At 37.0% G+C, this 70,261-nt stretch overlaps 6 protein-coding genes across 19 annotated transcripts; 2 read left to right on the top strand and 4 right to left on the bottom strand.

Annotated features, from left to right (window-relative positions):
* Positions 1-4,469: 4,469 nt before the first annotated feature.
* LOC112178366 (glucose-6-phosphate isomerase 1, chloroplastic) lies at positions 4,470-7,956 on the bottom strand. 4 transcript variants are annotated; one of them, XM_040510984.1, is made up of 10 exons: positions 7,814-7,954; positions 7,352-7,495; positions 7,187-7,252; positions 6,537-6,605; positions 6,313-6,420; positions 5,841-5,893; positions 5,621-5,759; positions 5,353-5,509; positions 4,989-5,055; positions 4,470-4,903 (listed from the first exon to the last, which is right to left on the bottom strand). In XM_040510984.1, exons 2-9 carry the CDS (start codon positions 7,418-7,420, stop codon positions 5,030-5,032), a joined length of 687 nt encoding a protein of 228 aa, XP_040366918.1. In that variant the 5' UTR covers positions 7,421-7,495; positions 7,814-7,954; the 3' UTR covers positions 4,470-4,903; positions 4,989-5,029. The 4 variants fall into 4 exon arrangements, 3 of the variants coding, with proteins under 3 accessions (XP_040366918.1, XP_040366919.1, XP_040366920.1); XM_040510985.1 differs by having other exon boundaries at positions 7,801-7,918; XR_005803339.1 differs by lacking the exon at positions 5,353-5,509 and having other exon boundaries at positions 7,814-7,956.
* Positions 7,957-12,867: 4,911 nt separating this feature from the next.
* LOC112178744 (glucose-6-phosphate isomerase 1, chloroplastic) lies at positions 12,868-16,355 on the bottom strand. Of its 4 annotated transcripts, none has more exons than XM_024316950.2 (10): positions 16,213-16,353; positions 15,751-15,894; positions 15,586-15,651; positions 14,936-15,004; positions 14,712-14,819; positions 14,240-14,292; positions 14,020-14,158; positions 13,752-13,908; positions 13,387-13,453; positions 12,868-13,301 (listed from the first exon to the last, which is right to left on the bottom strand). In XM_024316950.2, the coding sequence occupies exons 2-9, from the start codon at positions 15,817-15,819 to the stop codon at positions 13,428-13,430; spliced, it is 687 nt and encodes a 228-aa protein (XP_024172718.1). In that variant the 5' UTR covers positions 15,820-15,894; positions 16,213-16,353; the 3' UTR covers positions 12,868-13,301; positions 13,387-13,427. The 4 variants fall into 4 exon arrangements, 3 of the variants coding, with proteins under 3 accessions (XP_024172718.1, XP_024172719.1, XP_040366922.1); XM_024316951.2 differs by having other exon boundaries at positions 16,200-16,317; XR_002927511.2 differs by lacking the exon at positions 13,752-13,908 and having other exon boundaries at positions 16,213-16,355.
* Positions 16,356-21,262: 4,907 nt separating this feature from the next.
* LOC112178743 (glucose-6-phosphate isomerase 1, chloroplastic) lies at positions 21,263-35,440 on the bottom strand. Of its 6 annotated transcripts, none has more exons than XM_024316948.2 (14): positions 34,643-35,362; positions 34,413-34,535; positions 34,146-34,244; positions 33,607-33,690; positions 33,123-33,266; positions 32,958-33,023; positions 32,308-32,376; positions 32,084-32,191; positions 31,612-31,664; positions 31,392-31,530; positions 31,125-31,281; positions 30,866-30,944; positions 21,782-21,848; positions 21,263-21,696 (listed from the first exon to the last, which is right to left on the bottom strand). In XM_024316948.2, the coding sequence occupies exons 1-14, from the start codon at positions 35,183-35,185 to the stop codon at positions 21,565-21,567; spliced, it is 1,863 nt and encodes a 620-aa protein (XP_024172716.1). In that variant the 5' UTR covers positions 35,186-35,362; the 3' UTR covers positions 21,263-21,564. The 6 variants fall into 6 exon arrangements, with proteins under 6 accessions (XP_024172716.1, XP_024172717.1, XP_024172714.1 ...); XM_024316946.2 differs by lacking the exons at positions 21,263-21,696; positions 21,782-21,848 and adding exons at positions 29,664-30,097; positions 30,186-30,252 and having other exon boundaries at positions 34,643-35,353; XM_024316949.2 differs by lacking the exons at positions 30,866-30,944; positions 31,125-31,281; positions 31,392-31,530; ... (4 more) ...; positions 33,123-33,266; positions 33,607-33,690 and adding exons at positions 22,146-22,302; positions 22,414-22,552; positions 22,634-22,686; ... (3 more) ...; positions 24,144-24,287; positions 24,606-24,689 and having other exon boundaries at positions 21,555-21,696; positions 34,643-35,440.
* A 10,195-nt stretch (positions 35,441-45,635) lies between these two features.
* Positions 45,636-49,253, top strand: LOC112177568 (chaperone protein DnaJ). The gene is made up of 5 exons (XM_024315851.2): positions 45,636-45,870; positions 45,963-46,040; positions 46,149-46,224; positions 48,671-48,744; positions 48,853-49,253. Exons 1-5 carry the CDS (start codon positions 45,754-45,756, stop codon positions 48,922-48,924), a joined length of 417 nt encoding a protein of 138 aa, XP_024171619.1. The 5' UTR covers positions 45,636-45,753; the 3' UTR covers positions 48,925-49,253.
* A 118-nt stretch (positions 49,254-49,371) lies between these two features.
* On the bottom strand, positions 49,372-52,469 carry LOC112177567 (pentatricopeptide repeat-containing protein At5g18475). Of its 3 annotated transcripts, none has more exons than XM_024315850.2 (2): positions 52,265-52,469; positions 49,372-51,384 (listed from the first exon to the last, which is right to left on the bottom strand). In XM_024315850.2, exon 2 carries the CDS (start codon positions 51,357-51,359, stop codon positions 49,806-49,808), a length of 1,554 nt encoding a protein of 517 aa, XP_024171618.1. In that variant the 5' UTR covers positions 51,360-51,384; positions 52,265-52,469; the 3' UTR covers positions 49,372-49,805. The 3 variants fall into 3 exon arrangements, with proteins under 3 accessions (XP_024171618.1, XP_024171617.1, XP_040367095.1); XM_024315849.2 differs by having other exon boundaries at positions 49,372-51,391; positions 52,265-52,468; XM_040511161.1 differs by lacking the exon at positions 52,265-52,469 and having other exon boundaries at positions 49,372-50,885; positions 50,966-51,093.
* Positions 52,470-64,706: 12,237 nt separating this feature from the next.
* On the top strand, positions 64,707-67,672 carry LOC112178829 (14-3-3-like protein GF14 kappa). Its single transcript, XM_024317066.2, has 4 exons — positions 64,707-65,275; positions 65,669-65,791; positions 66,972-67,088; positions 67,346-67,672. Exons 1-4 carry the CDS (start codon positions 64,778-64,780, stop codon positions 67,364-67,366), a joined length of 759 nt encoding a protein of 252 aa, XP_024172834.1. The 5' UTR covers positions 64,707-64,777; the 3' UTR covers positions 67,367-67,672.
* Positions 67,673-70,261: the final 2,589 nt, after the last annotated feature.

The raw sequence follows: 70,261 nt of genomic DNA on the forward strand, positions 1-70,261 counted from the left end.
CAAATAAAAATGATTCCTGTCAAAATACACGCATGTACACCTTGACTATTACTCGCTTTTGATCAATTGGATCTCAAATGGTATTTTCCTCTTGACATGGAATTCTTTCATCTAGAGAAAATAACCTAAACAATGAAAATCCTCAACAAGCTAATTGGAATTTACTCAACTGTTGAAATCATGCCAACTTGAAACATTGCTGTTTTTACTTCAGTTAGAGAATTTCACCAAATGGAGTGTTGATGGATTTATGGGAAAGATCAGTTCAAGACCCTCGGTGGTTTCAATTCAAGACTTTAAGGGCAATAGGAACCATCTCAATCTCGGTGTTTCTTTTGTTTCAGGTCGTTGTCGGCAAACAATTAATAGCAAACCTAATGATGATTGTTTGGGTATGCACTAGCATCAAATTAAACTAGAAGAGAACGAGAAAAACTTTGTTGGGTGTATTATAATGAGGGCAAAGTTGGAAATTATAGGAGAATTTTTTATTTGCTGGGTATACTAAGAAATTTGCTGGGTATATTTCATTTTTGTTTGCCAAAAGAATGACAGTGAGGGTGCAATTGCAATTTTTTTGGACAAAAAAAAACAGACAATAACAAATTAGAGAATAAAAAAATTAACAGAAAAGATAGAATTAAGATGTATAAAATCCATTCAACTCGATGATATGCATTATTAATATCTAGCTTTAAAACCATTCTATGGTCATAACCACTTGTTTGTGTTCTAATTGAATGAATAGTTTATAGATCTTTTGCTCTCGACTACTGGGAGCGGAAAAACCATATTTGTAGCTGCGGCCGATTTTTGAAATTTCGTTCTCGTCTAGTGGCAATCTGGCATCGCCTCGCCGACGTCGTGATGCTACCTGATTGGTGATGAATGCAATATAGTCCATAGCCCTGTGGGATTGTTGGCTTGAGGTGTTGAGCGAGATTGGTTGACGTAGTTCTTCTCCGGATCGAAGCTCTGTGGAGGAGCAACCATGGTTTCCGGGCAAGCTGATGGTGGTGGTGCCGACATCGAGATCGATTCACTGGTGGCTTGGGGGGCTGGGATCCGAATTCTTTTGGAGTCGGACTGGGCGCTTCTAAGCTGTCTCGATGTGGCTTCGTGGCGGTGAACCAGATGTTTACGGCGGGGCGGTGGTGTTTGGCGTGTCACGGCAGCTAGCTGCTGGGGTGGGTCATCCGGCAATAGACTGCTTTGCGGCAGTGGGAGGTTGCAGCGCAAGGAGCAGTGAAGAGGAGGGGTGGAGAACTGAGCTTGACCAACTTCTTTGGGTCTTGGGTTGACTTTTCCTTGGGCCTTTTGGGCTCCTATTAGGTTAGATTTTTCTATTATTTCCATTTGTTTAGGGAACTCTATGTTAGTAAGTTAGTCTATTTCCAATAGTTCTATATTTGTTAGGGAACTAAGCACAACTGTGTGCTTTTAATGAATCTTCTGGAGTAGTACCGAAGGAAGAGACCCCCTTTTTCTACATATTTGATGTCTAATGAATGGACATTTTCTATGTACAACTGTGGGTATTAACATATCTTATTGTCTGTCTGTTGATGGTAGTTGAAGGGTATGTAATGGCCATTCTGGCTTGAGATGAATATATCGCTACCCTTCGGGGTTTGATTAAAAAAAAAAAAAATTGAATGAATAGTTTCAAATAGCATTTTCATTAATTTGATTCACAATTGTGTTTGAAATAAGCTTGTATATGACATTGTAGAGCTTATCGATCGAATATTGGTGACATGTTGTGGCTGGGAAATCTTTGGAATCAAATTAATAATAGTACTGACTTGTCTAAGTTCATGAAGTTGTACTTGCACATTGGATGGTCGGTTTAAAGTTACAAAAGTTTGGAATTTCTTTCTCTAATGGATTAGTCTAATAAGTATTCTCAAGTGTTTGCATTTCAAAATCAAGAATTCTATTCCAGTAGATATCAGACAAGACCTTTAAATAACCTACAATTTGTAGTTTCCATAGAACGCAGACATATAAGGAGCAGAGTGTAAGAAGGACTGTGACGAGTTGATGACTGTCAATAATTACAGAGGAGAATAATTACCTATCTGCAAAAGACGAGTACTTTGAAAAATGGTTTTTGATCGAGTTTGGTTCTATTTCCTCGAACCTCCGCACACACGGTTATATAGAGTTATTTCGTTATACTTCTGTTTCTCTTATGTAGGCAGAAATATAGAGGAACCTAAATATAGATTTGTGTTTTTTTATTTTTGACTTTGAGAGTAAATAAACAGTCTAATATTTAATATCATAAGTTACTTTTCTGAAAAATATTATAAATTAATTATAGTCTAACCAACCCAGTTAAAATATTAGTCTTAGGAACAACAATGGCTAAAATGATGTTATGTAACATGAAGCATGTGCACAATGCACTTTAGAAATTTCCAAAAAAAAAAAAAAAAGAATTCCATTTCCATTTTGTTTTTATAGAAATTGGTTTACCAATTAAAATATCTTATTTCCGTTAGCTGGCCGCGTGGAGTTTACGCGTGGAGTTTACCGACCCGACCTGTCTATATATATAACACAAAGGGGGAAATTACTGGTCACTCCCTGTACTTTTAGGGCGTCGACAGTTCAGTCCCTGCTATCCTAATTTCGACAAGTTACTCCTCAGACTTTCCAATCTCACACAATTTGGTCCAAAATGACTATTTTGCCCCTCCCTTCCTCTTTTTGTTTTTTATTTTTCTCTCCTCTCCCCTCCTTTCTTCTAAAATTCATAATTAATTCATACGAACTCCGATATTTGCGTTCCATATATGTACGAGATCGTATCGATGAGCTCCATAACTTTTATGAAGAAAGTTTTTCCAAATTTTGTATGTATAAAAAGTCAATTTTCACGACCGCTCCAAATAACATTCGTTTCGAAAATCCACTTTCTTCTAAAATTCATAATTAATTCATACAAACTCTAATTTTTGCGTTCCATATATGCACAAGATTGTATCAACGAGCTCTACAACTTTCATGAAGAAAGTTGTTCCAAATTTTGTACGTATAAAAAGTCATTTTCACTACCCCCCTAAATAACGTTCGTTTCGAAAATCTCCTTTCTTCTAAAATTCATAATTAATTCATACGAACTTCGATATTTGCGTTCCATATATGTACGAGATCGTATCGACGATCTCTACAATTTTTATGAAGAAAGTTTTTCCAAATTTTGTATGTATAAAAAGTCAATTTTCACGACCGCTCCAAATATTCGTTTCGAAAATCCACTTTCTTCTAAAATTCATAATTAATTCATACAAACTCTGATTTTTGCGTTCCATATATGCACAAGATTGTATCAACGAGCTCTACAACTTTCATGAAGAAAGTTGTTCCAAATTTTGTACGTATAAAAAGTCATTTTCACTACCCCCCTAAATAACGTTCGTTTCGAAAATCTCCTTTCTTCTAAAATTCATAATTAATTCATACGAACTCCGATATTTGCGTTCCATATATGTACGAGATCGTATCGAGGATCTCTACAATTTTTATGAAGAAAGTTTTTCCAAATTTTGTATGTATAAAAAGTCAATTTTCACGACCCCCCCTAAATAACGTACATTTCAAAAGTCTCCTTTCTTCTAAAATTCATAATTAATTCATACGAACTCCGATATTTGCGTTCTATATATGTACGAGATCGTATCGATGATCTCTACAATTTTTATGAAGAAAGTTTTTCCAAATTTTGTATGTATAAAAAGTCAATTTTTATGAAGAAAGTTTGTATTTCAAAATCAAGAATTCTATTCCAGCAGATATCAGACAGGACCTTTAAATAACCTACATTTTGTTAAACAGAAATTAACCAAATTCTAGGAAAGAAAAAATTAGCAGAGGCAAAAAAAAATGATATACAAATATCAAAAAAAAAATTATCATATTATTTTTGTTTCCTCTTAGAAAAATATCAATACGATATAAAATGATTAAGTAGTGGGTTAAATATTTCTGTTTCCACTTTGTCAATCATTGTCCCTATGACGAAACATGATTATCATTGCAACATATTTTAATTTTAAATAGTTTTCAATATTTAGGTATACAAATTACAAAAAAAAAAAAAAATTTGTCTACTATTTGTTGATAAAATCCCATAATTTTTCATTCTCAAATAGTTTCTCACTTCCTTTTTTTTTTTTTTTAAAAAAAAAAAAAAGTTTTGTGTCATATAAGACAATTATATCAATTCAAAAGAAAAGACATAAAAGTAATATATATGGCCAAGGGTGTGGTAATTTTTTTATTTGCTCTAAATAAAGTTTTAGAGCAAATAATGTGAGGAATCATCTATTAATACTATGCTGGAGGCGCCAGAGAACTAGTTGCTAATAAAAGCTTTTGAGCTTTGATAACCCTTAAAGGCCAATAGCCATAACCATGTGAAAGCAGCAAGCAGACCAGAAAATGTTGACAGAGAATGAAGATTATGACCCCAAGATTAATTTGTATAATATTTCTGTTAAACCAGCTTATTCCCCAATAACGTCTAGAAACTGTAGTTTGTGACAACGGTGGAATCACAGAGCCTCGTACTGGAATTTTATTTCCAAGCTTAATTTAACCAGATTCTCGATTCTGAAATTAACAAAAATACAATGGGGCTGAAATTAAATAATGCTTGCTAATACATGGAGATGATCTCTTCGTTTATGGCACATGGAGATGTACTCTCTGTTCTGCTCTGTTATTTTTTTCTATGGCACATGGAGATTGGAGATGAAAGAAATCAATATAATGCCTCCACATTACACTCGCCGAGGAAAACTTTGACACTCCGTGGTGAACCGCAACTGCCTTCAGCAATAAGAGCTCTGTCATTTGCCGCCATGTGAGCGATGATCTTGTAAATTATTTCAATCTGAAGCAAGCAAAGCAATTAGGTAAGTACGTTAGCAAATGGGTTTAGAAAAAAAAAAGGATTGGAAACAAAAAACTGGTAATACATCTTCAGCAGCGTGGCACCGATCGGCTACTTCATCTAGTGTCAATGGCTCAACAGGCTCTTTACAGCTGAAAACAAAAAGAGTGTAAGTGGTGATGGTTAGAAACAAGACAAACTCAGTCATATCTTTAGCATATGTCACATTTTAGAAGCGGTCCCCTCATTCCCCTTGTCTGTTTTCAACAATACATGTAGGATTAACAAAGACAGATCAAAGAAAAATCACCAGTCAGACATTTTAGGTGAACTCAGTTAACAATATCAGATACAAATGCATAATGCACTGAACAAAAAAACAAAAACAAAAAAAAATCCCTTTTATCTCTCATTTCAAACCCAAGGATGGTCAAAACAGTTTTACTCACCAGGTTGATGGTAAGCATTAATGTTGACAAGTGAGGCATAAATCCCAACCGCTCTCTCATAAAGTGCTATAAGAGCACCTACAGATCTAGGTGTCACTTCTTCCACAGAAACCGTAATCGACTCTCGGTCATTAGAATAAAGAGCCGATCGTGTTCCCTGTAAGAAGTTAATTTTAGATAGGCAGGAATTTTAAAATGGAAAAGTACCAAGGAAACAGAAAAATCTCTTCTCCAGATAACATTAACTGGTTAATGTGATGAATCTAACCTGTAGCATTCCAAATAGATAGTCACCACATGTGACACCTGGTTCAAGCTCCCAATCATGACCAGGAGGCCTATCTCGTAGTACTTCAATGAATGTCACAAAGAAATTGTGCACGCCATCTCTCAGTTGTTGGATGTATCTGCACAAGCAGGTGCATCAGGCTCGGAAATGGTTTACATCAAGATATAGATAAACCTAATAAAGCAAATTGAAAACTCACGCATGCTGATCCGTGCTCCCTTTGTTTCCGTACACTGTAAGTCTTTGATTCACCTGTAAAATCAAAAGGTGAGCTTCAAGCCATGCTAAAACTATAAATTACAAAGTTTTGACACATGAAGAATCTAGGGCAGGACCATTTTAACGATGGAGATTGGAGAGTACTACTTATAGAAAAAATGGACTGAAGCAATCCAGTGAACAAATAGACTGAACAACTCAACTCAGAAAACAATCCGTGTTTACTTGATCAGTTAACAACTCTGATCCAAATTGATTCATAAAGATATACAAATTATGAGCGGTTTGGTAACAAAGACTCATAGAACTTGGTGGAAGCTTGACACTAGAATCCCAATCACCATTATAAACAATTATAATGCAAAATGCTAGAAATACATGATATTGGCAACCTAACTAAGAGTTTTCTGGATGATTAATATTCCCCAAACAAAAGAAAAAATTACACATACCTGATTACCATCAAGGTCAAATTCTTTCCCAATAGATTCCATGACCAACTGCTGCAAATACCGACTAAATAATAATAGGCTGTCCCTGTAAGGAAGAACAACCATATCCTGAGAAAATCAAAAGGGGAAACAGTTGAACATCTTCAGAAAGAAAAACCAACCATAAAGAAATCACACTGAAAAATACGCTATTTAAAGACATTCATAGATTGAGCAAACAATACCTTGGATCCCAATCCATCAGTAGCCCAATACCAGCATAAAGCAAGCAAGGCGGCAGGATTATTCTTAACCTGAACGAAGAAAGAATGAAAATTATATCTTTTGCTTCCAATCTTATTTTAGTCAGGGTAAACTCGAGAAACAACAACACAACCACTATTGTCAATTAGTTTTGCAATTTTTTTCTCATGGAATTCAACTACAAATTGGAGTTCAGACTTGATAATCATTTATTATTAGGACATAAAACTAATTACATCACCAGCAAAGAACAACAAGAATTGGGTTTGATGCTAAAGGCAACAGATATAATAGTACTAGATTGGTGTGCAAATAGACTATTTCAAACAGAAATAAAAAAAGGAGGCAGGGTAAGGCATATAACATACTGAATATCATTAATCAAACTTCAATGAAGCTATGGTGCAGCTGAGCCAAAGACATGATTCATATATTGCAATACAAGGTATAGTTTCATTAATTATTCCATTATTTATAATATACCAACCCTCATAGATGACCTAGCTCATGTGCCACGAAAAGGTACTTGACAGGAATCACAACTCAAAATCAAAATTGAACAGATACTCTGACATTATGATTCAGAAACTTCAGCAATATGTTCAAGCAGAAGTAAAAACCTCATGCTTACCACAGTGGTTCTATTAGCCTCATCCATCAACTTTCCACCAGCGAGCATTTCTTTAATGTCAATTCCCTGAAACAAGGATGAAATATAGATAACCATCCAAGTAAATAAACAAAATTAAAAAACAAGAATGATGATCATGTACAATTGGAATTCTGTAATACCAACCTGAAGCGCTGCTGGAAGAAGACCAACTGCAGACATCTCAGATGTTCTTCCACCAACCCAGTCAAACATTGGGAATCTAGCTAACCAGCCCTCAATTCTAGCAGTGTTGTCTAATAATGAATTTTCTTGAGTTATAGCCACACCCTACACAGAAACAGAAGAGCATGAGAAATAAACGGCATAAAACAATTAAAATAAGACGATAAAAAATGTGCCGCTAGAGTAAAATGCACATGAAAAATAAGCACATTGGTCAATCAGGCACTAGAAAAGTAACAAAAATATAAAAAACTTTTTGAAAACATGGTAACATCCCACTGTCAAATACAAATGAGTAAATGAACAGCAATCAGCATCCAGCTAGTCAACAAACCACTTAATATATTACCAAACAGACTCCTACATTTCCACTACAAAGCATGGAATTTTAACAAAGCATAAAGCAAAACCTGAGATCAAAACCTGTTTTGCGAAATTTAGGCCAGCCTCACGAAAGGCCTTCTGTACTTCGAGTAAACCATTTCTAGTTTCAGGAGTACCCCCACTCTGAAAATGATTGAAATCAATATTACATCAGAACCAATTAAAATATGCTTTTCTATTATTTTCCAATGAGCAACTATGCTTCTATAATTAAAATATCCTACCATCAACCGACCCAATTAAAATATCCATATATAACACAAATCTTATTCTCAGTTTCTCTCATGCTCTGTTTCTCTCTTGCTCTGTTTCTCTGTTCATCGTTTTGCCGATCTACGAAACCCTAGTTTTCTTCTCAGTTTCTCTCTTGCTCTGTTTCTCTGTTCATCGTTTTGCCGATCTACGAAACCCTAGTTTTCTTTTCTGCAATTTCCTGCGAAAGTCGGTTTGTTTGGATCGATAAAGAGATGAGGCTGGTGCGAAAGGAAATCTTTGGAGTCAGAAAGATGAAATCTTTGCGAAAGGAAAAGGCGGATATCGAAAAGAAGAAGAAGAAGAAGAGGGCGCTTCGGATTCGGATTCTAGTCGAGATGTTGTTCCTAGATGATCATAAAATTCCAGATCCGGAATTATTCTTCTCTGCGGAAGAGTTATTGGGTCAGAATGTAGGGGCAGAGGAGGAGATTGATAATGGTGATGGGTCCTTGAATTTCACTTTTACCAGGATCAGTCAATTTTGAGTCATCATCACCATAAAGAAAACCTTCTCATCGATCAGACAAGTTAATTTCAATGAAGACGATTGGTTTATTCTTTTAATCATATATCAAAAAACTAAAAAGAAATAAAAAAATTTGAAATAAAAAAATCAGTGTATAACCAATTCTCTTGGTTACCTAAGCTTCAATTCTCAAAAAAAAAAAAAAAAAGTAGTTAAACAGAAATTAACCAAATTCTAGGAATGAAAAAATTAGCAGAGGCAAAAAAAAAAAAATGATATACAAAAATACAAAAATGATATACAAATATCAAAAAAAAAAATGATCATATTATTTTTGTTTCCTCTTAGGAAAATATCAATACGATATAAAATGATTAAATAGTGGGTTAAATATTTCTGTTTCCACTTTGTCAATCATTGTCCCTATGACGAAACATGATTATCCTTGCAACATATTTTAATTTTAAGTAGTTTTCAATATTTAGGTATACAAATAACAAAAAAATAAAATAAAAAAATTGACAAAAAAAAATTAAAAAAAATTGTCTACTATTTGTTGATAAAATCCCATCATTTTTCATTCTCAAATAGTTTCTCACTTCCTTTTTTTTTTCCCAAAAAAAAAAATTATTTTGTGTCATATAAGACGATTATATCAATTCAAAAGAAAAGACATAAAAGTAATATATAAAAGCATCCATAAAATGAATAATCATGTAATATTTTGAAATTGACGGAGTGGGTAAGAGTATAAATAAGTAGGATATAAGTCGGCTCAACACATTTCAATATAGAATCGACTTCTTATGGCCTTGTCCTTGTCCATCATCTCAAGCAAGTACTTCTTAGCATCTCCAAAAAATTTGGGGTCAGCATCGAGTCCCTTGATTAAAACTGAGTAAGTATAGGAGTTGGGGACAACCCCATCACCAGCGGTGATGAATGTAGTGTAAGTGTAGGAGGTGGGGGTAACACCGGTGCCTAACATGTGCTAGTAGACCTTGTGAGCATCCTTGGTCTTGCCAGCCCCGGAGTAGGCCATAGTGACCATGGTGAAGACCGCTAGTTCAAACAATATGGCCTGATCAGAGAAAGGCTTAAAGAGCTCTCTCGCTTCATCAAGAAAGTGGGAATCTACCGCAAAACTGAACACTCGAATTGCAATTTGATTAATAAGGAGTTGTACCCCCCAACCATGTCAAATTGAATTCTCAACTTCTTGTCCTCACAGTGTTTGGTCACATCTTCGAAAACCTTCATTACATGTTTCTTGAGGTCTTCGGCACAAGAATTGGGGGGACTAGTTCAATCGTTGATTTAAACCGGTAATCAGAGCTTGAAATTGAATTTAGTTTATTTTTATTTTTATTTTTTTGGTATTAGAAACAAATCACATTGACTAGTAGTTGGGGTTTTGAAATTTAGATCAAAAGCTGCACTAGGGTTTCCAAAAGAAAACGATGAGGTAACAGAAGAAGAGAAGCTACTCACCTTTCTCTGCAAAAACTTTGTGGTGCTTGAGGGCAGAACAGGACACCTTTCTCTGATAGTTTTTATCTGAAGATTCCATAGAGATGTTCCCCTGGTCAACTACTGACCAGGGATTACTTGCTCAACTACCGTCCGATTGAAATCGAACGGTTGACATGTATCTAGATTTTTCAGAAATGAAATCTGTCAACCGATTCAAATCGGACAGTAGTTGAGCAAATAATCCCTGGTTAGTAGCTGACCATGGGAACGAGACTCGAAGATTCCAAGTCTATTGCAATTTTCAAAGTTCACCGGAAAAATGGAAAGAGAGAGTTTCAGTGCTTAATTTATAGAGTTTGATTCTCTCTTTTTCTCTGGCGCCATAAAGAGAAAGAGTGTGATAAAATGAAGCATGGTGCATGGACTATTTTCGTGATGCGAGCCCTTGTAAGAGTCACGTGTGCAATTTGGGAGGTTTTGGGTGAAATGGAAATGGGAAACTTGGTGTGTACTTTGTGTAAAAGGCTGTTAAAATTGATTTCTACATATAATTAAGTTAAAAAAAAAAAATTTGGTGGAAGTTAAGAGGTTAAGGTGGGTGATTATGTGATGGTACAACTGATTCCATGGTACAATTTTTCGGACCTGCAACATGGTATCAATATGAAGTGTCAGTGTTTTTGAGAGTATCACAATAATAAATTGTATATCAGGATGTCTATTAGTTCGTTTTAATAAATTGTATATCATGATGTTCATTAGTTCGTTTTTCATTCTCTTAATTAATTACAAGAATTCATCAGGATCTCTGATTACCAAACAAATTTCAACTGAAGTTACTTATAAAAGAATAACTTTTGTTCAATGACACTATTGTCAAAAGTATGTGAATTACTTTTCTATTATTTTCCAATGAGCAACTATGCTTCTATAATTAAAATATCCTAATTAAAATATCCTATATATCCTAATTAAAATATCCTAATTAAAATATCCTACCATCAACCGACCCAATTAAAATATCCTATATATAACACAAATCTTATTCTCAGTTTCTCTCATGCTCTGTTTCTCTCTTGCTCTGTTTCTCTGTTCATCGTTTTGCCGATCTACGAAACCCTAGTTTTCTTCTCAGTTTCTCTCTTGCTCTGTTTCTCTGTTCATCGTTTTGCTGATCTACGAAACCCTAGTTTTCTTTTCTGCAATTTCCTGCGAAAGTCGGTTTGTTTGGATCGAGAAAGAGATGAGGCTGGTGCGCTCTGCGGCATTTGGAGTCAGAAAGATGAAATCTTTGCGAAAGGAAAAGGCGGATATTGAAAAGAAGAAGAAGAAGAAGAGGGCTCTTCGGATTCGGATTCTAGTCGAGATGTTGTTCCTAGATGATCAGCTGTTTGAACTTCCAGATCCAGAATTGATGTTCTCGGCGGAAGAGTTATTGGGTCAGAATGTAGGGGCAGAGGAGGAGATTGATAATGGTGATGGGTCCTTGAATTTTGAGTCCTTGAATTTCACTTTTACCAGGATCAGTCAATTTTGAGTCATCATCACCATAAAGAAAACCTTCTCATCGATCAGACAAGTTAATTTCAATGAAGACGATTGGTTTATTCTTTTAATCATATATCAAAAAAATAAAAAGAAATAAAAAAATTTGAAAAAAGAAAAACAAGGAACAACCCGTTTCTAAAATCAGTGTATAACCAATTCTATTGGTTACCTAGCTTCAATTCTCAAAAAAAAAAAAAAAAAAAAAAAAGTAGTTAAACAGAAATTAACCAAATTCTAGGAATGAAAAAATTAGCAGAGGCAAAAAAAAAAAATGATATACAAAAATACAAAAATGATATACAAATATCAAAAAAAAATGATCATATTATTTTTGTTTCCTCTTAGGAAAATATCAATACGATATAAAACGATTAAATAGTGGGTTAAATATTTCTGTTTCCACTTTTTCAATCATTGTCCCTATGACGAAACATGATTATCCTTGCAACATATTTTAATTTTAAATAGTTTTCAATATTTAGGTTTACAAATAACAAAACAAAAAAATTGTCTACTATTTGTTGATGAAATCCCATCATTTTTCATTCTCAAATAGTTTCTCACTTCCTTTTTTTTTCAAAAAAAAAAAATGTTTTGTGTCATATAAGACAATTATATCAATTCAAAAGAAAAGAAATAAAAGTAATATATAAAAGCATCCATAAAATGAATAATCATGTAATATTTTGAAATTGACTAAGTGGGTAAGAGTATGAATAAGTAGGATATAAGTCGGCTCAACACATTTCAATATAGAATTGACTTCTTATGACCTTGTTCGACCTGTGTTCGTAAAAAACGAGTAAGAAATACAAAGTACCTTAATCAAATCCATAAAGATCATATGCATATTAAGCCTTCTAAGAACAAGTTGTAATGTTTAAAGAACAAGATTGACCCTTAAATACAACACATTTTCAATACATTTCAATATAGAATCGACTTCTTATGACCTTCTCCGACCTGTGTTCGTAAAAAACGAGTAAGAAATACAAAGTACCTTAATCAAATCCATAAAGATCATATGCATATTAAGCCTTCTAAGAACAAGTTGTAATGTTTAAAGAACAAGGTTGACCCTTAAATACAACACATTTTAAATTTTGTATATGCCATATCAAACAAAATGCAAGCTAGTATTATATGGCCAAGGGTGTGGTAATTTTTTTATTTGCTCTAAATAAAGTTTTAGAGCAAATAATGTGAGGAATCATCCATTAATACCATGCCGGAGGCGCCACAGAACTAGTTGCTAATAAAAGCTTTTGAGCTTTGATAACCCTTAAAGGCCAATAGCCATAACCATGTGAGAGCAACAAGCAGACCAGACAATGTTGACAGAGAATGAAGATTATGACCCCAAGATTAATTTGTATAATATTTCTGTTAAACCAGCTTATTCCCCAATAACGTCTAGAAACTGTAGTTTGTGACAACGGTGGAATCACAGAGCCTCGTACTGGAATTTTATTTCCAAGCTTAATTTAACCAGATTCTCGATTCTGAAATTAACAAAAATACAATGGGGCTGAAATTAAATAATGCTTGCTAATACATGGAGATGATCTCTTCGTTTATGGCACATGGAGATGTACTCTCTGTTCTGCTCTGTTATTTTTTTCTATGGCACATGGAGATTGGAGATGAAAGAAATCAATATAATGCCTCCACATTACACTCGCCGAGGAAAACTTTGACACTCCGTGGTGAACCGCAACTGCCTTCAGCAATAAGAGCTCTGTCATTTGCCGCCATGTGAGCGATGATCTTGTAAATTATTTCAATCTGAAGCAAGCAAAGCAATTAGGTAAGTACGTTAGCAAATGGGTTTAGAAAAAAAAAAGGATTGGAAACAAAAAACTGGTAATACATCTTCAGCAGCGTGGCACCGATCGGCTACTTCATCTAGTGTCAATGGCTCAACAGGCTCTTTACAGCTGAAAACAAAAAGAGTGTAAGTGGTGATGGTTAGAAACAAGACAAACTCAGTCATATCTTTAGCATATGTCACATTTTAGAAGCGGTCCCCTCATTCCCCTTGTCTGTTTTCAACAATACATGTAGGATTAACCAAGACAGATCAAAGAAAAATCACCAGTCAGACATTTTAGGTGAACTCAGTTAACAATATCAGATACAAATGCATAATGCACTGAACAAAAAAAACAAAAACAAAAAAAAATCCCTTTTATCTCTCATTTCAAACCCAAGGATGGTCAAAACAGTTTTACTCACCAGGTTGATGGTAAGCATTAATGTTGACAAGTGAGGCATAAATCCCAACCGCTCTCTCATAAAGTGCTATAAGAGCACCTACAGATCTAGGTGTCACTTCTTCCACAGAAACCGTAATCGACTCTCGGTCATTAGAATAAAGAGCCGATCGTGTTCCCTGTAAGAAGTTAATTTTAGATAGGCAGGAATTTTAAAATGGAAAAGTACCAAGGAAACAGAAAAATCTCTTCTCCAGATAACATTAACTGGTTAATGTGATGAATCTAACCTGTAGCATTCCAAATAGATAGTCACCACATGTGACACCTGGTTCAAGCTCCCAATCATGACCAGGAGGCCTATCTCGTAGTACTTCAATGAATGTCACAAAGAAATTGTGCACGCCATCTCTCAGTTGTTGGATGTATCTGCACAAGCAGGTGCATCAGGCTCGGAAATGGTTTACATCAAGATATAGATAAACCTAATAAAGCAAATTGAAAACTCACGCATGCTGATCCGTGCTCCCTTTGTTTCCGTACACTGTAAGTCTTTGATTCACCTGTAAAATCAAAAGGTGAGCTTCAAGCCATGCTAAAACTATAAATTACAAAGTTTTGACACATGAAGAATCTAGGGCAGGACCATTTTAACGATGGAGATTGGAGAGTACTACTTATAGAAAAAATGGACTGAAGCAATCCAGTGAACAAATAGACTGAACAACTCAACTCAGAAAACAATCCGTGTTTACTTGATCAGTTAACAACTCTGATCCAAATTGATTCATAAAGATATACAAATTATGAGCGGTTTGGTAACAAAGACTCATAGAACTTGGTGGAAGCTTGACACTAGAATCCCAATCACCATTATAAACAATTATAATGCAAAATGCTAGAAATACATGATATTGGCAACCTAACTAAGAGTTTTCTGGATGATTAATATTCCCCAAACAAAAGAAAAAATTACACATACCTGATTACCATCAAGGTCAAATTCTTTCCCAATAGATTCCATGACCAACTGCTGCAAATACCGACTAAATAATAATAGGCTGTCCCTGTAAGGAAGAACAACCATATCCTGAGAAAATCAAAAGGGGAAACAGTTGAACATCTTCAGAAAGAAAAACCAACCATAAAGAAATCACACTGAAAAATACGCTATTTAAAGACATTCATAGATTGAGCAAACAATACCTTGGATCCCAATCCATCAGTAGCCCAATACCAGCATAAAGCAAGCAAGGCGGCAGGATTATTCTTAACCTGAACGAAGAAAGAATGAAAATTATATCTTTTGCTTCCAATCTTATTTTAGTCAGGGTAAACTCGAGAAACAACAACACAACCACTATTGTCAATTAGTTTTGCAATTTTTTTCTCATGGAATTCAACTACAAATTGGAGTTCAGACTTGATAATCATTTATTATTAGGACATAAAACTAATTACATCACCAGCAAAGAACAACAAGAATTGGGTTTGATGCTAAAGGCAACAGATATAATAGTACTAGATTGGTGTGCAAATAGACTATTTCAAACAGAAATAAAAAAAGGAGGCAGGGTAAGGCATATAACATACTGAATATCATTAATCAAACTTCAATGAAGCTATGGTGCAGCTGAGCCAAAGACATGATTCATATATTGCAATACAAGGTATAGTTTCATTAATTATTCCATTATTTATAATATACCAACCCTCATAGATGACCTAGCTCATGTGCCACGAAAAGGTACTTGACAGGAATCACAACTCAAAATCAAAATTGAACAGATACTCTGACATTATGATTCAGAAACTTCAGCAATATGTTCAAGCAGAAGTAAAAACCTCATGCTTACCACAGTGGTTCTATTAGCCTCATCCATCAACTTTCCACCAGCGAGCATTTCTTTAATGTCAATTCCCTGAAACAAGGATGAAATATAGATAACCATCCAAGTAAATAAACAAAATTAAAAAACAAGAATGATGATCATGTACAATTGGAATTCTGTAATACCAACCTGAAGCGCTGCTGGAAGAAGACCAACTGCAGACATCTCAGATGTTCTTCCACCAACCCAGTCAAACATTGGGAATCTAGCTAACCAGCCCTCAATTCTAGCAGTGTTGTCTAATAATGAATTTTCTTGAGTTATAGCCACACCCTACACAGAAACAGAAGAGCATGAGAAATAAACGGCATAAAACAATTAAAATAAGACGATAAAAAATGTGCCGCTAGAGTAAAATGCACATGAAAAATAAGCACATTGGTCAATCAGGCACTAGAAAAGTAACAAAAATATAAAAAACTTTTTGAAAACATGGTAACATCCCACTGTCAAATACAAATGAGTAAATGAACAGCAATCAGCATCCAGCTAGTCAACAAACCACTTAATATATTACCAAACAGACTCCTACATTTCCACTACAAAGCATGGAATTTTAACAAAGCATAAAGCAAAACCTGAGATCAAAACCTGTTTTGCGAAATTTAGGCCAGCCTCACGAAAGGCCTTCTGTACTTCGAGTAAACCATTTCTAGTTTCAGGAGTACCCCCACTCTGAAAATGATTGAAATCAATATTACATCAGAACCAATTAAAATATGCTTTTCTATTATTTTCCAATGAGCAACTATGCTTCTATAATTAAAATATCCTACCATCAACCGACCCAATTAAAATATCCATATATAACACAAATCTTATTCTCAGTTTCTCTCATGCTCTGTTTCTCTCTTGCTCTGTTTCTCTGTTCATCGTTTTGCCGATCTACGAAACCCTAGTTTTCTTCTCAGTTTCTCTCTTGCTCTGTTTCTCTGTTCATCGTTTTGCCGATCTACGAAACCCTAGTTTTCTTTTCTGCAATTTCCTGCGAAAGTCGGTTTGTTTGGATCGATAAAGAGATGAGGCTGGTGCGAAAGGAAATCTTTGGAGTCAGAAAGATGAAATCTTTGCGAAAGGAAAAGGCGGATATCGAAAAGAAGAAGAAGAAGAAGAGGGCGCTTCGGATTCGGATTCTAGTCGAGATGTTGTTCCTAGATGATCATAAAATTCCAGATCCGGAATTATTCTTCTCTGCGGAAGAGTTATTGGGTCAGAATGTAGGGGCAGAGGAGGAGATTGATAATGGTGATGGGTCCTTGAATTTCACTTTTACCAGGATCAGTCAATTTTGAGTCATCATCACCATAAAGAAAACCTTCTCATCGATCAGACAAGTTAATTTCAATGAAGACGATTGGTTTATTCTTTTAATCATATATCAAAAAACTAAAAAGAAATAAAAAAATTTGAAATAAAAAAATCAGTGTATAACCAATTCTCTTGGTTACCTAAGCTTCAATTCTCAAAAAAAAAAAAAAAAAGTAGTTAAACAGAAATTAACCAAATTCTAGGAATGAAAAAATTAGCAGAGGCAAAAAAAAAAAATGATATACAAAAATACAAAAATGATATACAAATATCAAAAAAAAAAAATGATCATATTATTTTTGTTTCCTCTTAGGAAAATATCAATACGATATAAAATGATTAAATAGTGGGTTAAATATTTCTGTTTCCACTTTGTCAATCATTGTCCCTATGACGAAACATGATTATCCTTGCAACATATTTTAATTTTAAGTAGTTTTCAATATTTAGGTATACAAATAACAAAAAATAAAATAAAAAAATTGACAAAAAAAATTAAAAAAAATTGTCTACTATTTGTTGATAAAATCCCATCATTTTTCATTCTCAAATAGTTTCTCACTTCCTTTTTTTTTCCCAAAAAAAAAATTATTTTGTGTCATATAAGACGATTATATCAATTCAAAAGAAAAGACATAAAAGTAATATATAAAAGCATCCATAAAATGAATAATCATGTAATATTTTGAAATTGACGGAGTGGGTAAGAGTATAAATAAGTAGGATATAAGTCGGCTCAACACATTTCAATATAGAATCGACTTCTTATGGCCTTGTCCTTGTCCATCATCTCAAGCAAGTACTTCTTAGCATCTCCAAAAAATTTGGGGTCAGCATCGAGTCCCTTGATTAAAACTGAGTAAGTATAGGAGTTGGGGACAACCCCATCACCAGCGGTGATGAATGTAGTGTAAGTGTAGGAGGTGGGGGTAACACCGGTGCCTAACATGTGCTAGTAGACCTTGTGAGCATCCTTGGTCTTGCCAGCCCCGGAGTAGGCCATAGTGACCATGGTGAAGACCGCTAGTTCAAACAATATGGCCTGATCAGAGAAAGGCTTAAAGAGCTCTCTCGCTTCATCAAGAAAGTGGGAATCTACCGCAAAACTGAACACTCGAATTGCAATTTGATTAATAAGGAGTTGTACCCCCCAACCATGTCAAATTGAATTCTCAACTTCTTGTCCTCACAGTGTTTGGTCACATCTTCGAAAACCTTCATTACATGTTTCTTGAGGTCTTCGGCACAAGAATTGGGGGGACTAGTTCAATCGTTGATTTAAACCGGTAATCAGAGCTTGAAATTGAATTTAGTTTATTTTTATTTTTATTTTTTTGGTATTAGAAACAAATCACATTGACTAGTAGTTGGGGTTTTGAAATTTAGATCAAAAGCTGCACTAGGGTTTCCAAAAGAAAACGATGAGGTAACAGAAGAAGAGAAGCTACTCACCTTTCTCTGCAGAAACTTTGTGGTGCTTGAGGGCAGAACAGGACACCTTTCTCTGATAGTTTTATCTGAAGATTCCATAGAGATGTTCCCCTGGTCAACTACTGACCAGGGATTACTTGCTCAACTACCGTCCGATTGAAATCGAACGGTTGACATGTATCTAGATTTTTCAGAAATGAAATCTGTCAACCGATTCAAATCGGACAGTAGTTGAGCAAATAATCCCTGGTTAGTAGCTGACCATGGGAACGAGACTCGAAGATTCCAAGTCTATTGCAATTTTCAAAGTTCACCGGAAAAATGGAAAGAGAGAGTTTCAGTGCTTAATTTATAGAGTTTGATTCTCTCTTTTTCTCTGGCGCCATAAAGAGAAAGAGTGTGATAAAATGAAGCATGGTGCATGGACTATTTTCGTGATGCGAGCCCTTGTAAGAGTCACGTGTGCAATTTGGGAGGTTTTGGGTGAAATGGAAATGGGAAACTTGGTGTGTACTTTGTGTAAAAGGCTGTTAAAATTGATTTCTACATATAATTAAGTTAAAAAAAAAAAATTTGGTGGAAGTTAAGAGGTTAAGGTGGGTGATTATGTGATGGTACAACTGATTCCATGGTACAATTTTTCGGACCTGCAACATGGTATCAATATGAAGTGTCAGTGTTTTTGAGAGTATCACAATAATAAATTGTATATCAGGATGTCTATTAGTTCGTTTTAATAAATTGTATATCATGATGTTCATTAGTTCGTTTTTCATTCTCTTAATTAATTACAAGAATTCATCAGGATCTCTGATTACCAAACAAATTTCAACTGAAGTTACTTATAAAAGAATAACTTTTGTTCAATGACACTATTGTCAAAAGTATGTGAATTACTTTTCTATTATTTTCCAATGAGCAACTATGCTTCTATAATTAAAATATCCTAATTAAAATATCCTATATATCCTAATTAAAATATCCTAATTAAAATATCCTACCATCAACCGACCCAATTAAAATATCCTATATATAACACAAATCTTATTCTCAGTTTCTCTCATGCTCTGTTTCTCTCTTGCTCTGTTTCTCTGTTCATCGTTTTGCCGATCTACGAAACCCTAGTTTTCTTCTCAGTTTCTCTCTTGCTCTGTTTCTCTGTTCATCGTTTTGCTGATCTACGAAACCCTAGTTTTCTTTTCTGCAATTTCCTGCGAAAGTCGGTTTGTTTGGATCGAGAAAGAGATGAGGCTGGTGCGCTCTGCGGCATTTGGAGTCAGAAAGATGAAATCTTTGCGAAAGGAAAAGGCGGATATTGAAAAGAAGAAGAAGAAGAAGAGGGCTCTTCGGATTCGGATTCTAGTCGAGATGTTGTTCCTAGATGATCAGCTGTTTGAACTTCCAGATCCAGAATTGATGTTCTCGGCGGAAGAGTTATTGGGTCAGAATGTAGGGGCAGAGGAGGAGATTGATAATGGTGATGGGTCCTTGAATTTTGAGTCCTTGAATTTCACTTTTACCAGGATCAGTCAATTTTGAGTCATCATCACCATAAAGAAAACCTTCTCATCGATCAGACAAGTTAATTTCAATGAAGACGATTGGTTTATTCTTTTAATCATATATCAAAAAAATAAAAAGAAATAAAAAAATTTGAAAAAAGAAAAACAAGGAACAACCCGTTTCTAAAATCAGTGTATAACCAATTCTATTGGTTACCTAGCTTCAATTCTCAAAAAAAAAAAAAAAAAAAAAAAAAGTAGTTAAACAGAAATTAACCAAATTCTAGGAATGAAAAAATTAGCAGAGGCAAAAAAAAAAAAATGATATACAAAAATACAAAAATGATATACAAATATCAAAAAAAAATGATCATATTATTTTTGTTTCCTCTTAGGAAAATATCAATACGATATAAAACGATTAAATAGTGGGTTAAATATTTCTGTTTCCACTTTTTCAATCATTGTCCCTATGACGAAACATGATTATCCTTGCAACATATTTTAATTTTAAATAGTTTTCAATATTTAGGTTTACAAATAACAAAACAAAAAAATTGTCTACTATTTGTTGATGAAATCCCATCATTTTTCATTCTCAAATAGTTTCTCACTTCCTTTTTTTTTCAAAAAAAAAAAATGTTTTGTGTCATATAAGACAATTATATCAATTCAAAAGAAAAGAAATAAAAGTAATATATAAAAGCATCCATAAAATGAATAATCATGTAATATTTTGAAATTGACTAAGTGGGTAAGAGTATGAATAAGTAGGATATAAGTCGGCTCAACACATTTCAATATAGAATTGACTTCTTATGACCTTGTTCGACCTGTGTTCGTAAAAAACGAGTAAGAAATACAAAGTACCTTAATCAAATCCATAAAGATCATATGCATATTAAGCCTTCTAAGAACAAGTTGTAATGTTTAAAGAACAAGATTGACCCTTAAATACAACACATTTTCAATACATTTCAATATAGAATCGACTTCTTATGACCTTCTCCGACCTGTGTTCGTAAAAAACGAGTAAGAAATACAAAGTACCTTAATCAAATCCATAAAGATCATATGCATATTAAGCCTTCTAAGAACAAGTTGTAATGTTTAAAGAACAAGGTTGACCCTTAAATACAACACATTTTAAATTTTGTATATGCCATATCAAACAAAATGCAAGCTAGTATTATATGGCCAAGGGTGTGGTAATTTTTTATTTGCTCTAAATAAAGTTTTAGAGCAAATAATGTGAGGAATCATCCATTAATACCATGCCGGAGGCGCCACAGAACTAGTTGCTAATAAAAGCTTTTGAGCTTTGATAACCCTTAAAGGCCAATAGCCATAACCATGTGAGAGCAACAAGCAGACCAGACAATGTTGACAGAGAATGAAGATTATGACCCCAAGATTAATTTGTATAATATTTCTGTTAAACCAGCTTATTCCCCAATAACGTCTAGAAACTGTAGTTTGTGACAACGGTGGAATCACAGAGCCTCGTACTGGAATTTTATTTCCAAGCTTAATTTAACCAGATTCTCGATTCTGAAATTAACAAAAATACAATGGGGCTGAAATTAAATAATGCTTGCTAATACATGGAGATGATCTCTTCGTTTATGGCACATGGAGATGTACTCTCTGTTCTGCTCTGTTATTTTTTTCTATGGCACATGGAGATTGGAGATGAAAGAAATCAATATAATGCCTCCACATTACACTCGCCGAGGAAAACTTTGACACTCCGTGGTGAACCGCAACTGCCTTCAGCAATAAGAGCTCTGTCATTTGCCGCCATGTGAGCGATGATCTTGTAAATTATTTCAATCTGAAGCAAGCAAAGCAATTAGGTAAGTACGTTAGCAAATGGGTTTAGAAAAAAAAAAGGATTGGAAACAAAAAACTGGTAATACATCTTCAGCAGCGTGGCACCGATCGGCTACTTCATCTAGTGTCAATGGCTCAACAGGCTCTTTACAGCTGAAAACAAAAAGAGTGTAAGTGGTGATGGTTAGAAACAAGACAAACTCAGTCATATCTTTAGCATATGTCACATTTTAGAAGCGGTCCCCTCATTCCCCTTGTCTGTTTTCAACAATACATGTAGGATTAACAAAGACAGATCAAAGAAAAATCACCAGTCAGACATTTTAGGTGAACTCAGTTAACAATATCAGATACAAATGCATAATGCACTGAACAAAAAAACAAAAACAAAAAAAAATCCCTTTTATCTCTCATTTCAAACCCAAGGATGGTCAAAACAGTTTTACTCACCAGGTTGATGGTAAGCATTAATGTTGACAAGTGAGGCATAAATCCCAACCGCTCTCTCATAAAGTGCTATAAGAGCACCTACAGATCTAGGTGTCACTTCTTCCACAGAAACCGTAATCGACTCTCGGTCATTAGAATAAAGAGCCGATCGTGTTCCCTGTAAGAAGTTAATTTTAGATAGGCAGGAATTTTAAAATGGAAAAGTACCAAGGAAACAGAAAAATCTCTTCTCCAGATAACATTAACTGGTTAATGTGATGAATCTAACCTGTAGCATTCCAAATAGATAGTCACCACATGTGACACCTGGTTCAAGCTCCCAATCATGACCAGGAGGCCTATCTCGTAGTACTTCAATGAATGTCACAAAGAAATTGTGCACGCCATCTCTCAGTTGTTGGATGTATCTGCACAAGCAGGTGCATCAGGCTCGGAAATGGTTTACATCAAGATATAGATAAACCTAATAAAGCAAATTGAAAACTCACGCATGCTGATCCGTGCTCCCTTTGTTTCCGTACACTGTAAGTCTTTGATTCACCTGTAAAATCAAAAGGTGAGCTTCAAGCCATGCTAAAACTATAAATTACAAAGTTTTGACACATGAAGAATCTAGGGCAGGACCATTTTAACGATGGAGATTGGAGAGTACTACTTATAGAAAAAATGGACTGAAGCAATCCAGTGAACAAATAGACTGAACAACTCAACTCAGAAAACAATCCGTGTTTACTTGATCAGTTAACAACTCTGATCCAAATTGATTCATAAAGATATACAAATTATGAGCGGTTTGGTAACAAAGACTCATAGAACTTGGTGGAAGCTTGACACTAGAATCCCAATCACCATTATAAACAATTATAATGCAAAATGCTAGAAATACATGATATTGGCAACCTAACTAAGAGTTTTCTGGATGATTAATATTCCCCAAACAAAAGAAAAATTACACATACCTGATTACCATCAAGGTCAAATTCTTTCCCAATAGATTCCATGACCAACTGCTGCAAATACCGACTAAATAATAATAGGCTGTCCCTGTAAGGAAGAACAACCATATCCTGAGAAAATCAAAAGGGGAAACAGTTGAACATCTTCAGAAAGAAAAACCAACCATAAAGAAATCACACTGAAAAATACGCTATTTAAAGACATTCATAGATTGAGCAAACAATACCTTGGATCCCAATCCATCAGTAGCCCAATACCAGCATAAAGCAAGCAAGGCGGCAGGATTATTCTTAACCTGAACGAAGAAAGAATGAAAATTATATCTTTTGCTTCCAATCTTATTTTAGTCAGGGTAAACTCGAGAAACAACAACACAACCACTATTGTCAATTAGTTTTGCAATTTTTTTCTCATGGAATTCAACTACAAATTGGAGTTCAGACTTGATAATCATTTATTATTAGGACATAAAACTAATTACATCACCAGCAAAGAACAACAAGAATTGGGTTTGATGCTAAAGGCAACAGATATAATAGTACTAGATTGGTGTGCAAATAGACTATTTCAAACAGAAATAAAAAAAGGAGGCAGGGTAAGGCATATAACATACTGAATATCATTAATCAAACTTCAATGAAGCTATGGTGCAGCTGAGCCAAAGACATGATTCATATATTGCAATACAAGGTATAGTTTCATTAATTATTCCATTATTTATAATATACCAACCCTCATAGATGACCTAGCTCATGTGCCACGAAAAGGTACTTGACAGGAATCACAACTCAAAATCAAAATTGAACAGATACTCTGACATTATGATTCAGAAACTTCAGCAATATGTTCAAGCAGAAGTAAAAACCTCATGCTTACCACAGTGGTTCTATTAGCCTCATCCATCAACTTTCCACCAGCGAGCATTTCTTTAATGTCAATTCCCTGAAACAAGGATGAAATATAGATAACCATCCAAGTAAATAAACAAAATTAAAAAACAAGAATGATGATCATGTACAATTGGAATTCTGTAATACCAACCTGAAGCGCTGCTGGAAGAAGACCAACTGCAGACATCTCAGATGTTCTTCCACCAACCCAGTCAAACATTGGGAATCTAGCTAACCAGCCCTCAATTCTAGCAGTGTTGTCTAATAATGAATTTTCTTGAGTTATAGCCACACCCTACACAGAAACAGAAGAGCATGAGAAATAAACGGCATAAAACAATTAAAATAAGACGATAAAAAATGTGCCGCTAGAGTAAAATGCACATGAAAAATAAGCACATTGGTCAATCAGGCACTAGAAAAGTAACAAAAATATAAAAAACTTTTTGAAAACATGGTAACATCCCACTGTCAAATACAAATGAGTAAATGAACAGCAATCAGCATCCAGCTAGTCAACAAACCACTTAATATATTACCAAACAGACTCCTACATTTCCACTACAAAGCATGGAATTTTAACAAAGCATAAAGCAAAACCTGAGATCAAAACCTGTTTTGCGAAATTTAGGCCAGCCTCACGAAAGGCCTTCTGTACTTCGAGTAAACCATTTCTAGTTTCAGGAGTACCCCCACTCTGAAAATGATTGAAATCAATATTACATCAGAACCAATTAAAATATGCTTTTCTATTATTTTCCAATGAGCAACTATGCTTCTATAATTAAAATATCCTACCATCAACCGACCCAATTAAAATATCCATATATAACACAAATCTTATTCTCAGTTTCTCTCATGCTCTGTTTCTCTCTTGCTCTGTTTCTCTGTTCATCGTTTTGCCGATCTACGAAACCCTAGTTTTCTTCTCAGTTTCTCTCTTGCTCTGTTTCTCTGTTCATCGTTTTGCCGATCTACGAAACCCTAGTTTTCTTTTCTGCAATTTCCTGCGAAAGTCGGTTTGTTTGGATCGATAAAGAGATGAGGCTGGTGCGAAAGGAAATCTTTGGAGTCAGAAAGATGAAATCTTTGCGAAAGGAAAAGGCGGATATCGAAAAGAAGAAGAAGAAGAAGAGGGCGCTTCGGATTCGGATTCTAGTCGAGATGTTGTTCCTAGATGATCATAAAATTCCAGATCCGGAATTATTCTTCTCTGCGGAAGAGTTATTGGGTCAGAATGTAGGGGCAGAGGAGGAGATTGATAATGGTGATGGGTCCTTGAATTTCACTTTTACCAGGATCAGTCAATTTTGAGTCATCATCACCATAAAGAAAACCTTCTCATCGATCAGACAAGTTAATTTCAATGAAGACGATTGGTTTATTCTTTTAATCATATATCAAAAAACTAAAAAGAAATAAAAAAATTTGAAATAAAAAAATCAGTGTATAACCAATTCTCTTGGTTACCTAAGCTTCAATTCTCAAAAAAAAAAAAAAAAAGTAGTTAAACAGAAATTAACCAAATTCTAGGAATGAAAAAATTAGCAGAGGCAAAAAAAAAAAAATGATATACAAAAATACAAAAATGATATACAAATATCAAAAAAAAAAAATGATCATATTATTTTTGTTTCCTCTTAGGAAAATATCAATACGATATAAAATGATTAAATAGTGGGTTAAATATTTCTGTTTCCACTTTGTCAATCATTGTCCCTATGACGAAACATGATTATCCTTGCAACATATTTTAATTTTAAGTAGTTTTCAATATTTAGGTATACAAATAACAAAAAAATAAAATAAAAAAATTGACAAAAAAAAATTAAAAAAAATTGTCTACTATTTGTTGATAAAATCCCATCATTTTTCATTCTCAAATAGTTTCTCACTTCCTTTTTTTTTTCCCAAAAAAAAAAATTATTTTGTGTCATATAAGACGATTATATCAATTCAAAAGAAAAGACATAAAAGTAATATATAAAAGCATCCATAAAATGAATAATCATGTAATATTTTGAAATTGACGGAGTGGGTAAGAGTATAAATAAGTAGGATATAAGTCGGCTCAACACATTTCAATATAGAATCGACTTCTTATGGCCTTGTCCTTGTCCATCATCTCAAGCAAGTACTTCTTAGCATCTCCAAAAAATTTGGGGTCAGCATCGAGTCCCTTGATTAAAACTGAGTAAGTATAGGAGTTGGGGACAACCCCATCACCAGCGGTGATGAATGTAGTGTAAGTGTAGGAGGTGGGGGTAACACCGGTGCCTAACATGTGCTAGTAGACCTTGTGAGCATCCTTGGTCTTGCCAGCCCCGGAGTAGGCCATAGTGACCATGGTGAAGACCGCTAGTTCAAACAATATGGCCTGATCAGAGAAAGGCTTAAAGAGCTCTCTCGCTTCATCAAGAAAGTGGGAATCTACCGCAAAACTGAACACTCGAATTGCAATTTGATTAATAAGGAGTTGTACCCCCCAACCATGTCAAATTGAATTCTCAACTTCTTGTCCTCACAGTGTTTGGTCACATCTTCGAAAACCTTCATTACATGTTTCTTGAGGTCTTCGGCACAAGAATTGGGGGGACTAGTTCAATCGTTGATTTAAACCGGTAATCAGAGCTTGAAATTGAATTTAGTTTATTTTTATTTTTATTTTTTTGGTATTAGAAACAAATCACATTGACTAGTAGTTGGGGTTTTGAAATTTAGATCAAAAGCTGCACTAGGGTTTCCAAAAGAAAACGATGAGGTAACAGAAGAAGAGAAGCTACTCACCTTTCTCTGCAGAAACTTTGTGGTGCTTGAGGGCAGAACAGGACACCTTTCTCTGATAGTTTTTATCTGAAGATTCCATAGAGATGTTCCCCTGGTCAACTACTGACCAGGGATTACTTGCTCAACTACCGTCCGATTGAAATCGAACGGTTGACATGTATCTAGATTTTTCAGAAATGAAATCTGTCAACCGATTCAAATCGGACAGTAGTTGAGCAAATAATCCCTGGTTAGTAGCTGACCATGGGAACGAGACTCGAAGATTCCAAGTCTATTGCAATTTTCAAAGTTCACCGGAAAAATGGAAAGAGAGAGTTTCAGTGCTTAATTTATAGAGTTTGATTCTCTCTTTTTCTCTGGCGCCATAAAGAGAAAGAGTGTGATAAAATGAAGCATGGTGCATGGACTATTTTCGTGATGCGAGCCCTTGTAAGAGTCACGTGTGCAATTTGGGAGGTTTTGGGTGAAATGGAAATGGGAAACTTGGTGTGTACTTTGTGTAAAAGGCTGTTAAAATTGATTTCTACATATAATTAAGTTAAAAAAAAAAAATTTGGTGGAAGTTAAGAGGTTAAGGTGGGTGATTATGTGATGGTACAACTGATTCCATGGTACAATTTTTCGGACCTGCAACATGATATCAATATGAAGTGTCAGTGTTTTTGAGAGTATCACAATAATAAATTGTATATCAGGATGTCTATTAGTTCGTTTTAATAAATTGTATATCATGATGTTCATTAGTTCGTTTTTCATTCTCTTAATTAATTACAAGAATTCATCAGGATCTCTGATTACCAAACAAATTTCAACTGAAGTTACTTATAAAAGAATAACTTTTGTTCAATGACACTATTGTCAAAAGTATGTGAATTACTTTTCTATTATTTTCCAATGAGCAACTATGCTTCTATAATTAAAATATCCTAATTAAAATATCCTATATATCCTAATTAAAATATCCTAATTAAAATATCCTACCATCAACCGACCCAATTAAAATATCCTATATATAACACAAATCTTATTCTCAGTTTCTCTCATGCTCTGTTTCTCTCTTGCTCTGTTTCTCTGTTCATCGTTTTGCCGATCTACGAAACCCTAGTTTTCTTCTCAGTTTCTCTCTTGCTCTGTTTCTCTGTTCATCGTTTTGCTGATCTACGAAACCCTAGTTTTCTTTTCTGCAATTTCCTGCGAAAGTCGGTTTGTTTGGATCGAGAAAGAGATGAGGCTGGTGCGCTCTGCGGCATTTGGAGTCAGAAAGATGAAATCTTTGCGAAAGGAAAAGGCGGATATTGAAAAGAAGAAGAAGAAGAAGAGGGCTCTTCGGATTCGGATTCTAGTCGAGATGTTGTTCCTAGATGATCAGCTGTTTGAACTTCCAGATCCAGAATTGATGTTCTCGGCGGAAGAGTTATTGGGTCAGAATGTAGGGGCAGAGGAGGAGATTGATAATGGTGATGGGTCCTTGAATTTTGAGTCCTTGAATTTCACTTTTACCAGGATCAGTCAATTTTGAGTCATCATCACCATAAAGAAAACCTTCTCATCGATCAGACAAGTTAATTTCAATGAAGACGATTGGTTTATTCTTTTAATCATATATCAAAAAAATAAAAAGAAATAAAAAAATTTGAAAAAAGAAAAACAAGGAACAACCCGTTTCTAAAATCAGTGTATAACCAATTCTATTGGTTACCTAGCTTCAATTCTCAAAAAAAAAAAAAAAAAAAAAAAAAGTAGTTAAACAGAAATTAACCAAATTCTAGGAATGAAAAAATTAGCAGAGGCAAAAAAAAAAAAATGATATACAAAAATACAAAAATGATATACAAATATCAAAAAAAAAATGATCATATTATTTTTGTTTCCTCTTAGGAAAATATCAATACGATATAAAACGATTAAATAGTGGGTTAAATATTTCTGTTTCCACTTTTTCAATCATTGTCCCTATGACGAAACATGATTATCCTTGCAACATATTTTAATTTTAAATAGTTTTCAATATTTAGGTTTACAAATAACAAAACAAAAAAATTGTCTACTATTTGTTGATGAAATCCCATCATTTTTCATTCTCAAATAGTTTCTCACTTCCTTTTTTTTTCAAAAAAAAAAAATGTTTTGTGTCATATAAGACAATTATATCAATTCAAAAGAAAAGAAATAAAAGTAATATATAAAAGCATCCATAAAATGAATAATCATGTAATATTTTGAAATTGACTAAGTGGGTAAGAGTATGAATAAGTAGGATATAAGTCGGCTCAACACATTTCAATATAGAATTGACTTCTTATGACCTTGTTCGACCTGTGTTCGTAAAAAACGAGTAAGAAATACAAAGTACCTTAATCAAATCCATAAAGATCATATGCATATTAAGCCTTCTAAGAACAAGTTGTAATGTTTAAAGAACAAGATTGACCCTTAAATACAACACATTTTCAATACATTTCAATATAGAATCGACTTCTTATGACCTTCTCCGACCTGTGTTCGTAAAAAACGAGTAAGAAATACAAAGTACCTTAATCAAATCCATAAAGATCATATGCATATTAAGCCTTCTAAGAACAAGTTGTAATGTTTAAAGAACAAGGTTGACCCTTAAATACAACACATTTTAAATTTTGTATATGCCATATCAAACAAAATGCAAGCTAGTATTATATGGCCAAGGGTGTGGTAATTTTTTTATTTGCTCTAAATAAAGTTTTAGAGCAAATAATGTGAGGAATCATCCATTAATACCATGCCGGAGGCGCCACAGAACTAGTTGCTAATAAAAGCTTTTGAGCTTTGATAACCCTTAAAGGCCAATAGCCATAACCATGTGAGAGCAACAAGCAGACCAGACAATGTTGACAGAGAATGAAGATTATGACCCCAAGATTAATTTGTATAATATTTCTGTTAAACCAGCTTATTCCCCAATAACGTCTAGAAACTGTAGTTTGTGACAACGGTGGAATCACAGAGCCTCGTACTGGAATTTTATTTCCAAGCTTAATTTAACCAGATTCTCGATTCTGAAATTAACAAAAATACAATGGGGCTGAAATTAAATAATGCTTGCTAATACATGGAGATGATCTCTTCGTTTATGGCACATGGAGATGTACTCTCTGTTGTGCTCTGTTATTTTTTTCTATGGCACATGGAGATTGGAGATGAAAGAAATCAATATAATGCCTCCACATTACACTCGCCGAGGAAAACTTTGACACTCCGTGGTGAACCGCAACTGCCTTCAGCAATAAGAGCTCTGTCATTTGCCGCCATGTGAGCGATGATCTTGTAAATCATTTCAATCTGAAGCAAGCAAAGTAATTATTTAAGTACGTTAGCAAATGGGAAAAAAAAAAAAAAAAAAAGGATGGAAACAAAAAACAGGTAATACATCTTCAGTAGCGTGGCACCGATCGGCTACTTCGTCTAGTGTCAATGGCTCAACAGGCTCTTTACAGCTGAAAACAAAAAGAGGGTAAGTGGTGATGGTTAGAAACAAGACAAACTCAATCATATCTTCAGCATATGTCACATTTTAGAAGTGGTCCCCACATTCCCCTTGTCTGTTTTCCAAATAATGGTCAAGTTTTTTTTTTCCTTCGATAACACAAATAATGATAAGTGGTCACATTCTCTTAGTAGCATAACAGGTAAAACCTTCCACATATCTTTTTGCCATATTTGTAAGAAAACTTCTGCACTCAAAAATACAAGGATGTGACACCAATTTTGGTCCAAAGCAAAGTGCCTTTTTCCTATAGATCTCGTAACATTCCAGATTTTGCCTGTAAGAATCTTTTTAAAATATGGTTTGTTGTCACATTCTCAGAAGTATAGCATGTAAAACTTTCCACATTTTTCTTTTTGCTACAGTTGAAAACACTTCACAAATCAGAAAACATTATTTCAATACTAGGATGTCCGTTAAACAACAAATTTTGTTCCGAAGCAAATTGCTCTTTCCCTTTCTTGTAAAAATACAAGATTATATGCCGGAATATAACTAAAGAATTGCAACAACTCCTTATTTCAGAACAAATGCACAAAAAGAGTGTATAATTGACATCACACCTGGCCTCATTAAGTACGGATAAAACCCGTTTCTGAAGAGCTAATACTTCTCCGGCTGCTTTCTTCCCGGCCTCCACACCTGAAACAACAATACATGTAGGATTAACAAAGACAGATCAAAGAAAAATCACCGGTCAGACATTTTACGTAACAATAACAGATACAAATGCATAATGCACTGAGCAAAAAAACAAAAACAAAAAAAATCCCTTTTATCTCTCATTTCAAACCCAAGGATGGTCAAAACAGTTTTACTTACCAGGTTGATGGTAAGCATTAATGTTGACAAGTATGGCATAAATCCCAACCGCTCTCTCATAAAGTGCTATAAGAGCACCTACAGATCTAGGTGTCACTTCTTCCACAGAAACCGTAATCGACTCTCGGTCATTAGAATAAAGAGCCGATCGTGTTCCCTGTAAGAAGTTAATTTTAGATAGGCAGGAATTTTAAAATAGAAAAGTACAAGGAAACTGAAAAATCTCTTCTCCAGATAACATTAACTGGTTAATGTGATGAATCTAACCTGTAGCATTCCAAATAGATAGTCACCACATGTGACACCTGGTTCAAGCTCCCAATCATGACCAGGAGGCCTATCTCGTAGTACTTCAATGAATGTCACAAAGAAATTGTGCACGCCATCTCTCAGTTGTTGGATGTATCTGCACAAGCAGGTGCATCAGGCTCGGAAATGGTTTACATCAAGATATAGATAAACCTAATAAAGTAAATTGAAAACTCACGCATGCTGATCCGTGCTCCCTTTGTTTCCGTACACTGTAAGTCCTTGATTCACCTGTAAAATCAAAAGGTGAGCTTCAAGCCATGCTAAAACTATAAATTACAAAGTCTTGACACATGAAGAATCTAGGGCAGGACCATCTTAACGATGGGGATTGGAGAGTACTACTTATAGAAAAAATGGACTGAAGCAATCCAGTGAACAAATAGACTGAACAACTCAACTCAGAAAACAATCCATGTTTACTTGATCAGTTAACAACTCTGATCCAAATTGATTCATAAAGATATACAAATTATGACCAGTTTGGTAACAAAGACTCATAGAACTTGGTGGAAGCTTGACACTAGAATCCCAATCACCATTATAAACAATTATAATGCAAAATGCTAGAAATACATGATATTGGCAACCTAACTAAGAGTTTTCTGGATGATTAATATTCCCCAAACAAAAGAAAAACTTACACATACCCGATTACCATCAAGGTCAAATTCTTTCCCAATAGATTCCATGACCAACTGCTGCAAATACCGACTAAATAATAATAGGCTGTCCTTGTAAGGAAGAACAACCATATCCTGAGAAAATCAAAAGGGGAAACAGTTGAACATCTTCAGAAAGAAAAACCAACCATAAAGAAATCACACTGAAAAATACGCTATTTAAAGACATTCATAGATTGAGCAAACAATACCTTGGATCCCAATCCATCAGTAGCCCAATACCAGCATAAAGCAAGCAAGGCGGCAGGATTATTCTTAACCTGAATGAAGAAAGAATGAAAATTATATCTTTAGCTTCCAATCTTATTTTAGTCAGGGTAAACTCGAGAAACAACAACACAACCACTATTGTCAATTAGTTTAGCAATTTTTTTCTCATGGAATTCAACTACAAATTGGAGCTCAGACTTGATAATCATTTATTATTAGGACATAAAACTAATTACATCACCAGCAAAGAACAACAAGAATTGGGTTTGATGCTAAAGGCAACAGATATAATAGTACTAGATTGGTGTGCAAATAGACTATTTCAAACAGAAATAAAAAAAGGAGGCAGGGTAAGGCATATAACATACTGAATATCATTAATCAAACTTCAATGAAGCTATGGTGCAGCTGAGCCAAAGACATGATTCATATATTGCAATACAAGGTATAGTTTCATTAATTATTCCATTATTTATAGTATACCAACCCTCATAGAAGACCTTGCTCATGTGCCACGAAAAGGTACTTGACAGGAATCACAACTCAAAATCAAAATTGAAAAGATACTCTGACATTATGATTCAGAAACTTCAGCAATATGTTCAAGCAGAAGTAAAAACCTCATGCTTACCACAGTGGTTCTATTAGCTTCATCCATCAACTTTCCACCAGCGAGCATTTCTTTAATGTCAATTCCCTGAAAGAAGGATGAAATATAGATAACCATCCAAGTAAATAAACAAAATTAAAAAACATGAATGATGATCATGTACAATTGGAATTCTGTAATACCAACCTGAAGCGCTGCTGGAAGAAGACCAACTGCAGACATTTCAGATGTTCTTCCACCAACCCAGTCAAACATTGGGAATCTAGCTAACCAGCCCTCAATTCTAGCAGTGTTGTCTAATAATGAATTTTCTTGAGTGATAGCCACTCCCTACACAGAAACAGAAGAGCATGAGAAATAAATGGCATAAAACAATTAAAATGAGACGATAAAAAATCTGCTGCTAGAGTAAAATGCACATGAAAAATAAGCACATTGGTCAATCAGGCACTGGAAAAGTGCAAAACTATAAATAACTTTTTGAAGACATGGCAACATCCCACTGTCAAATACAAATGAGTAAATGAACAGCAATCAGCATCCAGCTAGTCAACAAACCACTTAATATATTACCAAGACTCTAGCCCTAATTACACCAAACAGACTCCTACATTTACACTACAAAGCATGGAATTTTAACAAAGCATAAAGAAAAACCTGAGATCAAAACCTGTTTTGCGAAATTTAGGCCAGCCTCACGAAAGGCCTTCTGTACTTCGAGTAAACCATTTCTAGTTTCCGGAGTACCTCCACTCTGAAAATGATTGAAATCAATATACATCAGAAACATGCATTACATAATAAGCAAGAACAAAATTTACAGAATAAAAAACTGGATAGAATTGTGTACAATTGGCCTCCATCTTTTCTCAATTTAGCTCTCACTTATTGTACACTGTAAGGGTTATTTGTCTTTAAACTGAGGGTATTAGAACATTCTCTAAGGGCACCCTGAATGAGCTCCAAGTTAAAATTTAGGGAAACATTAAGAGAACTTATCCAATAATCCTAGAGTGGTCTCCCAAAGGTGGGGATGAATAAAATTGTTTGCTATAACATAATGTAAATTCACCAGGTGCTTATTAGATATGTTTCATGATCCAACATCATGCCTATTCACAGGGAGCGTTTACTACATAGTTCATAACTTGTTATCATAGCATTAGCACACACCAGCAGAAAAATGGCAAAGAAAATGTCGGTTCAAACCTTTGAAATCACAATTACAAGAGTAGAAGCCAGCTCTTCACCGAGCTGTGCAATCTGATGATCAATTCCTGCTGGATCGGTATTGTCAATGAATCGTATCTGCCAAGAAAAAACAAACATTTATCAAAATACAAGGGGATAGTATGATCCATATCGGCGGTAACTAGCAAATAACTATTGCAAACCTCTCTTAATCTCCCCTTACAAGCAATTGCATGCAGTTTCATCACTCTACAGTATAATTCCCACTATCTACTATCAATGTACCTTAAGAGGAGGAACATCAGGCGCCAATGCCTCAGCAACAAACTGTGGTCCAAGTGCCGAGCCTCCGATTCCAACCGAAAGAACCTGAGTAAAACGACCCTCCGAAGAAGCCGGCGGCTTAATCTGCAATTCTCATCAACCATTTCCTCAATTAGTCTACCAACATTGTCATCAAACTTAACCGAATCAAACTTCACAACCAAACAGACATTTGAAATTACAATTCTGACCTTACCGCTGACGACGTCGCCGGAGAACTTCAGCAGCGCCTCGAGCGTGTTCTCAATCTGAACCGTGAGTATCGGTTTCGGCGCCAGCTTAGGGTCTCTCAGCCAGTAATGCCCGACCATCCGCCCCTCATCGGGATTCGCAATCGCGCCTTTCTCCAGGTCATCCATCGCCTTAAACGCCGCCTGGAGCCGGGGCTCCATTTCCGCGACGAACTCGTCGGTAAACCCGACCCGACTCACATCCAAATATAGCCCCAGCTCCTTGTGCTGGTACAACCAGTCCACGTACCTCCGCCACAACGCCCGAGGATCCTTCTCCAGAACCTTCTTCTTCTTCTCCTTAATCACAGCGCCATCGCCGTCAACCTTTGCCAACTCGGCCTTGATCTCCCGCGCCACCGACTGAGCGAACAAGCTCCGATCGCCGGGCCTGGGCCCGGCCGTCGGAAACGAAACGGAGTCTTTACGTAATAGACTCGCCGCCGGTCTCAGCCGCGGTTGCAGAGTCGGAGAAGAGGAATAAATGCCGGAAATTGAAGCCATCGGAGGTTCCGCAATCGGAGAAACTTAGACAGTTGAAATGGTAGTGAGTCACTCCATAGCTCTCTGTGTGGGTCTTTGAAGGTTTGGGTTGTGTGCTTGGGAGTAGTTGGAGTTGAAAATCTGTTGGCTTTTTCTGGAGGCTTTGGTTTTGCGGGCGGAGCTGTCCATCACACATTGATTTGCTGGTAGTTTTTGGCGTAAGTGGACGGAAATGGGCATGGGTTGGGGGTTTAATTACGGAAATGGCAGCGAATATTCGGGGTTTTAAGGGGGCGTCCTTGGCCGGCGGAGGCTCGGGGGTGTCGTGAAGGGTCAGGAGTCGTGAATCGGGGGAAGAAAAGAATAGGGTCACGAGTTTTAATTAAAGAAAGAGAGTCATGTCACGGCACACGATTCTCATGACATAATTAAGAGGCCACGTGTTCGCGGAAAAACGAAGCTCGTTGCTTCTAACCAATCTATAACGAGAAATGTCACGGAGAGGAAAAGGTTTTGGTCAAAGCGGACTGTAAAGGTAACAAAGAAACTCTAGTTAAAAAAATTTACTCCCATTTACCAAAGGTTCTGTTGCTATAGATGATTCATTTCTTATCGTCAATACTTCCAATGACACACTAAAAAAGCAACACGAACTAATATACTACTTACTATTTTCACGACAGATTTATTCGACCTAAAATGAAGGAAAATGATGGGGATGATACTCCACAAAGCACGGGTCTAAGGCAAAGGAACAATGCCACACCAGAAACAAAGGAACAACAACTATAATATGCTGCCAAAGCTGCACTTTAATATTCAATATATCGATGACCCCAATGGTTTACAATTACTAGGTTAAATAGAACCAGCGTTCTACTTGAAGGGAAACTAATGAAAACAAAAGATATCCAAAGATACTACTTCTATCTAAGCAATTAAAGACAAAATCTGCTATGAATCAAAACAATAAAATAAAAGATATCATGTACTACTTTCTAACATAATCATTGAGATAAGGTGGGATTTTAACACTTCTCTTAGGCCTGCACGTTGCATTAGTAGATGCTCCTGCATCAGACTCCTGGGGTTGGAAAGGACTCGACCTCGAGTCAGAACTGACAGTTGTGTTCTCACCATGGGAAACTTGCAAATCAGCCACATTGAATGTTGGTGAAACTCCAATATCACCTGGAAGGTCTAGTACGTAGGCATTTTTACCAGCTCGCTTCAACACCTTGTAAGGGCCTCCACCTCGATCATGCAATTTGCCATACTTCCCACGGGGAAACCTTTCCTTACTCAGATTAACCCAAACTAAGTCTCCCACTTGAAACTCGACATGTCGACGGTGCTTATCGGTAGCTTCTTTTTATTTCTTATTGTTCTCTGCTAGTTGCTTACAAACCTGCTCATGTGTCCTTTGTATAAACTCAACCATGTTCTTTGCATCCCCACTTAATCAATCAGTAATTGGTAAAGGGACCAAGTCCAAGGGGCTGCTAGGGTTTTGACCATATACTGCCTCAAATGGGCTGATGCCAATACTTCGATGCTGGGAACTATTATATGCAAACTCTGCCTGTGGTAATGACTCACTCCAGCTTGCTTTACTACCTCCTACTAGTGCTCTCAACAAGTTTCCCAAGGTCATGTTCACCACCTCTGTTTGTCCGTCAGTTTGGGGGTGATAAGCACTACTAAACTGGAGTTTTGTACCCAACTTCCGCCATAATGTGCGCCAAAAGTGCCCAACAAACTTAGTATCTCTGTCTGAAGTAATGGTGCTAGGAATACCATGCAATCTTACGATCTCCCGAAAATAAATATGAGCAATATGACTAGCATCCATTGTCTTCTTGCAAGGCATAAAATGCGCCATTTTTGAGAAACGATCCACCACCACCAAAATTGAATCATATCCCTGCTGTGTTCTTGGTAAGCCCAGAATGAAATCCATACTCACATCTACCTATGGAGCTTGTGGTTCAGGCAAAGGTGTGTAAAGCCCTGTGTTTTGACTACGGCTTTTAGCCAAATGGCAAACTCTACAACGTTGAACATACCTTAATACCTCTTTCGACAACTTAGGCCAATAGAGTTTTTCACTAACCAGGGCTAGAGTTTTATCTCTTCCAAAATGGCCTCCTAAACCACCACCATGCTGTTCCTCGATAATCCAAAGCCGCAAGGAGCAATCAGGAATACATAGACGGCTTCCCTTGAACAAGTACCCCTCCTTGACATGAAAGTCATGTGTAGGATTTGATGCTAAACACTCTGCCCATATACTCCCCAAATCAAGATCTTCCTTATATAACTCCTTTAATTGCTCAAACCCAACTACTTGAACTCCCATGATGGATAGCAAGACCTCCTTGCGACTAAGTGCATCTGCTACTTTATTTTGAACCCCAGATTTATGTTTGATCACAAAGTCATACTCCTGGAGCTCTTCTACCCACTGTGCATGCCTCCGGTTTAGCTTATGTTGGCCATTAATAAACTTCAATGCTTCATGGTCAGGGTAAAGAACAAACTCTTTGTAGATTAAATATTGTCGCCATTGCCGAAGAGCCTGCATAATTGCATAAAATTCAACATCATAAGTAGAGTACCGTCGCCTTGTCTCGTTGAGTTTTTCACTGAAGAATGCTATCGGCTTTCCTTCTTGACTTAAAACTGCCCCCACTCCAATTTTTGATGCATCACAATCCACCTCAAAGACTTTCTGGAAATCGGGTAATACCAAAACAGGTGCTTCAGTGATAGCCTGTTTTATTACTTGAAAACTCTTCTCCGCTGCCTCGGTCCATTTAAATGTGTTGCTCTTCAAACAATCAGTCAGGGGAGCAATAATGGAACTGAAGTTTCTAATAAATCTGCGATAGAAGGAAGCTAGTCGGTGAAAGCTACGAACATCGTGTATGGATTGTGGTGTTGACCATTCCTCAACCTTTTTTTTGTCTACTTTAATACCATCAGCAGAAATAACATAGCCAAGAAATATTAAGCTCTCAGTAAGGAACTCACATTTCTTCAAGTTGGCATAGAGTTTTTGCTCCCTGAGCACTTCAAAAACCTTCTTCAAGTGGTCAATATGTTGAGATGCATTGGGGCTATAAACAAGAATATCATCAAAATACACCACGACAAATTTTCTGATATATGGACGAAATACCTGGTTCATCAAGCGCATGAATGTGCTTGGGGCATTTGTTAAACCTAATGGCATGACCAACCATTCAAATTAGCCATCCCAAGTTTTGAAGGGTGTTTACCACTCATCACCAGGCCACATCCTTATCTGATGATAGCCGCTCCTCAAATCAATTTTTGAAAATATTTTTGCCCCTGATAAATGATCCAACATGTCGTCCAAGCGAGGGATGGGAAATCTGTACTTCACTATAATTTTATTGATGGCCCTCCTATCGACTCACATACGCCATGTCCCATCTTTCTTCGGTGTGAGCAACGTTGGGACTGCACATGGGCTCATACTCTCACGGATCACCCCTTTTTGTAGCAATTCGGTCACTTCAACTCCTCATATTCCTGCGGACTCATACGATAGTGAGGTCTATTGGGCAGGCTAGAACCTGGGATAAGGTCAATATGGTGTTGGATATCTCTCATAGGGGGTAGCCCTGCAGGTAACTCATCCGGAACAACATCACCAAATTCATGTAGAATGGAAGTTAACTCATAAGGAATATTGCAATTATCTAGACCTGTGTCGTTCACCATTAGTAAGTATAATTCTCCACCACTTTCTTCTGATTCTTCAAGAAATTTGCTCATAGATAGGAAGCTGCTATTCTCCTTTTTGATTGCCTTGGGGTTATTCTCAGACTTTGATGGTCCCAAGATTACTTTTACATCATCATTGACGAAGCTATAAGTATTTTTATATCCATCATGCACTGCTCTTCTATTGAACTGCCAAGGACGTCCTAACAACAAGTGACATGCATCCATTGGAGCCACATCACACCACTGCACATCCTGATACTTGTTGCCAATGGAAAATGCCACTAAACATCGCTGGTTGACAACCACATCGTTCCCTTTTTTGAACCATGAGAGCTTATAAGATTCTGGCTTTTGCTCTGTCTTCAAGTTAAGTTTATCAACCATCTCTTGTGACACTATATTTTCACAACTTTCCCCATCAATAATAACGTGACATACCTTCCCATTAGCAGTGCATTTAGTATGAAAGATGTTGTGCCTAAACCAATTGGGACTGTCTTCTACTTTTGCTGTATTCATCACTCTTCGGATCACCAATGACTCACCATGGTCACTCCAGGTGATTTCTTCATCAGCTTCTTCATTGTAGTCATCATACACATGTGGTCCATTCATTTGGTCACTTGTCTCGCCAAATTCTTCTACTAAGCTGACAATTCTTCGATTAGGACATTCAGATGCAATATGTCCTAGTCCAGAGCATTTAAAATACTTGACATTCTTCCTACCTCCATCCTTAATAGCGCGGCTCTCTTGGGATAGATGTTTTGTACCTCTGCTGGCTTTCCAGGCTCTACACCTGCTGTCATCTTTGTGGCCTCAAACCTTTTTTGCTCTAAATCATCTCCACTAGGACGCTTATAGCATGGCCTTTGCTATTTCTCTATCTGAATCGCCAACTTATACACATCATTGTAGGACCAATATGGATGCAGCACCAGAACATCATGTATTTCTTTCCTTAACCCTCCGAGGTATAGTGCAATAGTCTGCTCTTCAGTTTCAGTCACAGCATATCTCTTGGTTAAGAGATCAAACTCTTCTGTAAAGTCATCAACAGATCGCAGACCTTGCTTCAAGCCATGCAACAATTTTAGAAAGTTATCTTGATATAATTGTCTGGTAAGTATTTCTCCCTCATTGCTTTCTTCATCTTTTCCCAGGACTTGATCTTTGGTTTTCCCAAGAGTTCGCGTCGACCTTTCAGCTGTTCCCACCACGCAGAGGCATTTTTTATCAGTTTGATTGCAACCATCTTCACCTTGTCTTCATCAGAAACTACTTTATAGTCATAGACACGCTCCACAGTATTGAGCCAATTGATAAACACATCTGGCTAGATCCTCCCTTTAAATTCTGGCAAGTCCACCTTCATGTCAAAAGGTTTGTTGCCATGTCCTTCTTCACCCGGCTCACCTAACGGAGCACGGCGGTGAAAGGGGTTTTCCTCCTACTCCCCGTCGAAATGCCTTCTGTTATGGCCTTGAGTTTCTATGTGAGCCATTCGATCCATAAGCTATTGAAGCACCCTTTTAATTTCCTCCATGTCGTTGTTGTCATTGTCATGACCCTCCACTCGGAATCCTCCCCAACCACGCCTGTTGTGAGCCATGGAATCCACCACCTCCAACCCAGCTCTGGTACCAACTGATGGGGATGATACTCCACAAAGCACGGGTATAAGGCAAAGGAACAACACCACACCAGAAACAAAGGAACAACAACTATAATATGTTGCCAAAGCTGCACTTTCATATTCAATATATCAATGACCCCAATGGTTTACAATTACTAGGTTAAATAGAACCAGCGTTCCACTTGAATGGAAACTAATGAAAACAAAAGATATCCAAAGATACTACTTCTATGTAAACAATCAAAGACAAAATCTGCTATGAATCAAAACAATAAAATAGAAGATATCCTGTACTACTTTCTAACGTGATCATTAAGATAAGGTGGGATTATAACACTTCTCTTAGGCTTGCACGTTGCATCAGTAGATGCTCTTGCATCAGAAAACCTCGGTGGTTCCAAGTTGAGTCTCCTTTAGATTATGATGACCGCTATTGACGTATTACATGTACCATTATTTATTACTGATTTACAAGATTGTGCGTGACTCTCCTATACCTTGAGCTGTAAATGAGAGAGAAGTCCTAACTCATCACATCTGTGATTTGCAATGTATTTGGTGTTACTTAATTCTTAACAAATGTCTTCTCTTTCTCATTGTCATAACTATCTAGTTAGCAAAATCACACAGAACACTTATTTTACTAAATTTAAGCAAAGAATAAACTTCGTTATTTTCATATTGTGTTTACAAAAAAAAGCCTCTAGCTCTCAATAACCCTAGCAACACCGTCATCAGCGTCAAGCACTTTGCGCACCACCTTGGTCATGCCCTAACTATCCCGATTACCCAAAACGATCGCGCGTGTTGTCGTCTAATACAATGTTTTTCCATCGTTGTTGGCTCCGTCCCTTGCCTTTGGTAGATGCATATATGGATCTGTCATGGATAATTTGTTTAGGCTTGTTTGTGGCAGACGAGGGCGGCCACAAAGGGGGCGGTTGAAAGGTTCAATTTCAGTGCGGTGGATCTCACATGGATTGGTCTGGGTTGATGGCAGCTGATGTGCTAGTGTTTTTGTTGCCTGAATTGTGGTGGATTTCGGATCTTGGTCGGTATCGAGTTATGTGGGATCTTGATTTGATCTCTTCACATGCATCTCTGATACTCATTGGAGGTGATCACTATCACTTTGCTCATGATGATTATTTGCTTGAAGGTTGTAAGCTATGGCAAGGCTGCTCTCATATAGGGGAGGTGTTGTGGTGGCTTAAACCTTCTTTGGTGTTGGTAAGGCTTCACAAACAAATAGATTTAATTGCTATGGAGTCCAGGATCTTCGACGTGGGGAATGGCAGCACCACTACTGAATGCCCTTGTTATGGAGGTCTTTTGTTCCCTATCCTACATCCGTGTAGTTTTCATATCCAGACATGGGACCCCAGGTCGGCCTTGGATGACTTGGGTTCTGCATTGGATTTAGACCTCAGCCCACTGTTACTCTTGAATTTGGGACCTAGGTTCATGAAATTTGTTCTTCAAAGTTCGTTTGCAATTATTCGAGTTTTTGACACCTTTGATCACTCTCGTTATCTTGGTGAGTGACTCATCTCTCTTAGGTGGTCTTCTCACCTATTATAGTTATAGTAATAGTTATGTTTACAATTTTACACTGCTCAAATGACCTTGATAGGGCATTGTCTGATGCCTTTTGACATATGGTCTGGTTCACAATCTTTTAGGCTAGATGCGGCTTTGCATTTTGTTACGTTCTATGCTTTCTCCTCACTTCTCAATTTCATTTAATATCTTCTCTTTCAAAAAAAAAAAAAAAATCTAATCATCAAACCATATAAAGCTCAACTCCTCCATTGTTATTCCACTTACAACAACACTTTGTCCAAAAAATATGGATATATGACTTTAACCCATCGTCACTAACTTGTCTGTACCTTTTGCTACCTATCAAAGCTCGGTGGTAATACGCTAAAAGTAGTGCCAATTTGACCCCTGCAAGACATTGTCATTAGAATAATATAGAGTAAATGGGGACCGTTCATGCCAAGGACTAGAGGGGAATGCAAGTTTCACACAAGAAAACAAAGAAAAGAAAAGAAAACGAAGAACTAAAGATGAAAGGTTTTAGAAAACAGAATTTTTAAAGCAAGAAAATGATTGATTTTAAGAAAGATATCAATGGGATGAAGATAGTTTGTTACAACCTAGTCTGCATGTTTGTTACAACCCAGTCTGCATAGCAAGATATTGTTCGACTTTGGGTCTCGTCCTCACAGTTATTTTTTGGGCTCCCACCAAAACACGTCTTACTATGAGGAGGTGAGTCTATACATATAAGGCACATCATCTCCTCTCTCCCGGGTGATGTGGGATCTTCCAATACACTCCATTAGGAGCCCAACATCTCGGGGAGTGGTTCTAATACTACTCTGTCACAGCCTATTCCACATAGTAAGATACTGTCCGCTTTGGGCATCGCCCTCACGATTTTGTTATTGGGCTCCCACCTAAAAGACGTCTTGCTATGTGGTGGTGACTCTACACATATAAGACACATCATCTCCTCTCTCCTAGGCAAGTGTGGGATCCTACATGGTTAGAAGCAAATTTTTCCGCCACCTAAACACAATCAAGTTCAATTAATTATTCTAAGTACCTTTACTATATCGTGAGAAGAAAACACCCAAGAACAAACCGTGAAACGTATGCATAAGTTCTTACTTAACTTAAGGAAAGTTATTTGATATTAGTGATACACACTCAAAGTCAAAAGCATTCTAAAACATATATTCATAGTCAAGAAACGCAAGCTAGTCTAAACATGCTTCAAATCATTAAATATAAGGGAAAAAAAATACAAACAGTACCCAAACTATGGGCCACTAATAACTTTCGTACCTCAACTTCAAAAACTATCATTTTGGTACCTGGACTTTTCACCCTGACCCAAGATTCATACCTGGGATCCACTTTGCCGTTAACGGTGTTAAATTTACAAGGGTAAATCTGTCACTTCACTGTTCATCTCTCTTACCATGGGCACTGTTCATATATATATATATATATATTTTTTTTTTAAATTTTAAATTTTTTTTTCTCTCTTCCTGCAAGTGAAAAGACAGATTTACCCTTACAAAGTTAACATCGTTAACGGCAAAGTGGATCCCAGGTATGAATCTTGGGTCGGGGTGAAAAGTCCAGGTACCAAAATGATAGTTTTTGAAGTTTAGGTACGAAAGTTATTAGTGGCCTATAGTTCAGGTACTGTTTGTGAGTTTTTCCCAAAATATAAATGAAAGTTTGACTGTTTATTAGGCAAGATTCTGGTATGAAAGCCATCTAGTCACAAACTCAAGTTGATTGATTTAACTTTTGTCAACAGCATTACAACTTAGTGAACAGAGAATACAAAATGATTAGGTGAGTTGTTTCTTTATCCTACCTTTAATTACATGTATATACTCTGTGTTGGCCACGTCAAAACACATACATATAAAAGTTATCTATCATGCAAAACCAATCAATCATCTGACATAAGACATAGCAAAAATAACTCAGAAATTCTAATTAAACTATCATGAGTTCGGGGCATCAAAACTACCCTCTAACTGAAGAGGGTTTAGTTACTCATAAAAGAAAATAAAGAAGAATGGGAAGAAGAAGTCGCAGCATAGGCTGCGAGAGAGAGAGAGAGAGAGAGAGAGAGAGAGAGAGAGAGAGAGAGAGAGAGAGAGAGAGAGAGAGAGAGAGAGAGAGAGAGAGAGAGAGAGAGAGAGATGATGGTGATGCATGTGGATACCTTTTATATGCATAGAGGTTGCCTCATTTTTTGTTGTTATGTAGGAAATCCAAATTCTAAAAGCATTAGGGTTAGCGTGCTTAGGCGGAATTTTCCTATTGGCTATTGAACTTGATGACTCATTTGAACCATCCAAATTGCACCATTTGTCCATATTAAGTTGGAATATGAAGCACAAACTCATCCTTGGGCTTCTCGGTATGATTTGGGCCTCGAAACATGAATTCCTGTCAAAAACGAGATTCACGTGTAACTTGACATTTTTGTACTAAATCGGTAATAACTTTTCTGAAAAAAATTATATTTATGTACTGTAAAAAGCTCTAGCTAGATATCTAAAACTTTTCATCAATGTAAGAATCATTATCTAGTTCGTCTTGAGTTGCTCTCAGTGCTCTATTGAAGTTGACTGATTTGCATAGGCAAATTTGCTGATTTTGCATTTCATGCGTATTTTCTCCTTTGCTCCAATCAGTCCAATGCAATCCTATTAAAACAAAAGAATCATAAATACTATATAATAGATGTATTTTTGGGACAAAATATAGGGAAATAAACATTATATAATATACACATTTCCTTCTCTTATCAGGTGGGTTCGTTGTCCTGGAGGAGGTCCAATAAAGGGATTAAGAAAGAGTCAATCTTTAAGAAGAAAATAAATGGAGAAATTTGATATGAAATGATATTTTTTTATGAAGTGATTCATATGCTAAATACGTATCTATTTTTGTGACAGATTAGATGAGACTAACAGAAGCATGAATAATTTTTTTTTCTCCTCGTCACCAACTCTCAATCTCGTGGATGACTATTGCCACTGACCAAAGCTCCATGGATTTGATGCCATGGAGAACATTGAAGAGTGAGGCTTGAGGAAGAGTGCGATTTAGGAAATGAAAAATTGACATTTTTCTTCAATTTTTTTTATCTCTCATGCGTCTTCTTTTGATACATAGAATAATGTTGACAAGCGAGGAAAATAATTTTTACTAAATATCATATTTAGGCAAATGAAGTCACAAATAAGAATTACTCAAATCTAATCCTTCCATCATTCCCAAAGAAAAAATCCAATCCTAACAAATCAGAGATTAAGAAACAAAATGTCGCCATTTCCAAAAAAAAAGAAAAAAAAAAAGAAACAAAATGTCGCCGCCACAATGCCACGTCTATTGATCTATGGGCAAACACGTTAACAAAAGATCTCCAAAAACTCCAAAAAAAAATCCATTTGATCTTTTTTTTTCCTCCCAAACAAAAATTGGTATTTATAAAATTGGGTGTGTATATATATATATATATATATATATATATGTATTGCTATTTTACGGTGTCTGCGGTTCGCCATAGACAGAGAGAAACACAGAGGACCACCTCAGACTCTGTAGATTATCTCTTCACCTCAATTCACTCAAACCCATTACCACAACACCAACCATGATGTGGGACGAATGGGGCGACCCAAGTTTCTCCAACACCGATGAACAACAACAACACACCGACCAAGATTCGCACTTGAACTTCGATTTCTTCTCGGAGCTCTCCAAACCCAAGGTTTGTCCCGCTAAATTAGGGTTCCTGTTCTTGTTCTTGTTTCTTCATTTTTAAATTTTTTTTTTTTCTATTTCATTACTTTGCTTGATTAGGATTACTATAAGATTCTTGAAGTGGATTATGATGCCACCGACGATTCCATTCGCTCCAATTACATCCGTCTCGCCCTGGTTTGTGATTTTTCTCAATCTGGTTTTGTAGAATTTCTCAAAGTTTTGATTTTTAGTTGTTACAATTCATAAAGTTTGATTCTTTTTTTTTGGGTTTTGTGATTGCAGAAATGGCACCCAGATAAGCAAAAAGACCAGAACTGTTCCACCTCCAGGTTTCAAGAAATAAATGAGGCGTATCAAGGTTACCCACATTCTTATGCTTTTACATTTCTAGCTTATGCAATTGAGTTTATGTGTGTTTGAAATTTTACACTGTCAGAAATATAGGGTTTGTTGCGAAGCTTGGAGATAAGAGCGTCCTATCTGGTTGAATTAGTTTGTGGGCTAGTTTAGTCATTTTGGGTGCATTTGTGCACATAAACACACTAGTCTTGATTGTGGAACTCATCAGAAAGTTTGTTATTAGATATGTGTTTTTGGGATAGGAAGAGTAGAATGGTGTGCTAGGTTAAATTTTCACAAGTACATATGTTGAACAAGGGGCCTTGTGTAGGTTAAATAATGTCCTACTTGGCTGTTTATGACAGCTACCAAGGAGTCCAACACTTATGTAGCTGTTGTTGACCTATTGTTAAGGGACTCTTGTGAAATTTTGATGAGTTATAAGCTTAGTGGTAAGTTGTGTGAACGTGGTATTATCCACTTGGGTCTGAAGATGGTTGGTAGAGAATGTGAGTCTGAGTTTGGTACTGTTGCAACAAACATTCCATACCAGTAATGTGATGAGGATTTCAGTTTAGATACGTAAAACTGTACTTGATGTTGGAGTTAATGCTGGATGAGTGTATACTGGATTTATTTAGAAAGGTGAAGAGGTGTGAAATATGTATTAGGTTCTGAAACCAACCGACTGCTAAAGTTATTGAAAAATGGGAAAGTAAAATTTGAATTGTAAATACCAAATGATTCATAGCTGGACATGCTTGCAAAAGAACTTAGCAGGCAAAGTAAATGTTTTACAAAAGTGATTTTTCCCAGATTGTTTTTCTGTTTGTGTGAGTCCTTTATAAGTGATATGGTTTTCCTCTCTTATGATATGGTAAGTTCATTTATAAATTTGCCAATTTGATGATTGTCATTTGAAGAAAGAACTAGATATTGTTTTTGGTCCAAAACACTCGAATGCAGATTTATTTTTTGCTTTTTCACAATTTATATGTATATGAGTTTCTTGTTAACAATGTGTTTTTTAGACTTCTAGTGGCATACCTATCGAAGGTATGTGGAGCTAGATCATACTACTTTAATGTAGGCTTTATGGGTTTTCTAATGCCTTCTCTTTTGTATTAATTTGTTTTTTTTTTTTTTCTCCTTTGTTTTATCTTTTTCTTCTCTGGCTTTGGATAAAGCGTTTAGGACTGGAGAACAATTTTTTATATCATTGCAGTAGGAACTTGGATCTTTGTTGGTTTCCTAAAAGATAATATGTTGGGAGGAATGGAGGATATAGGCTGCATTCTGTACCTTGAATGTGAGCATATGTATATTAGAGCTGGTTCATCAAAATAAGCATAATTGAGGCAGTAGTTATTGAGATTAGTTCTCTGTGTGAATGCAGCCTTGCTAGTATTACATGCAATAAGCTGAATATTCTATAGATCTGTCTCACTTAGATGTCTTCTCAAAAGAAAAATGTGTCACGTAGTTTGATGGCCTAAGCTCACTTTCAAGTTTCAACATATATCTGTTTTGATGCATTCTGATAGAAACCCAAGAACATTAACCTTGTTCGCATATGCTTTCATATTAACATTGGTTCACCTGATGTGGTTAGCGTTCAAACTAATGTGAAGTTTGAGTGCTTAGAAAAGCCAGGAGGTGGCTGTATGATTGACATTTGGCAAATTTTTGTTAGGCAGGAACATTATTAAGATCTCAGATATATGCTATTTATGCTATCCACTCTATAATATGTATTGCATGAAATATTGTCTTTGCTGATCGAAGGATGTTGGACTTGTTAAAACATCAGTATGCAATAGTCATATGAGATTTGATTACTTGTGACAATCAATGTCATCTTACTAGTTTGAACTTTGAGGTTAATAATGATATGGCTGAAGTGCTATATGGTACAAATAGCTGACTTTATAGTCTGAAGGAGAGGTTTAAAGTTACGTTTGGGGTTGATATATGATTATGCGCAAGTTTAAGTACTTGTTATGCTACCACAGAGAATATGTAATGGCAGAAGAAAACTACTGAGGCTTGATGAGGTGACATTAAACTTACTTGAGCTGAGTGAAGCCTTCAGTATATTCAGCTTCCATATTTTCTTAATGCACCAATGAACTATGTTATTTCTCCTTTATGACTCCCAAATTGAACTCACTGGCCAGTACTCACTTAGCTTCCATGTATTTAGTCAGTGTCTTGGTGGTTCCACAAGTCAGTCATTGCCTTCGCAGAAAACTTATGCTGCATCACCAATTTTTAGATCCAAAGATGATAGAATAGTTATTTTAGTTGTTTTTCAACGTGTCTGTTAAGTAATTGTAATTGTTGTGAAACAATGAACAATGAGATGTGGAAGAGTGACCCAACCAAGAGAAGATGGGCAAATGATTAAAATCTAATGTGGGCAAATGATTTGAATCTAACCAATATATTTTGATTTTATCATACAGTTTTGAGTGACCCAGCCAAGAGAAGAGAATATGACAAGCAAGGGATGCTTTACGTCTATGATTATAACATAACTGTAAGATATTCTTCTCTTTTTCTGCCATCAGATACTTTTCAGATTCTGCTTCTACCTTTTCCTGCTTTCGTTTTCTTTCCTATTTAAATTTTGGTTTGTGTTCTGCAGGAGTATCTTAATCGCTACAAAGGTCTTATATTGACATGCAATGGCCTTGGGATAAGGCATTCAATTTGGTAATCAACAATATGCACAAACATCCTTTTTAGTGATGCGGCATAGTTGAGGACCAGGACCCATTTGGGCATGGCACATATTTGCTGAGACTGCAAGTGGTGTAGTTCAGTAGAAGGACTGGTGCTTTAGATGTATTCTGGGGTTACTATCATCATATCCTCCTGTATAAAATAGAGAACAGGGATATCACCACCACTTTTCGATGGCTCATGCCTCCCCCCATGTTACCTTTCTTGTAGAGTAGTGTTTGTATAATCTTCTAAATGCTTATCCATTAAGTATGAAATATTCAATGGCCATGCCTGGCATGAGGCACCTGCTTGGATCTACCATGTGCTATGTTATACATGATTGATGGCTATCTTTTTTTGTTTTTGGGTTGCTGGCTCTCATGGTATTGATTTTTGATATTTGTGGTGGGTTTTAGTTCTGTTAGACTACCTTTCGATGATGGTCAAAAACTTGTTGCTTTCTAGTATAAAAGAACATTACAAATTACATGGTTAATGATAAAGAGAGTGCATTTTCCATATCTACACTTCCTTCCTTGCCAACAACATCAAGCTTAACCTCCAAAACTGGCTTAAAATGACCTTTCATGAATACCAGTGTTTCTTTCGCTTCATTCTCTACTTCTCTAGCATTGCTAATATCCCTCCAATTCCACTTCTGTGCCAGGGACCCAATTTCTGTGCCTTCATATCATAATGTATGATCCTTTCCCCTCTCACTAGAATGGAGTAAATCAAGGTCGCAAAGCCGATCAGATCGCATTTTCATCCCATAATTTTTCTCTTCAAGTATCAGTATCTTCAATTCTTCATCTGTGAGTTTTGCACGCCAACCATTTGAAGTTTCTGTTGCATCTTAAATCCATATTGGGGTTAATCGAACTCTTCATTCACTAATTCATCGAGCAGTTCAAATGCAGGCAGCAGCTTTCTTTCTCTGCAAATTGATTCAACAAAAAGAGTCCAGGAATCAGGCAGTGGCTTGAATCCCATCTCCACCAATCCAAATAAAGCCATAATTGCATCATCTGCCATTCCAGCCTCACAAAGGCTAACTAGCAACTGGTTTGAAGTTGCATAATGTGGTACAAACCCCCTACCCATCATCAATCTCAACAACTCTTTAGCTTTGTTTAGTTCGCCCTTCTGACACAATGAATTCAACACAATCCTGTAGCTTCCCTTATTCAGATAGATACCCTCATAAGGAAGTTTGTCCAGCATCTCAAGCGCATCCTCAATTCTACCTTCTCTACATAGTCCTCCAAGTATCACATTGAAAGTCACAGTATCAGCTTTGCACCGTCTTTCTTTCATCTCTTTGAGCAACTCTATTGCTTCATCAACTCTCCCAGTCCTAAAGTAGCAATCAATTAAAGTAGTGTAGACAACCGTATCTGGTTTGATACCAAAGCTCTTCATTTCATCCAAAAGCTCCTTGGCCTCTTCCAACCTTTCCTCCTTACAGAATCCATTCATCAGAGCTGAGTAATTGAATACATTTGGGTTGCATCCCTTGCTCTTCATAAAATCCAATATCTTCCTTGCCCTATCAACTTTCCCACCACGGCAAAAACCGTTAATCAAAATGTTGTACGTTAGCACATCAGGCAATATCTGATCCTTTGAGATCATTTCCTCAAACAGGTCCATTGCTTCTGTCAGTCTTCCACTTTGACATAAACCATCAATTAGAGTCGAGTAAGTAATCAAATTAGGATAGGAAAGCTTAGACTTTTTCATTTCCTTTACAACCTCAAAGGCAGATTCAAGATCCCCATTTTTGCAATGGTGCTTAACCAAGATGTTGACAATGCATGTATTCAGCTTCAAGTTAAGACTCTTCTTCAAATGCATGAGAAACTGTTGGGCCAAATCAACCTGATTCGCTTCAATCAGTAGATTTAGACAAGTACTAATGCATTTGAGAGACGGCTTTTCCCGAACTATTGGCTGGATAGCATAGAACATTTCAAGCACTCTTTCATGCATAGATGAATTTGAAAAGTGCTTCATGAGATTAAGGAATATACCCTCATGATATTTGCAGGCATCGTACTTCATTTGATAGAGAACTGCATCAACAGCCTTGAACTTCTTGGACTGACCAAGCTTATTGAGGATAGTTGCATAGGTGGCATTATTGTGGTTGAAACCCTTTTGCTCCGAAACCATGTTAAATATTTCCAAGGCATGTTGTGGATCTCTCTCACGTTTAATTAAGTTGATGGCAGCATCATGGGAAATATATTTGGATTTCCTCCTACCTTCTGTCCTTGTGGTTGTGGTCTCGGGAGGGGGATCTGGTTTGTGAGCATTGAATTTTGATAACCGCAGAGGAGAGATCCATGAAACAGATGATGAGATTGTCGAAGGAGAGGAAGCGAACCAACGGCACCAACTAAAATGAACTCTCCTTAGATTCATGAAAACTGCAGCTGTTTTAAGGGCCCTGCAACCTGAAGAGCATGAGGATCTTAAATAGATGGTCATTTGAGATTTTTAGAGTCCTAGTGTACAACAGGTGCTTAAAAATTCAGGGCAGGAATTGATCTGATTAACAATGACAGATGACAAAGACCACAAAAGATAATAAATATTGACAAAAGCGATATAAGCACAGAATTCATCCGAAAGAGAGTGTAAAGTTGAGTAATTTAATTCTCAAAAAGATAAAGGAAGAAAAGAAATAGGAAATACACTGTGCAACGCATACACGAGAAATTTGCATTCTAATCGAAAAGATGATTAATGGGTAAAGACTTCATCTTGGCCAATCTAATCTAGGATTCCTAGATAGAAACCCAAGTTGATGCAGTCATTTCTCAGCCCTAATTGCAAACCTAAATGAACCTTTTTAGTCTCATTCTCACTCTCAATACTAAGTTGTTCCATCTGAATCATCCACCAAATTGATAACAATAGGTAATTTTCTGTCATTCATATGAAAATTGAATGCCAAAGCAACAAGATGCAATGACTAGTTATTGTTATCTTTAAACTGACAAGGTTTAAGATTTCATTCATAAAATTTCAGTATTGAATCAATCACAGAAGACAATAATTCTAGAACAGAAGATTGAGCAAAACAGAACAAAAAGAAGAAGAGAATTTGCATTAAGCCCCAGAAGTAAGAAATACTGAATACAGGACAAAACATCACATATGAGCAGATGTCATGGCATAAGTGAATCACAAGGCCAAATCAAACAACACATTGGTTATGCAAAAACCAGTCATCAAATAACACAATTGAAAACAACAATCAAGGGTAGCAACTACTTAGTCTAACACCCTGATTTTACATATAAAGACATGTTCCTAAAACATACCCAGAAGGAGTTCAGTGGCTGAAGTGGGTCGTCGATGGTCGGAGTGGTCTGCAGTGGCTCCAGAAGTGTTTGAGGTGAAGGAGAGTCCGACAATGGCAATTCAGTATTTTCATCACCACCCTTGGGCCTTAGAAGTTTTGTCTATTGACCGTGCCCAAATTTCGGCTTTGTGCCCACATACCAACGGTCTGTTCTCTCGTCATTTTGGGTTTTGTTATTATTGTCTGGTTTAAATAAGTCCATACTCAATCAAGTTAGGGTTTGTTTGCGAAGGTATGGTCCTCAGATAATTTTTTGGAGACTAATAGTATTATCCTTGGTATTTTCCTCTTGTCAATTAACAGTCTTTGTACTTGGTTTGGTACTTATGTGACACAATTTGAAAGATGACACAATCTTTCTTGTCATTGCTTATGAGAATTTGGCAATACTTTCCTGAGGATTTTTTTAAGTAGCTTGTGGGAAGATGTGACTGAGATCGCAATTCATGGTATTTGTAATTAGATATTTTAAAATGGTTTTTGTCAATTTACCCTATTTCTAGAGATTTTTTTTTCCACTTATCCCATTAAGTTTTTTTTAATTCCATCTTACTCAAAACACTCCTCAGAATCCTGTCACCGGTCACCAGATTCTAGCCAACTTTCGCTAGAATTCGGTCACCTCCGCCGCTGATCGGATTTTTCTCAAAACCTCTATTGCCCCCCAATAGTCTATTTCCCCTTAGTAGAAGTCTATTGCCCTAATAGACAATTATTGTCCCCTAATAAAACTTTCAGTCTACGAAATGAGAACTAATCTCCCTAAATTTAGACAAATAAAACTCTGATTAAAGAAAAAAAACCAGAAGATTATATCAATTCAAAACGTTATTGCCCCCCAATAGAACTTTTAGTCTCTGAAATGGGAACTATTCTCCTTAAATTTGGACAAATAAAACTCTAATTAAAGAAAAAAAAAAAGAGAAGATTACATCAATTCAAAACGTTTATTGCCCCAATAGACGTGCCCCCCCTGGAGATATGGATATTAATACTTGATTTCTATGCTGTACACTCAATTACTTTTTTGTTCTTCTAAAAAATAGGACTTTTTTGTTGAAATATCAAACTTGAAATATTTGAAAAAAAAATTTGATCAGGGCACATCGCTCTTCCCACATGGCAATCACTGGTGGAGATCCCCTTCCGTTGCGGATTTGTGCACATGTTCTCCGGCGATACCTGCTTCTTCCTCAAGAACGACAGTAACCAGAGCAAGCTAGGCTCAGGTGACATCGCGAAAGCTGGCCCCGGATTCGTGCCGTGGATTTCAAGCATTTCCCTTCCACCGTCGACGGAACGGAGGTGATGTGAGAGAGAGAGAGAGAGAGAGAGTTCTGGTGAGAGAGAGGTAAGAGATGAGTGGCATAAATTGTAGTTTATAAATTAGGCTGAGGGTAAACTTGTTTTTTTACATTAAATTGGGTAGCTGAGAATAAAAATATGTTGTTGGAGTAAGTAGGATAATTTTGTCCAATTTTAAGGCTTTGGATCAAGGACTCTTTTTTGAGATTTGTAATATTGTATTCCTTTTTGACAGGACCCGCCCTGGATTTCACCTCGAAATCCGAAGTGGCCCTGAGGGGCCCACCTTAGAAAAAATTCTACTAAAAATTTGGCGGAACTTCCCCTAAAAGTAAGCTACCCAAAACCTGTAGGAAAACATTTACACTTCTAAATCATCCATCCTTTTCTCCTGGAGCCACCCTGCTCCCCAAATTACAACATCAACCAAAAATCACATGACACAAATCACAACTTAAATAACATCAATTTCCTCAGGTAATCAGAGCAATTCTAATAGCAAGGTAATCGAGGAAAACCTAAATCAAATAAAAATGCAGAAGCCATGTTGTTGACTATGTCTCAACTCCAATGTACGCCCGACCTCAACTAATTTCGCCTGCAAACTGGGCATTTGAAACCGAAGGGCCCAGGGGAAAGTAATTGAAAAACATGTTAGAGTGAGTGGACAAAATAAACGACTAAATAAATAAATTAAAAGAAAAGGAATTGTATTACTTCCCCACGAATTTAAATTCGTAAAACTTCGATGCATGCAACGTTTATAAAACGTATGTCTTTAAAACTCGGAGTCTCGTGAAAACATACCAGTCCCCGCTGGCTAAAAGAATTGGACTAGCCCCGCTAGTCAAGTAACACATAAAGAATATGGGGAAAAGTTGTCACCGTACGGGTAAATGAACCCCTAACCTCGACTGCCACCCACACATAGATTGTGTGAGGAGGAGACTAATAACCTTGACTACCACTCACGTGAGGAGGAGAATAAATCACCTCGACTGCCACTCACAAACACAAAGTAAGTGAGGAGGAGAATAAGCTACCTGAACTGCCACTCACAAACGCAAAGTAAGTGAGGAGGAGACCTAATCGAATGACCCGAGTATGGTGAGGAAAACATTCAAAATCCATAAAATCCGAAAGCCTTCCCCAATCTCTCACGAGAAAAATATATATTCCAATGACGTGACCCTGCACGCCAAAATATTCTCAAATCCGTAACCAAAATCGGAAATCAAATTCCGAAAATCAATTCATTTGCTCAAAATGTAATATGATTAATAACTAGAGCATTATTTGAAGAAATAAATGCATGCATCATTATTTAAAAACAAAAGTCCACTCACAGTACTATATAGGCGACCACGTGTACGAGTTCCTTCGTCGAGCAAAAGCTCGGTACCTCGTCCTGTACACAATTATTCGTACATAAATAATTACCGGACGGAAAATAATTTTACGATAATCAATTATTAAGTCTCAAAACCCAAACCTCAACTTCTCCAATTCAACCCAAATCTCTCCCACAACACCAATTCCTCAATTGACATAGTCCACAACGAAAACGAGGGAAATCCAACGGCCGGGTTTCCCACAATTCAATCACACAACTCCGAACTTCGGAAATTCACAAACAATTCCATACTCTTCCAAAATTCACCAAACTTCACATACAAGCACTACAACATTTATACAATTTATTGGGCTAAAAATTGAAATTAAAACACTGCCCTACACATCTCCACGCGCCACCAACAGTGGCAGCGCGTGGGCCCCACGCGCCACCGACAGCCACCTCTGATGGCCACCAAAATTTGGCAGCACCATCTACTCAACAAATCCAACCTCTTTCTCAACTACAACAAGTTCCAATTTTACCTGGAAGAGCTCCAATTTGGCCGGTGAAAAATTTCCAGAAATTCCAAGAACCCTAGAAATTGAAATTGTTAATTCGACCTCTACACTGCAAATTGAAATGAAAGACCTTAGGGGAAATGATCTATGTCAAAAACCGAACCTTCGACGCCGGTTTGGTGGCCGGAGATGGCCGAAATCGCCGGAAATCGACAAAACTCCCAAACTGCTACAGTGAACTTCACGGCTCAAATCCGAGCTCCACCGGCCGAGCCACCGCAAAACACCACCATAGGCGTGACAAGGATGAAGAGGTGAGCTTGCCGGTGCCCGGATTCCATCGTGAGGTGGCCGGAGGAGGAAGAAATCGGAGGGAGAAGAAATCGGGCCGAAGAGGAGAAAGGGTCGGGGGAGAGGAGAGAGAAAAGCTGGGTAAGTTTCCAAAAATGGCAACTTACTACAGTAACTCGGCTATTTATAGAAACTTACCATATGAACAGTAACTTTAGTATTTCGCCTATAACTTTCGCATACGAACTCCGATTTTTACGTACCATGTATCCACACGCTCGGGTTAACGTCCTCTACAACTTTCATGAAGAACATTTTCTCAAATTTTGACCCGAACAAAAAGTCAACTTTTAGGGCCACTAAAAGTATCGAAACAAAGTAAAAAGTGAAAGTAATTGTCGTTTACCGTCCAAATGACTAGTAACCGGATAAATTAAGATAAGGGACGTTACATTCTCCCCTCCATATAAAAATTTCGCCCTCGAAATTTCATGCCGCTTAGAAAAGAAATGGCACACCAAATGATTCAAAATACCATAATCTCAAAACCTATCAACTCTTCCTTAGATTAAGCTTTCCTTTTCGCAACCTCAAAACAACAACCAACAGAAACTATTATGATCCCCACTACAAAAGCAATGAAGACATTCTTATAATCCAAAATTATCAACGTCCAGAGTCGAAGCACTTGTCTCGTTGAACCAAGTAACGCCATAAACTCGCAAGTACATGAATACTGGTGTAAAAGAAAATTCATTCCAATGGTTAGCTTAGATAACACATGGTATTTACGTCACAAACCACCCTATTAAAATTATAGCATTCATAACTTTCTCATAAAAGTTGCTTAGTGAAGATCCATCCCATTCACCATCAATATTGTGACAACCACAAGATGGTCATTGCTAATTGACAAATCCAAAACAAATAACTTCCTTAGCTACCACAAGACAGCACTTCCCTCCTTGTTTGTTTGTGCATAAATTCCTAATCGAAGGTTGTTCACATAAAGGTCCCATAGTTGTCAAACATACGAAGGTCAACCTCAAAACGGACCCATAAATTCTTAACCAAGTAGGTTATGGGGCCACTACACTTCCGTTGTGCTACACTGATACATGACCAAAATCATTGGTCCAGCCTTGAGATGACGTTCCGAATCGACTGGGAAAACTCATTTGATAGCTACCTTGCTCGCCACACATATAACACCTCACTCGAAAACTTTTAAAAAAATACAATAATATGAAAAACTTTTCTAAATCAAAGGTGTCTCAAGAGATTTACTGGTTATCAATGTCTCCATTCAAAACTGCTACTATTTCTCACAATTTAGTACTCACTTAACTACCATGTTATGTACCAAGTCTTCAGTAATCCGGTGCAAGCAAAAGAATGATAACTACTAACTCAACTCCAGCTCAATGAATCATATCCGGAAGAAGATGCATTACACTCAAACTGTTCTTAGCTGAGGCTACACTTCTTTAATAGTCATAGATTTGAAGTCTAGTTGAATCCATGTCGTTCTTGTTGATCTCTCTTGCCCCCAAATGTTAATCTTAATTCATATACTCAGGTAATTCTAACTACCGAGAGCACCACAATCTGAATTATCGGATACTAGACTCGAATTTGATCAGTCCAAAATGAAATAGCTTTCTTAAACAGCTAGGAAGGCACTCTCTTTTATAGCTACTCCACCACCCCCAGGTAGAACGTCTCCAACCAACTGTCTAACAAAACCTCTTGACAATTTCATTACAGATAGGACATTGGGGGAAAATTTTCCCAAACCTTGTATGTACCAAATCCTTTAAGGACTACGATGTCTCCAACAACACTAGTAGATGTTCCAAATCTAATCCAAGAGTTGACCAACTAGATTAGAAACTCAATACTTGAAATGAACGATTCTCAAACTGAAACCTTGCCAGTCATAATAATTTGATCGATTCCATAGCAACCCCGCCAAACTCAATCATTCCAGAAGAAAGGTTTACCTCCATTCGTGGCTGAAAAACCTTATGTTTGAAGCAACCTGCAAATGGTTCGATAAATAAGCAAAAGCATATCGTGTTACGTGAGCGTAAAGCACCTCAAATACTGCAGAGAAGAAAAATTGACTCGCGAATTAAGGAAAACAGATATTGAAGCAACGACGTAATCCACAGGCAGGAAAGAAATTCTTTCATAGTCCCCAAAAAGACTGATCGAAACTTGTTGACTATCGTCGCCCCGCAAGGAAAAATGCTACCAAACCTTCGCCATAACTCAAAGATTTTAAACTAAGATAATAACCACAACGCATAGTACTTCCACTTGAATTTCTATGGACACCCAGTGGCGTCACAACGACTATTTCTTGATCCCAAGTTCAACGATTTCACCCAAATGGATATCCAATGACACCTAACAGTACCTTTATGCACGATAAAAGTGATCGAAAAACGTCAAAAGACGAGCCGAATGTCCTTGATTCCTGAAACCTTTCAAAACTTCAATACTCCCCTTTTTGCGCTCTTAATTGGTTCCAAATTCCAACTTCTCGCTACACGGGACCATCCTCCCCTGACAACATCAATAGTTTTAAGGTGAAAGACACCCGTCCAAAATTACGTATCACTCCCAACGACACCAAGATCCGAAGGTGGTCCCACCACTTAAAGATCAAATTTCCAAGTTCAACCCATCACAAGTTTTACTCAAAATATAACTTAGAACTCCGGTCAGACTATGACCTGGAATACTTCCTATGTCAATTGGGAAATACCCACATCCTTAGAGTTACTCTTATTACTCTTATAAAATCTCAACCATTCCATCTATCAATTGCTTCATCAAGAACTTACCACAATTCACTTTCTATGACTTCACGATTCAGAAATCGAATCAAACTCCGTATCACATAGCAATTCGCTTGAACCACTATGGATACCCAACAATGTCACTACCATCAATCCCCGAAATTGCATTAAACCATTTCAACTAAAATCAATAACCAAAGACACACACTCAGGTACAGTATCCTTTACAAAGAGTTGGTTCTAATCCTCTCCATTATTTACCGACCAAGATCAAACTCCATTGCAAAACTTCAAGCGTCCCGCCTACTTAAACTTAAAACACAAAATAATTTCAAAAACTCACTTCTGTACATCTCCATACTCACTACGATCCAAACTTAAGAAAACCAGTTCATAATGCAAGGAGCCACAAAAATCAATTTCCTTCACCTAAACAAAACTATGTCCACAAGTCATGGTTAGGTGAACAACCCAAAGTGTCCAGTCCTAGGATTTCACTTTCCTTACAATTCTCACTTAACATCATCACTTCCACCTTCTTAGTTACCTACCACCATCAGTGACCGGAGTCAAATAAAAGTATAGAATTTAGTTGTAACAACTACGAGCTTATCTTCTCCACCCTCCACAGTTGAACAATTCTAGAATAAGGATAAATTAAATACCAGTGAGTGATTTGTACACCATGCCGACCTAAGGTGTCCAAATGGAGGAATTTCCAATCCAATTTTTCTTTATGAATTGCAAAGTATTATTCCAAAATGATGCTCACAACACCAACCACGTCTACGTGACACGTCCCCCGAAACTTGGTTTAAAAAAATCAAAACCGCTATTAGTATTAGTCCCACTTCAAATAACCATTCTGATTCCAAAACAATTATAGCAACCAAAGACAGCCCAAAACTACGGTCGCTCAACTTATACACTCAACCACGAAATCGAATTCCGGTCTCGCACCTTAAACCCTGCCCAACAAACTTACTAGCACCGAGGAACAAATAACCACAACATTTCCTCGAATCATACTTCGTAGCACACCTCGAAATTGTAGAGTAGTTTTACTCTACCATCAGTAAGGAAAATGTGCAAAACATGTGCACAATACGCTACGCAACGAAAACCCTAGGAGGTCGGCGTACAAGAGGCATAGCACCTAAAAGAACACCATCTAGACATGTACCTTACACACTTAATGAGTACATCAGCACCGAAGAGTAAACGATGGGGAACCGCTGCAGTCGGGTCATCACTCGGGAGATACTGTATAACATCAAGCGTATAAGGTAACAGGATAGAAACAAGTCTACAGAATCTGACAACCTAATGCTCTGATACCAACTGACAGGACCCGCCCTGGATTTCACCTCGAAATCCGAAGTGGCCCTGCGGGGCCCACCTTAGAAGAAATTATACTAAAAATTTGGCAGAACTTCCCCTAAAAGTAAGCTACCCAAAACCTGTAGGAAAACATTTACACTTCTAAATCATCCATCCTTTTCTCCTGGAGCCACCCTGCTCCCCAAATTACAACATCAACCAAAAATCACATGACACAAATCACAACTTAAATAACATCAATTTCCTCAGGTAATCAGAGCAATTCTAATAGCAAGGTAATCGAGGAAAACCTAAATCAAATAAAAATGTAGAAGCCATGTTGTTGACTATGCCTCAACTCCAATGTACGCCTGACCTCAACTAATTTCGCCTGCAAACTGGGCATTTGAAACCGAAGGGCTCAGGGGAAAGTAATTGAAAAACATGTTAGAGTGAGTGGACAAAATAAACGACCAAAATAAATTAATTAAAAGAAAAGGAATTGTATTACTTCCCCACGAATTTAAATTCGTAAAACTTCGATGCATGCAACGTTTATAAAACGTATGTCTTTAAAACTCGGAGTCTCGTGAAAACATACCAGTCCCCGCTGGCTAAAAGAATTGGACTAGCCCCGCTAGTCAAGTAACACATAAAGAATATGGGGAAAAGTTGTCACCGTACGGGTAAAGGAACCCCTAACCTCGACTGCCACCCACACATAGATTGTGTGAGGAGGAGACTAATAACCTCGACTACCACTCACGTGAGGAGGAGAATAAATCACCTCGACTGCCACTCACAAACACAAAGTAAGTGAGGAGGAGAATAAGCTACCTGAACTGCCACTCACAAACGCAAAGTAAGTGAGGAGGAGACCTAATCGAATGACCTGAGTATGGTGAGGAAAACATTCAAAATCCATAAAATCCGAAAGCCTTCCCCAATCTCTCACGAGAAAAATATATATTCCAATGACGTGACCCCGCACGCCAAAATATTCTCAAATCCGTAACCAAAACCGGAAATCAAATTCCGAAAATCAATTCATTTGCTCAAAATGTAATATGATTAATAACTAGAGCATTATTTGAAGAAATAAATGCATGCATCATTATTTAAAAACAAAAGTCCACTCACAGTACTATATAGGCGACCACGTGTACGAGTTCCTTCGTCGAGCAAAAGCTCGGTACCTCGTCCTGTACACAATTATTCGTACATAAATAATTACCGGACGGAAAATAATTTTACGATAATCAATTATTAAGTCTCAAAACCCAAACCTCAACTTCTCCAATTCAACCCAAATCTCTCCCACAACACCAATTCCTCAATTGACATATTCCACAACGAAAACGAGGGAAATCCAACGGCCGGGTTTCCCACAATTCAATCACACAACTCCGAACTTCGGAAATTCACAAACAATTCCATACTCTTCCAAAATTCACCAAACTTCACATACAAGCACTACAACATTTATACAATTTATTGGGCTAAAAATTGAAATTAAAACACTGCCCTACACATCTCCACGCCCACCAACAGTGGCAGCGCGTGGGGCCCACGCGCCACCGACAGCCACCTCTGATGGCCACCAAAATTTGGCAGCACCATCTACTCAACAAATCCAACCTCTTTCTCAACTACAACAAGTTCCAATTTTACCTGGAAGAGCTCCAATTTGGCCGGTGAAAAATTTCCAGAAATTCCAAGAACCCTAGAAATTGAAATTGTTAATTCGACCTCTACACTGCAAATTGAAATGAAAGACCTTAGGGGAAATGATCTATGTCAAAAACCGAACCTTCGACGCCGGTTTGGTGGCCGGAGATGGCCGAAATCGCCGGAAATCGACAAAACTCCCAAACTGCTACAGTGAACTTCACGGCTCAAATCCGAGCTCCACCGGCCGAGCCACCGCAAAACACCACCATAGGCGTGACAAGGATGAAGAGGTGAGCTTGCCGGTGCCCGGATTCCATCGTGAGGTGGCCGGAGGAGGAAGAAATCGGAGGGAGAAGAAATCGGGCCGAAGAGGAGAAAGGGTCGGGGGAGAGGAGAGAGAAAAGCTGGGTAAGTTTCCAAAAATGGCAACTTACCACAGTAACTCGGCTATTTATAGAAACTTACCATATAAACAGTAACTTTAGTATTTCGCCTATAGCTTTCGCATACGAACTCCGATTTTTACGTACCACGTATCCACACGCTCTGGTTAACGTCCTCTACAACTTTTATGAAGAACATTTTCTCAAATTTTGACCCGAACAAAAAGTCAACTTTTAGGGCCACTAAAAGTATCGAAACAAAGTAAAAAGTGAAAGTAATTGCCGTTTACCGTCCAAATGACTAGTAACCGGATAAATTAAGATACGGGACGTTACACTTTTTATTGGTTAAATGAAATTTTTATACTTCTCTTAGAAAAAAAAAATCGTTAAATCAACCTTACCCACTTTCAAAGACAAATCTTCTAATCGAGTTAATGGCTCCATAGTTTCCCAAGTTGATTTGAGTAAACAGGCCATGAGAAACCCTAGCACTCTATTCCCCCTAGCGGTGCTCACCCTCGCGCTCATCTTAGCATCGCCACCGTCCTACGGTGACAAAAATGATGGACCTGGCCATCCAAATTTCGAGCAACTTCGTTTATCACCATCCTCTGCTCGTCCTAGGCATACATGGTCCCCTGCATCTTCTAGGGACGGCAATGGTCGGCTTTGGCCATGGCGGCGTCTCTTGCACGTCAGTGGTCGACGGATTGCTTGGTTGATCTTAAACCCAGACGATGGCCAACGTTTCTTGACAAAATCATCTGATATAATCAACGAAGCCAAACCTAAGGGAGATACTATTTATTCCATCGGAGACTTCATTACCGCTCGTAGCCTCCCCGTGGAGGCCATCAATCTCGACGCTGCAGCTGCCTGTATGCCGCCTATCAGGTCGGTTCTTCTTGGCAATGATAGGGTCTCCTCTGTGACGTTCATGAGTGGACGTACTATTGGTCATCTTGCTGCGCTCGCGGATTGGTCGTGGCCAGAGTTGCAGATACTACTGAAGCTGCATATGGAGCGCAAAAGAGTTTGGGTATCCAGATCAAAGAGCATGTGGTCGAGGTGATTAAGTCAATACCTTGGGGAGTTCGACGAAGGAGGTGGATGTGTGGCTACCCTCGAAGTGGTCGGCATGGATGCTTGGCCGAACAACGCCAATATAGCTGATGGCGGCAAGAACAACTTGGAGGCAACTAGGGTTTGTTCTTGATGGGCTTTGTGGGTTGATGGTTGGGCCTAGGGCTGTGGAACTGATTTTGGGCTTGCTCTCTCTTAGGTCTAGAATAACTAATGGGTTTATGTACCCATTATTTAGTTAGTCTTTTTTTCGGATTTGCTTGCCTATTACTATGCATTACTGTTCATAGTTAAATAGGCTTTCTTGAATAAGTGAGCATGAGTACCGTCAAATGATCGAACCTAATCTATGTATCGCTGTGGTTTTACCACAAACTCTTTATCTGCCCAAAGATGGTAGAGGGATGATATGTAATGGTCCTTTCTGGACCGAGTAATATTAATATATCGACATGATATTCTTCAAAAAAAAAAAAAAAAAAATCTTCTAAACTGAATTCAAAATTTGCCATTTAAAATCATTAATTCTTATATTTTAGCTGTTAATTAAGTCAAATCGGGATTGGATCCATTCCACTTCATTTCTTTCCTCATTGTGGTTAGCCGATTGCTAAGGGTGGTGAGTTTGTGTTATAACCATCAAGAATTCCTACCTAAATCTACAATTCTCCATTAGTAAAGATGAAATAAAATTTCTTTTTAATAGGAAGAATAATTAAACGATTTATATGGTTCAATTTATAAAACCTAAATAGAAAGAAAAAAAAAAGATCTTATAATTATAAAGGGTGTAGACTTCTAGGCACCGAGCACAAAGATCATGCGAAATTGTGCAGTTATTTCAATTTGGTTCAGTCAACAGTTAGATTGCTCCTTAATCACCGATAAGAAAACGACAATATAAACCATGTATGATATGAATGGATGTAGCAGGAGATGATCGAACCTAGACTTGGCTTGATATATATCAAATTTCGTTGATCTAGCCAGCCAAATTTGGTTGGGATTTGTGGGAGTTTTCGTCAACTTGTGTCAGGATCGATTAATTGACACAATCTAGATTTGAGGGATCTAGGTAGATAAAACCAAATTTAGTTGGGATTTGTGAGAGTTTTTATCAACCCGTATTGGGATGGTTAACCGACACCATCGGTGTGTCGGTGGTGTTCTTAAGAAACTGAAATTGAGATGACAAGTTTAGAGATAGGTAAATACTGAATGATGAGACTATACATTTTTTAATTTTTTTTTTAATTTTTACCAAAGACATTAACATTGGATCGCTGAACAACAACCAAACTCGACCAACTTTTAAATTAACCCTCAAGCCTCATAAGTCATAACACAATCGTAGCTAAACCGGACTCAAACAACATTGCAAGGCCCAAGCATTGGTGCAGAAATTACAAGATTAACGATATTTCTAATAAACTTCCATAGTGACCGTCAACAAATATCAAACATTTGCCAAGAAAAGTATACTGACGAAATTAGGAAAAGGTTAGAAATTATTGTTTCTCACGAGAAAATACCTTAATTAAGGAAAGTAATGAATAATTGCCGGAATTTAGCGATAATCATCTTTAAACCAATCCAACACCACCCACTCTCAGATCCAACGGCCATCCTTCACCCCATCCCCTCCTTGGGCCCCACCACCCCACCTTTATATTCCCCCCCCCTTCATCTTTCTCTTTCCCCCTCCCTCATTTTCACCAGAGCCACCTCTCTTTTTCTCTCTCTTGCCTCACTTCAATGGCGTCCTCCATCCCCGATAACCTAACCAGAGACCAGTACGTGTACCTGGCCAAGCTCGCCGAGCAGGCCGAGCGCTACGAGGAGATGGTGCAGTTCATGGAGAAGCTCGTCGTGGGGTCCACTCCGGCGTCGGAGCTCACCGTGGAGGAGCGCAACCTCCTCTCCGTCGCCTACAAGAACGTGATCGGGTCGCTCCGGGCCGCCTGGCGGATCGTGTCGTCGATCGAGCAGAAGGAGGAGGGCCGCAAGAACGAGGAGCACGTGGCGCTCGTCAAGGAGTACAGATCGAAGGTCGAGGCCGAGCTCTCTGAGGTCTGCGCCAGCATTCTGAGGATCCTGGACTCCAATCTGGTGCCGTCGGCGTCGTCGAGCGAGTCGAAGGTCTTCTATTTGAAGATGAAGGGGGACTACCACCGCTACTTGGCGGAGTTCAAGTCGGCCGAGGAGAGGAAGGCTGCGGCTGAGGACACTATGCTCTCTTACAAGGCTGCTCAGGTAAACAGAAACGACGCCGTTTTGGTGCCTGTGATTTTTTTTCTTTCTTTCTTTCAATTTTTGGGGTCAGTTTTAGGGATTTTGACTCTAGTAGTGAGCTTTGACTTGTTTGTTTTGAGGCTTTGAGTAAATAGTAGAACAAGAGTTTAAATTTCGTGAAATACGGAGTCGAAACCTTGAATTAGTGAGTGTATGAGTGCAATTGGGTTTCAATTTTTGAAGTTAAATAGTCAAAATACAGCTTTGAGTTTCGTAGAATTAGAATTGAAGCCTTGAATCAGTGAGTATATGCATGTGAGTGACTGTGAGTGCAGTTGGGGTTCAAATTTTTGAAGTTCTGGTATTGATTGGAAATTGAAATCTGAAGTTTTGTCTCTTGATTTTGCTGGGAAGGATGTGGCTGTTGCGGATCTGGCACCAACTCACCCCATAAGATTGGGTCTAGCTCTGAACTTCTCGGTGTTCTACTATGAGATTCTCAATCAGTCTGACAAAGCTTGTAGCATGGCCAAACAGGTATCTTTCATATTTTTCAGTATATGTGTATTTATACGATTTCATTTTTCCACTCATCATATCATTGTCATTGGAGTCTGGATTGTAGTAGCATGTAAACTTTGTTGTCTCACTTTTGCATAGTGTCTTACTATTAGTCTATCTATAAGTTGGAAGGATCTATGCTGGACTCTCCATTCCTATGCTCCATTACTTGTTATTTATGTCAAGTTTAATCTGTCTGGATTGGTTTCTGAATTGTGTGCTTTTAATATGGTCCGAATGCTTCATGATAAAAACCTGGATTTGGGTTGCTTGACTTGTGACTTTGTAATGAAGGTACTTTTATTTGGTTTTGGACAGATTTCTCCTCATTAAGTTGATGATAAATGAACATTAGTGCTCTTTGACTTTGTGTATTTGTTATTGTTGTTTTTCCCATGCTTGTTGTCCTAAAAGTTACATGAATTATTGGGGCTATAATTTTTTATTAGTACTACCATGTGTTTTGGGGCTGGACAATGTCTGTCTGTCTGGGTAAAATGTTGTTGAGTTTCTGTTTTGTTTGCATAATTTAAATGCGTTAGAAAAACTATTATATCCTACAGTAACTATATCTGTAGACATGGTAGGCATCAGAATAGTTATTAGTACTACCATGTGTGTCTGCCTGTCTGGGTAAAATGTTGTTTGAGTTTGGGTTTTGTTTACATGATATTATCTGTAGACATGGTAGGCATCAGAATAGTTATTAGTACTACCATGTGTGTCTGCCTGTCTGGGTAAAATGTTGTTGAGTTTGGGTTTTGTTTACATGATATTATATGTGTTGGAAAAACTATTACATCCTACAGTAACTATATCTGTAGACATGGTAGGCATCAGAATAGTAATATTTTAGACTGACTCACCTGCAACATGATATATGCCAAATTAAGTAGATCAAATGAGAGATTTTTTATTTATATTTATTTTTTTGGAGAAATATACCAGATTAAGTACCAATCAAAGTAACATGCTTATTGACTTTTATGAATTTAAAGTGGAAGACTAAAATAGTCAGTGGCTCATCTATCCAATTTTTTAATTAGTGGCAGTGCTCTCCTTGAGAGATGAATTTAGCTTTCTGTTCCATTGAAATGGTCTTCTCTTTAAACATTGTATTTGGATAACGCTTACTAAGTTGCTTGTATATAATTAGGCATTTGAGGAAGCCATTGCTGAGCTAGACACTTTGGGTGAAGAATCTTACAAGGACAGCACTCTCATCATGCAACTTTTGAGGGACAACCTCACCCTCTGGACTTCAGATGTGACGGTTAGTGCCTCCTTTTCCTAAAAATTGCTTGAATGGAGCGGTCATTCATAGTGGTCCACCTCTCATTCATGTTTGACAGGATTACTCCTGTGAGAGGGAGTTCAAATTCACAGTAGGAGAGCCCCACCGAATAACTCACACACACACACACACACAGAGAAATGCATGAATGCTGAAAGAAAATTATACTTAATATAATGAGTAAATGCTTTATATACAGAAGCTGATTGAGATTATATGTTATGTTATCGATGCAGGAAGGGTTAGATGAACCATAGATAGCTGCAAGGGTCCTATGCTTCCTGATGGAGGAGTTGGGTGTTGAATCAGCTAATTGGAAGCAAGTGTGTGCTTTGTATATTGCCAGAATTGAAACTGAACTTGTTCATGAATTGTTTAAGTGATGTTAGCAGCAACCAGCTGTCTTTTTTCAGCAATTTTAAATTTGGGTTTGGTTTATGGAAATGGAATCATAGCATATAAAACTATTGAGGATAATCATGTAGTAGAATAGTATTGTCGTGTGACTCAGAGTGATGCATTTGCTTGGCCATAAAGTTTGGAATGATCATGTGGCAATCTTTTTCATTTGATGGATCCCAAAATTGATATCATCTGAAAAAGTTCTTTGTCATTTTCTTTTGTTCATTGGTCAAGATTCTGTGCACATAGCTGCAAAGGAACCTTGCAAAACTGCACAAGAAGTTTAGGGGATATTTACTTCAAATGCTTTAATATCATATTTTACCATAAAATAATCTTTTGGGGTCTTATCATGCCCGTAGTTAATTTTACTAGGCAATTGGTTTTACTAATTTATATTGTAGGACATGCATAAGATGATCACATGTATTTTGCTCCATTGTTGTAGTTGTTGGTGTTGGTTTTTATTTTTTATTTTTTGACAAAGAAAATTTAGGCTTCCCTATTTACACCGCCAGGGCGCTATCCACACTCCGTATTTCATGGGGCCAGATGTTTGTTAAGTTAATTAGTTAGCCACTCAAGAGGGATTGTTGATAGCGGGAGTCATACTTGGTTGGGGTTCAACGCACAATCCGATCCTTGTCAACTAAACCAACTTTCATGGACATTCATTTTGCTCTGTTCGGTTGCATTTTCGACGGGCCCCCTTTAATTTCTTAGTAATGAAAAAACAATCTTAAATACTTCTATCGGTTGGCTTCGCAAAACATTGAAATTCTTCACATGTTAAATAAAGTACAAACACTTGGTGGCATGTGTCTTTTCTCAAGCTCTTCATCTGAAAGTTCTCTGTGCTGGATGAGAAATAGGTCAGATTGAATTCTTCGACAACTATTGCCAACTTGCATAGATGGAAACATTTATTTATTGTATCATGATCAACTTTTTTTCATTCTCATAACTGGAAACCATCAAAATATCTAACGATTCAATACAAAATTAAAGAAAATCTCATTGGAGAATATACTCTTCTCCAATAGTCTTATAAAGTTCATAAAAGTCATGATGTCTATAGGGTTTAGCATCAATCAACATTATCAACATAAAAGAAGTTATTCTCAAGTGAACATCGTCGGTCATGGCGTTAACTATTCAACAAATTGTCCAGTGACTCGAACCAGTTGGTGAAGGAGACATCAAGTCTTCATCATATCTTTAATATGCAAACCCAGTTCATGTATATGCATCGATAGATGAAGCTGAAAAGCCACCTTAAATTCAAATGTTGTTAAATTTTTAGCAGCACAATATTGAAGCACTACTCTTAGAAGATTTAAATGCAGCATTTTGACATGTAGTTCTTTTTCGCTCTGCATTACCTTTACTTATTGTTATCACCAGCTTCCTTCATCTGCAAACTGAAAGGAGCTTTAAATGATGTACAAGTTGACTTGTGAGTCATGACTTGTGGAAGAAGTTTACTTGAAGAAGAAGTAAACTTGCAGGAGAAGGAAACTTGTAGGACAAGAATATTTGGAGAACAAGATGACTTGTATTGTACAACAAGTAGTAGTGTAGGGCTTGTATATATAACCTCATATGCACCATTGAATGGTATACATACACCATTGAATGGTATCAGAAAATTCAATCACAAATATTTCTTCCTTTCCATTTCATAATTTGACTTGGTATTAAAGCAAAGATCCGATAGGACTATATCTCTTTGTTTTCTCATTGTTCTTTTCTCGTATTTAGATGATTGATTCTTGTTCCTTCCTCTTAGAGGATTGGATTGTTTTTTTAGAAGGCATTCTGGGTTTTGCCATCAACCTATTTCTTTATGCTAAACCCAAAAATCGACCTGTGGATCTTCTACTCTCGACTAGTCGATAAAATCTTCTGTCTTTATTCCGCTATGTATTATTCAATGGTTGGTAGAGATACTGGTAAGATTGGTATGACTTTATAAATTTCTAAATTTATTGGCTTAGATTCATGACTTATTGATTTAGGTGCCTTAAACTATATGACATATGATAAGAAATATTTCATTAGCCTATCACCCCCAAATGTATCATGCGTCACAAATGTTAATGGTGAAGCCGTCCCTGTCCTAGGTATTAGGTTCATAAGAGTCACCCCCACCTTTGTATTGCATAATGTGTTATATGTGTCATCACCTAATCTCAATTCCTCAATTAACAGCTCAAACATTGTGCTTCGTGACTTTTTTCCATGCATAGTTTCTTAATTCCTCAATGAATTGAGCAGCAGTAAATTGAGGAACTAAGATTACGTGATAACACAAATCTGGCAGATAGCTCAAGCTGAAAAGCCACCTTAAATTCAAATGTTGTTACATTTTTAGCAGCATAGTATTGAAGCACTACTCTTAGAAGATTTAAATGTAGCATTTTGACATATAGTTCTTTTTCACTCTGCATTACCTTTGCTTATTGTTATCACCAGCTTCCTTCATCTGCAAATCGAAAAGAGCTTCAAATGATGAACACGTTGACTTGTGAGTCATTACTTGTGGAAGAAGTTTACGTGAAGAAGTAGTAAACTTGTAGGACAAGAATACTTGGAGAACAAGATGACTTGTATTGTACAACATGTAGTAGTGTAGGGCTTGTATATATAACCTCATATACACCATTGAATGATATCAGAAAATTCACTCACAAATATTTCTTCAATTTCATTTCATAATTTGACTTGGTATATGCGAAAAGACCCGAGAG

Source organism: Rosa chinensis, chromosome 7, assembly GCF_002994745.2.
Source record: "Rosa chinensis cultivar Old Blush chromosome 7, RchiOBHm-V2, whole genome shotgun sequence".
Classification (NCBI taxonomy): domain Eukaryota; kingdom Viridiplantae; phylum Streptophyta; class Magnoliopsida; order Rosales; family Rosaceae; genus Rosa; species Rosa chinensis.

Coding starts and splice junctions, on each gene's coding strand:
- LOC112178366 (XM_040510984.1), bottom strand. CDS start 7,420: ATGTTTGACTGGGTTGGTGGAAGAACATCTGAGATGTCTGCAGTTGGT. Junction 7,253..7,351: donor TTCTTCCAGCAGCGCTTCAG/GTTGGTATTACA, acceptor TCCTTGTTTCAG/GGAATTGACATTAAAGAAAT. Junction 5,510..5,620: donor ATCTATTTGGAATGCTACAG/GTTAGATTCATC, acceptor AACTTCTTACAG/GGAACACGATCGGCTCTTTA.
- LOC112178744 (XM_024316950.2), bottom strand. CDS start 15,819: ATGTTTGACTGGGTTGGTGGAAGAACATCTGAGATGTCTGCAGTTGGT. Junction 15,652..15,750: donor TTCTTCCAGCAGCGCTTCAG/GTTGGTATTACA, acceptor TCCTTGTTTCAG/GGAATTGACATTAAAGAAAT. Junction 14,159..14,239: donor GGGAGCACGGATCAGCATGC/GTGAGTTTTCAA, acceptor CTGCTTGTGCAG/ATACATCCAACAACTGAGAG.
- LOC112178743 (XM_024316948.2), bottom strand. CDS start 35,185: ATGGCTTCAATTTCCGGCATTTATTCCTCTTCTCCGACTCTGCAACCG. Junction 30,945..31,124: donor TAATGCTTACCATCAACCTG/GTAAGTAAAACT, acceptor TTGTTGTTTCAG/GTGTGGAGGCCGGGAAGAAA. Junction 21,849..30,865: donor TCCGTACTTAATGAGGCCAG/GTGTGATGTCAA, acceptor TTTTGTTTTCAG/CTGTAAAGAGCCTGTTGAGC.
- LOC112177568 (XM_024315851.2), top strand. CDS start 45,754: ATGATGTGGGACGAATGGGGCGACCCAAGTTTCTCCAACACCGATGAA. Junction 46,041..46,148: donor ATTACATCCGTCTCGCCCTG/GTTTGTGATTTT, acceptor TTGTGATTGCAG/AAATGGCACCCAGATAAGCA. Junction 48,745..48,852: donor TCTATGATTATAACATAACT/GTAAGATATTCT, acceptor TGTGTTCTGCAG/GAGTATCTTAATCGCTACAA.
- LOC112177567 (XM_024315850.2), bottom strand. CDS start 51,359: ATGAATCTAAGGAGAGTTCATTTTAGTTGGTGCCGTTGGTTCGCTTCC.
- LOC112178829 (XM_024317066.2), top strand. CDS start 64,778: ATGGCGTCCTCCATCCCCGATAACCTAACCAGAGACCAGTACGTGTAC. Junction 65,792..66,971: donor CTTGTAGCATGGCCAAACAG/GTATCTTTCATA, acceptor GTATATAATTAG/GCATTTGAGGAAGCCATTGC. Junction 67,089..67,345: donor TCTGGACTTCAGATGTGACG/GTTAGTGCCTCC, acceptor TTATCGATGCAG/GAAGGGTTAGATGAACCATA.